The sequence below is a fragment of the Vicia villosa genome, unplaced genomic scaffold, assembly GCF_029867415.1.
Source record: "Vicia villosa cultivar HV-30 ecotype Madison, WI unplaced genomic scaffold, Vvil1.0 ctg.000966F_1_1, whole genome shotgun sequence".
NCBI lineage: Eukaryota > Viridiplantae > Streptophyta > Magnoliopsida > Fabales > Fabaceae > Vicia > Vicia villosa.
Genome location: NW_026705434.1, coordinates 375840 through 447928, shown reverse-complemented (window position 1 = coordinate 447928; position 72089 = coordinate 375840). Strand labels below are relative to the sequence as shown.

At 36.6% G+C, this 72089-nt stretch overlaps 1 protein-coding gene across 1 annotated transcript in view; it reads left to right on the top strand.

The window, feature by feature from the left end:
• Positions 1 to 1136, top strand: part of LOC131632565 (uncharacterized) — a 7191-nt gene extending 6055 nt beyond the window's left edge. The window contains exons 12-13 of the mRNA XM_058903305.1: positions 1 to 460; positions 559 to 1136. The exon at positions 1 to 460 is cut by the window's left edge and continues 401 nt beyond it. Coding sequence (XP_058759288.1) covers positions 1 to 460; positions 559 to 1136 — 1038 coding nt within the window. The remainder of the gene's footprint in view (positions 461 to 558) is intronic.
• Positions 1137 to 72089: the final 70953 nt, after the last annotated feature.

The following is a 72089-nucleotide window of genomic DNA, read 5'->3' as shown; positions in this document are numbered from 1 at the left end:
GACAATATATTTGGAGGTAAGGTTGTTGTGTTTGGTGGTGACTTCAGACAAATTCTCCCCGTTATACCAAGAGGTACTAGATCTGATATTATCCATGCAACAATCAATTCTTCTTATATTTGGGATCACTGTAAAGTGTTGAAGCTTACAAAAAACATGCGGTTGCAAACTGGTGCAACTACTTCTACTACTAATGATATCAGGAGCTTTTCAGAGTGGATTTTGAAAATTGGAGATGGGACCATGTGTGAGCCTAATGATGGTTATGCAAGTATTTGTATTCCAGAAGAGTTTTTAATTTCAGACTTCTCCGATCCCATTAAGGCAATTGTTGAGGATACATACCCAGATCTCATTCATAACTATCTTGATTCAAACTATCTCCAAAGTCGTGCAATTTTAGCTTCAACAATTGAGGTGGTAGATGATATCAACCAATATATTACAAACCTTCTTCCAGGTATTTTAGATGCACTTATTCCTACTTTTTTTACCCTTATTATTTACTCTTTGCCAACTTATGATTTTATATAATTTTACTATTTTGCAATTTTGTAGGAGAAGAGAAAGAATACTTCAGTAGTGATTCAATAGATAAATCTGATTCAACTAACTTTGATGCATATGAGCATGTCACACCGGAGTTCCTAAATGCTCTTAAAACTTCAGGATTACCTAATCATTCCGTCAAGGTTAAAGTTGGTGCCACCATTATGTTAATGCGCAATCTTGATCAGTCTGAAGGCTTGTGCAATGGTACACGACTCACTGTAACCAGGCTTGCCTCTCATGTCATTGAAGCTAAGATAATTTCTGGAAAAAATATTGGTAACCTCATCTATATTCCTAAAATGTCTTTGTCCCCCTCACAATCACCATGGCCATTTAAATTGGTGAGACGTCAATTCCCTATTATTGTTTCCTTTGCTATGACAATTAACAAGTCTCAGGGGCAATCTCTAGACAACGTGGGTTTGTATTTGCCAAAAGATGTTTTTAGTCATGGTCAATTATATGTGGCTATCTCTCGAGTTAAATCCAAAAAGGGATTAAAGATTCTTATTCATGACAAAGGAAGAGAACCAATGACTATCACCACTAATGTTGTGTTCAAAGAAGTGTTCCAAAACATATGAGGTAATTCTCTTTTGCTAGACCTATTTTATTATTCCGTGGAAAGTTGTTATCATATAATTGTAATTTCATTACTTTGACATTTCTCTTTGTATCGTGTGACATTTTCAGGTTCAGGCCTCCAATTCATTTTGAATATTCATATGGCAACTCTATAGAATATAAGAAGGCATGATAACAACTTTTGTAATTTTCATTTTATATCCATATTAGCATTGGAATATGAAATGCCAATTTTGTCTTAGTATTTATTGTGACTGTATTATCAATTTATCAATACCACAAGATTCTTGAATTACACTTTACCTTAACAATGAGGCTTATATACAATTTTCTATTACCCGTGCGGGAGCACGGGTCTCTGACTAGTTAGAGAAAATGATAATGTTTTTTCTTTCCTCATTTTGTCCGTTTGATTTTCTTTCCCACAATGAATTTTTTTCATTGGTGGCTGAATTTAGCACTTTATTCTAAGATCACTTAAATTTTCATAAGCTATTGGGTTATGACTACCAAAACACAAATAATAGGAATTTTAGGACTATACAATGTCATTCAAGTTCTAAATCAGCACAAGATTGAAGTGTGAGACGATGAAGGTTTGTTGTTGACTCTTTAGTGGTGTGAAATTTAATTATTTATTATCCAAGAAAGCCGTAATGAAAACTCATCCAACAATTCTCTCATGGCTATGCTTCTTCCAAATTTAATGCAATTCTCTCATCTTAGATTACTTATTTACCCCATGTCAATTTATTTTTTGTGTCTGTGTTCATATGTGGTGACAGTTGATCATTTACATCTTCCCACCTTCAAGTTTCATGCTCCAAACCAATTCGTCAGGTTGATCCATTTCATGCTTAAGGTGACTCTATTTCAATGCTTTGTGTTTTCTTATCAATAATTAATTAAACATGTTTTTAATGGATGCAAGAATGAAAATAAAACTCAAGCCATCATTAGTTTGTATATTTATTTTTTGAGGGATCTGTCTTCGGCTGGATATTCTCTCTTTAACTGTTTAAGATTTCTCTTTGGCAAAAGTTACACCTATTTTTCGCGTTTTCTACTTTAAAGATAAACATGGAGTATTTTATGAAAAAAAAAACCCATAAATAAGTAGGTACTCAATCAACTATAAAATAGTTGAGTGTAACTTGTATTTATTTGCAATTATCTTGAATGTGACTAAGAATCGCCATGGTTGTTTCGATCAGAATTCCAACTCTTATAGTTATTGAAAAAATTTAAACAGGGTTATATGCGAGTTTTCTCTAAAATGTGAAAATTTAATACCTATTTACTCTATTGGTATTCAAGTTCTTTGAATCAAATAGGAACCTAGTTTTGTATGCTTCCGTAAACCTAATCGTAAAGATTTTCTCGATTTCTTTCACGATTTTGTCTTTGATTTTCGATGTTTACATGTGCAAGATCATTGAAAAGTAATCTTATTGAGTTTGCAACTAAAGAGATGCCATCTCCACATGCTGCTATTTCTAGCTAGCATATTTAATTCAAATGCACCAAATTTTTATTTGTAAAGTTTTGTTTTAAGTTTAAATATTTCAATGTTGTTCCTGTGGCTGAATTGCCTAGGTGTAATCAAGATTTGTGGTTGTTGCTTCAGGTGGAAACCATCCAAATCTTATCAAGAGAGCTTCAATGAATCAATATACATTATTGTTATGGTTTTTTTACTCGACATTGAGTAATATTTTTATACACTAGTGTGATATTTCAAGAATATATAAGCTGTACGTTATATATTGTGTGTTGTTATGTGGATTGTGATCGTAACATTTTCCGCGTTTTATGTTGTGTTCACACTTGATTTTGAAATGTTTTATATGTTGGTTAAGATTATTGTTTGATTATAGTTTTTTTCTTACATGTTTTGTAATTTAGTATTTGAGTAAGTTTTTTTTCACACTAATTTGTTTTGTTGTTTCAGAGTATATCACTTTATTTTCTTTGTATTGTGTTAGATAATTGTTCACTAGTTTGGGTTTAAGAGTTGTTTGATATGTGTTAGGTAGTAAAATTGGTATCTTAAAAAGACTAATAAAAACTGTAAAGTAAAAGACAATAAAAATTAACTAAGAAAATAACTTCATTTGATTTTATTGATTGATTTAAAATAACACATTACACTCAAATATATAGAACTCTAAGTACATCATAACCATCTATATGACATAATCTTAAGACTTAAGAAACTTCTAGATGGCACAATCTAAAGACTTAAGAAACTTTTAGAATATGACAATATTTAAAAATACACACTAAAATAACTACTTAATAATACTAAACAAACTATTTGTCATTGCCACGGAGTCCACTTAAACCTTATCCTGAAAGTTCTAAAATTAACACTATATTAAATTATTTTTTTCAAGGTTCATTGTTGAGGTGTCATGTGATTGAGCCGAATTGGTTAATAACGGAGTAATGAAAGTGACACGTGGCAAAGGATGTGAGATGAGTAGTTGAATGTGTGTGAGGAAGGAATTTGAGTATGTGGAGAGTTGAATTTTAGTGTGATAGAATTACTCCCCCGTTTTTTTTTAATCGTCACTTTTAAACTTTTTACATATACCAAGAAAGCTAATGATTATTGTTACTTTTTATACATGTGGTTGTCGTTTTTTTACCTCCCCGTTTCACTTGGGAGGACGGCACGCTAGACCCTTCACGCGAAATTTGGAAGGAGAATGCGCCCGTGGTGGGATGAATTTTATTTCAGTTCTTCCTACGATATCACACGAACTTTCTTATTTGTCCTACGAGTAGGAAAGGGGAAAAAAGATCTCAACTAAACCCTAGGAGTTTGCTAAGTGTGGGGATTTCACCTAGACTAGAGATTCTGGAGTCCGGGAGGTCGGTTATACATAGGGAAGTGTTTAAACACCCTACATATCTGTAGTACTCTACAGGAACCTTCTCTGTGTCCAAATGTGTTTGTGCTGCTAATGATTATTGGGAAAGTTTCTCCTTTGTGTTAGGAGAAGGAATTGAATTGAATAAAAGAAAGACAGACAGACAGACAGACTATTTTTGGTATTTTATTAGCTCGCTGAGGTTCCTTGTGAACCTCATGCCTACATATCCCTAATGGAAGTCAGAGCTTAATGTAGTTCGGGGAACTAATTGATTATTAATTATTTTTTGGTGCCTTGCTTGAAGCTCAAGGTTGAAGCTTTAATTAAATCTCTGTTTACGGTAAAGAGACATGAAGTCATCTTTATAGAGAGGTATTTCTACTATTCCACCACAAACATTTTAAAAGAGTGACAGAATGATTGAATTCATTTCATTAAGAGAGTGACCTTACTTGTGTGTTTGCAAGTATGCTAGTATCTCTTAAATGAAAGAAAGATGCTCGTCAAAATTAGGGAAAGTGTACAAGTCTGGGGATGTGCTAGAGCATGCCTTTCAGAGTCCTAAATGGGAGACTTTGATTGAAATTGAAATATGTAATGTTTGTTTGTTTGAATGTGGTGAGATAGAGGAAAGATCTCTCTATAGAGATAAGCTATGTCTATGTACTGTATAAAAGATTTGATTTTTTACTGGCTTGTATGAGGCCCAAGCTTGAGGCTTTTTGATTGATTGATTGATTGTTGACTCTGGGAGAAAACTCCATTGGGGATTAATTACAAGGAATTTTGGTGTTCTGTACAAAGCCCAGAATTGAGGCTGACTCTACTTGGGGAGAAACTATTTTGATGGGTTTTATTTGGTGTTCTGTACAAAGCCCAGAATTGAGGCTGACTCTAACTAGGGAAAACATTATTTTCTGCCTTGTATGAAGCCCAAGGTTGTGGCGGACTCTTAAGTAAACTGAGTATGGATGACTCTATGGGAAAAGATCCTGGATGTTAGGAATCTTTGACACATGAAATATGGTTTATCTGCCTTGTACAAAGCCCAAGGTTGTGGCTACTGAAAAATGAAAGACTCACTGGGGGAGACTCTATTATCTGCCTTGTACAATGCCCAAGGTTGAGGCTGACTATTAACAAGGGGGTTTTATTGTTTTGGTGCCTTGTATGAAGCCCAAGGTTGAGGCTGACTATTTTTGTTGGATTTTTAACTCTACTGTAGAATTTATCTATTAAAAGACTGATTTTTGGAAGCTAACCCTTTCCAGGGATTTTGACTCAGCTGGAGACATTATCTTGTTAAAAGACTGATTTTTGGAAGCTAACCCTTTCCAGGGATTTTGACTCTTTTGGGGAAATTATCTCCTAAGAGAAATGAATCTTTGGTTTTTGAAGTGATTTTTGGAGGCTAACCCTTTCCAGGGGTTTTTGTTGAGAATGAAAGAATGAATTGGAGGCTAACCCTTTCCAGGGGTTTTTGTTGAAATGAAAGAAATGATTTGGAGGCTAACCCTTTCCAGGGGTTTTTGTTGAAATGAAAGGCAGAAAGATTATCTAGTGGAGACTTCTTGTTTAAAGCCCAAGATGAAGGCTGACTCTTGCTGAGGATAAGCAAACATGAATCCTAGACTCTGCTAAGGAAAATTGATGAAGATAAGGGTGACAGAGACTGTCCATGTCTCTCATTCCAAAAATGTACTCAATGTGAGATTGAGACAATCTTAGCTTGTTTAAAGTCTGGTTTAAATTGGAAGAAACTCACCAGGGTATGTTAAAAGGTGACTAAAGACCTGTTCCTATGTTTATAAGAAACCTGATGGGTCCTTGTATACAAGCTCAAGAGGAAGCTGGAAATGCTTTTAAGAAGCCTGTGGGTCCTTGTACAAAGCCCAAGAGGAGGCTAATCGAGGGTCCTTGTTATAGCACAAGAGAAAGCTATGTGGTTTTGAACTTATTTTGGCTCTAAGCAAATGGGTAAGAGGTTTCACCGGGAATAATTCCTCTTTGGGTGGATGTGTCCTATTTCTTTGGATTCTAAGGTTTTTGCCAAGATGTTTCACCTGGAATAATTCATCTTGGGGGTTTGAACTACAGATCTCTAATTAGGAAAGAGCCTTCACCGGGAAGACATTCTCAATCCTAGGCCATATTCCTATAATATATATATATATATATATATATATATATATATATATATATATATATATATAGTTTAACTGTCCTAGGGTTTATACTCAAACGTAGTTCTAAACTAATATATACACAGTTTATATTTGACTGTAATTTAAATAAAGACTGTAAATTGAAAGCTTGTAAAGCCTAACCTGGATGGAGTGGAGGCCTTTGAAGAAGTATGTACAAAGCCTTACCAGTAATTGGTGGATAACAGTTGAATATATATATATGATAAACAGTTAATGGTTTTTTTTGAAAACAGAAGAAGTGAAGATGGACAAAGGTCACATAGGTATCTGAAGAGTTTCACCGGGAATAATGCCCTTCAAACACCAGAAGAATGTTTTGAAAACAGAAAGAAGATTTTGAAAATACAGTTTTGAAAACAAGCTAAGAAGAGAAGAAGGTGTTGGGACTTATACTCTATTAGAGGCCCATTTGAAAATGATTTACTGTTTATGAGAAACAGTTGAAAATGATTTGTAATGATATAAGGTTTTGTTGTGTGAAAACCTTAATCATCTGTTTGATCGGAGATTGAAAACAGTTTTGCAAATTGACAAAAGTCAACTTAATTAAGGCAAAGATGAAATCTATACCTAATTAAGACCTAAATAATTAGGGTTTTATCATAAAATTATTCACAAAGTAATTAGGTTAAAACAAAAATGAAAATATATATTTTAAAGTATTTAAGAAAACACTTAAAACATACTATTTTAAACCTAATAAAAATATATGAAATAAATGATATTTTTATGATTTTTTTGATTATTCACAAAATAGATATATTAAATAGCAAGTGTGTGAAAAATGAGGTGAAAATGATTTAATTTGATAGGTGAATTAATTGTGTGAAGTTGTGAGAAAAATGAAGGAAATTAGTGGTAAAAATAATGTTTTGGTCTCACCATGGTTTGAACCCACGCCCTTTATGTTACCAGTCCCAAAACAACACCACTGAGCCAACGCGCGCTTGGTGATTATAACACACACCCAGTTCATTATATTTTCAAACAAGTGGTAAATCATGGAAAAATAAAAGAAACAAAAAGTCTGGGGCGAGGGGGATTCGAACCCCAGACCTTGGGCATGAGGAGACTAAGAGCGCATGTGAGGCCACTAGGGCAAACGATGAATTCGTTTGTAAAACACAAACCATTCAAAATAAAATAAACTTGGCCCTCAGATTTGAAATTTGCGCGCCACCACCATTGTCATCTTCTTCCTCAAGCTCCAACAATTTGAATTTCTGAACTCTCTCAATTCTCATCCATTTGCAACGATATAAAGACCAAACTTGCTCTAAATTTACTCACGATTCTAGATATGTAACTAACATAAATTTATATCAACTATATCTAACTAATTTACCAGAAAACGTGAAGAACCCTAAAATTTAAAAATCTAATTAAATGGCTATACTTAAAGATAAATGAATGATGATAGAGGGTTTTCAATCCTCTGATGATGCTGAACAAGATAGAATCGAGCTTTATCACAAAGATTGCTTAAATTAAAGAGGTGGAGTTCAGAAACTTACCTCTGAAAATGGAGGTCGTGAGGATGTTAGATAGCACCTGGGCTTGTATGAATGATCCCAAAAGCTTCCTTGGGACTCAGTGATGCTAACTGAATGCCTATTGTAACTTCAATTCTTCTGAATTGCTCTATGGACCTCCCTCGATTTGAGCTTCAAGTGAACATGGGGGATGATGAATCTGCAGTTACAGATGAGCTGCGACCATCTGGATAGCTTCACTACCTCCTATGGAACGTGCCTGGATGCTTAACCTTGCTTGGAGCCTTCTGAATTGCTTTGTGGACCTCCAACTGCAACAGCTCCAAAGTGAGAGCAACAATGGCGTTCCCTCACTTACAGAAGTGATCCAGGTGCTTGGATCACCTCAAATGATCCCCCTTGAGATGTTAGAATGCTTACTTTCCAAAGATAAGCTCTGGTTTGAAGAAAACGATTCTTCTTGCCAAAGAACTTTGAAAAACAATAAGCATGAGGAGAGAAAGAGAAAGCAAGGAATATGGTTGCTTTGGTGTGTTTTTCTACTGAGGTATGCTCTCCTATTTATAGGCAAATGATTCAGTACTGATTGAGAGAGTGAGCTTGCTTAGTGAAGTGAATTTGGTTTCTTAGCCATGAAGAAATTTCAAAGAATATCCAAGTGTGATCATTGCATTTTCGAGCCAGCTCCCTATCCTTTGATTCTATCTGATCTTAGGGAACATTTGAGATACAAAGTGAGCTCTAATTGGTTGGTGAGAAGATTCCTTGGGTGATTCATCAATTTGCCATAAATTCTCAAATGTAATCATTACATAATCACATGTTCTTGTTTTAGGAATCTTCCTCAATGATCATGGCATGGTGAAAATGGATGCATGGAATGTTTTCAGATGTGTTATGGGTCGTGTAGCATCCATAATTGAGGTCATGTGCACAAAATTGCAAAGTTCAAAAATGATGCATGACCTATAATTTCACTTCATGAGGCCAACTTTGAACAAGCATAACTCCTAGCTCAAAATGAATTTGGAGAAGGTTGAACACAATTTGGAAAGCCCTAAACATCTACTTCAAATCATTAGTTTGGAGTTTCTTCAGAATCCTTTGGCAAATTTGTGAAAAATGAGGCCAAAGTTGGAAGAAAACTAGGTTAAAACACTTAGAAAATTTTCTAAGTGTTTATGACCTAAAACTTCAAAATTTCCAAAACTCTTAAATGATTGATCTTTTGAAAAAAGTTCCATTGTAAGATGTTGTTTTATTTTGCAAGATCTACAACTTTCATGTTGGAAGTTTTTTGAGTTGTGTAGGTGAAAGTTTGAGTTCCCACAATGCCCTCAAAAACCCTAATTCCCGACTTTTTGCTCCTTGAAGATTCTTCTTGAATTTCTTTGGTCAAATGACTTTATTATCCATATATTGATGATATTTATCCTTGAAAGTCATGTTTTGACCAAAAATCTTAAAAGTCAAAGGTGATCCCATACAGTTGACTTTTTCCAGATAAAGTGAGATTTGGACTTTTGTGTAGAATCAAGATATTTTCCTCAAATGAGTGATGTAAATGGGTTATATTGAGGTAGTAGAGGTTCTTGAATCATGTCTTGAGTTTTGGATCCATGCCCTGATTAAAAGTCAACTATCCTGGGGAATTAGGTCAAAAACCCTAATTGTCGACCATATGAAAATAATGTCTGTAGACTTTGAATTGAGGTGTGATGTCCAGTGGATCTTGTTATATGAGCTATTTGAAGATGATTGATGTCTTTGAATGATCCCCTGGGGCTTTTTAGGGTTTCCCAAAGGTGATCCCTGATTTTAGTCCTTGATAGGCTTAAAAACCCTAGCCTGGTGACCTGAGTAAATCTGTATTCAGAGGACTGGGTGTCTAATCAATCATAGGTGAGAAAATGAAGCTCTTGAGTCCTATGATTATGTTAGAGACTAATCCTTCTACTAATTGATCCTTTGCCTGAGTTTTCTTGTCTTTGAACATCCTTGATTAAATGCCAGATGAAGAAGTGACTGTTCTGGGTACTTGCTTTGACCTGATGAAAACCCTGAAGATATGTCATCTCAAGGGGGTCAAAAATTAGGGTATGACAGATGCCCCTATTTAAGTTTCTTTTATCTGGAGGGAGAGAGATTGATATCTCGATCTCTCCTGCGTGAAAGAGACTTAAATATCAAAGAATGCCCGAATTTTGGGCGCTCCTGAGATGTTGTAATTGATAAGATCCTTGCATGACTTGATCCCGTTGTCGCACTTGGCGGGGGATGAGGAGACAAACTCCTGTAGGAATACGTCATGTGGATTCTGGTGAATGGATGGCAATGTAGGATGCGCAATCCATCTTCTTTAACTAAGTGTTGACACTTAGAAAAAGGTAAACAACCTTCCCCTTGTTTCGGATGTCCATATCTCGAAACTGGTCTCAGCCGTGTTTGGACAATATCTCAGATAAAGAGAAAATTTCCAAAGGTTTGTTTCCTCATCAAACTTCTCATCAGCACTTGGAGATGAGATGCCATTTGATGGTAGTAAAGAAACTTCAAAGGTTTGTTTCCTCACCAAACTTCTCATCAGCACTTGGAGATGAGACGCCATTTGATGGTACTAGAGAAACTTCAAAGGTTTGTTTCCTCACCAAACTTCTCATCAGCACTTGGAGATGAGACGCCATTTGATGGTAGTAGAGAAACTTCAAAGGTTTGTTTCCTCACCAAACTTCTCATCAGCACTTGGAGATGAGACGCCATTTGATGGTAGTAGAGAAACTTCAAAGGTTTGTTTCCTCACCAAACTTCTCATCAGCACTTGGAGATGAGACGCCATTTGATGGTAGTAGAGAAACTTCAAAGGTTTGTTTCCTCACCAAACTTCTCATCAGCACTTGGAGATGAGACGCCATTTGATGGTAGTAGAGAAACTTCACCATCTTCCCTTTTGACTTGACGTCTTTGAAAGAATGTCATATGGCCTCATGATCTTTTGAGGGGCTAATGACTTTGCTTGAAAGCGGACGAACTGTTTTCGGGGTGAAAACCAACATTCACCGACTTATGCCAGGGAATCAACAAACTGTTTTCCTAAGAGGAAAAACTGCCATTTGTCGACTCATGTCGGGGAATCAACAAACTATTTTTCTTAAGAGGAAAATTGCCATTTGTCGACTCTGAGGGGAATTAACAAACTGTCCTCCTAGGAGGAAAACTGCCATTTGTCAACTTTGAAGGGGATGAAACATCCCAGAAACAGACAAACTGTTTAAAGAAACTGCCATTGGTCGATCTCTTGAATGTTTAACAGACAAACTGTCTTTCCTTGGGGAAAGACTGCCATTTGCCAACTGCTAGGGGAACAAACTGTCTTCTACTGGGAGAGACCGCCATTTGTTGACCCTGTCGTGAAAGAAAGTGAGCAAACTGTCTTCTGATGAAAGAGACTGCCATTTGCTGACTTTGTTGAGGAATCTTTAAGCGAAACGAACTGTCTTCATGAAGAAGGCTGCTATTCGTTATTTTTGTCCGAAAAAGTGAGTGAACTGTCTTTTGCCGAAAGAGACTGCCATTCACTGACTTCGCTGGGGATCATTTGTCGATCTGCTGGGGAGATTCCCAATTATTTTCTTTGACGAAGAGTGGCATCTCTTGACCCTGCTGGGGAAATACCAAACTGTTTTCCAGGAGGAAACATTACCACTTATTAATTATGTCGGGGAATCCACACTTCTTGGAGAAGAGAACCGCTCATCGACCCTGTGGGGAATTCCAAAATGCGAAACAAACTATCTTATTTGAAGAAGTTTGTCGAGCGTCGCTCTGCAGGAGATTCTCAGTTGGGGAATTCCAAAAGTGAACAAACTATCTCTTTGAGGGAGACTACCATTTGTTGACTTGCTTGGGGAATTTGGGTGTATGAACTTCCTCTCTCTAGAAGAAAAACCCTTTCACAACTTTGCAGGGGAATCTTGAGTATATGCTTTAATGACTCGGGCATTCACATGATCAAAGCCTGACTCGACTATGCAGTTATAATGTATGCATGAATATTATGACAAATATAAAATGTAAAGTGAAAGTGAATAGAATTGTCGCAGATGTAAAATCCTATGATATGACTTGAATCTTGTTGATCAGAAGATGTCCTCTTCTTGTAGTTCGAACTCTGTTGGGAATGCCTGGTTATCAGCTGTCCGCTGTCCGAAGTGAGTGATATGAATTGAAGTGAAGATCCGTCATCGGGAGATGTTCGCAAAGCGACCTCATGGGGAAATCTTGGTTCCCGGAGTCTCAACCGTTCTCGGAGCAACTGTTTACATTCTTCCTATTGTTTGTAAACCTTAGAAAGAAATTTCACCTCTATTTTTGCAAGTAAATTCATTTTATTTTTATGAAAACATTTGTTTCAAGAAAATGACTGTTTAAACTTAAAATGCATCTCAAGAAACTGAAAAAGACTCGATTTGCAAAGAAAGGCACAAGGCTCAAATTATTATATATGGAATGGTAATCAGCCAAATGCTTGATTCCATGGAGTATTTACAAAGTTGGAAATTGGTAATTTTTCGGGAAAAGGGCTACGATGAAACGTGACGACCGTTATCTTTCCCTTCCACTCCGAGTTGTGCTGTATTCGTGCTTCGTAGAAGATGACCTACTGCTGATGAATACTCCGCTATGGTTTTTTGAATGATCAAGTTTGTCCTGAACACAGTTACTTGCCATATATCCCTAACTTTTGCGTAAACTACCCCTTTCGGGTTTTAAGTCTACCGGGATTGATTATTTTTTTTTATGTCTCTAACTTTTGCCTGAATCGCCCTTTCGGGTTTTCGATTCACCGAGACGCTCTTTTTTGCCTAAGCTGCTCTTTGCGAGTTTTCAACTTAGCGAGCTGTTCTTTTGTTTATTTAGGCGAAGTATTTCTTGACTGCGTCGACGTTCACAGGACGGGTGAATTCTTCTCCATCCATAGTCGTGAGTATTAAGGCTCCTCCTGAGAAAGCTCTCTTGACCACGTAGGGGCCATCATAATTGGGAGTCCATTTCCCTCTCGAATCTGTGAGAAAAGATTGAATCTTTTTGAGTACAAGGTCGCCTTCTTTGATTGTGCGAGGTTGAACCTTTTTGTCGAAAGCTTTCTTCATTCTTTGTTGATATAGCTGACCGTGACATAAAGCTGTCATGCGCTTTTCTTCGATTAAGTTCAATTCATCGAATCTGCTTTGACACCACTCGGCTTCTGTTAATTTTGCTTCCATCAAGACTCTCATCGATGGAATCTCAACCTCTATAGGTAGGACTGCCTCCATGCCATATACAAGGGAGAAAGGAGTTACTCCAGTCGAAGTACGTACTGATGTACGGTAACCATGAAGAGCATACGGGAGCATTTCATGCCAATCTTTGTAAGTGATGACCATCTTCTGAACGATTTTCTTGATGTTTTTGTTAGCTGCTTCTACAGCTCCATTCATCTTTGGTCTGTAAGGAGATGAGTTGTGATGCTCAATCCTGAATTCTTCACAAAGCTCCTTCATCATTGTGTTATTCAAATTTGACCCATTGTCAGTGATTATCTTGCTAGGAATGCCGTAGCGACAGATGATGTGATTCTTGATAAACCTGACGACAACTTGTCTTGTAACGTTTGCATATGAAGCTGCTTCAACCCACTTGGTGAGATAGTCTATAGCTACCAAGATGAAGCGATGTCCGTTGGACGCTTTTGGCTCGATCATTCCAATCATGTCGATTCCCCACATGGAGAAAGGCCAAGGGGAAGAGAGTATGTTGAGAAGAGATGGTGGCACATGAATTCTATCGGCGTAGATCTGACATTTGTGACACCTCTTTGCGTACTAGTAGCAATCTGACTCCATCGTCAGCCAATAATATCATGCTCTCAGTATTTTGCTTGTCATGGTATGTCCATTGGTGTGAGTACCAAAGGAACATTCATGTATTTCTCTCATGAGTACTTCTGCTTCTTTTCTGTCAACGCATCTGAGCAGAACCATGTCGAAGTTTCTCTTGTACAGAACATCTTCATTCAGGAAAAATCTACAAGCTAACCTTCTCAAAGTCTTTCTATCTTTCTTTGATGCCCCAAGAGGGTACTCTTGCTTTTGAAGAAAGTTCTTGATGTCGTGATACCACGGTTTGTCGTCGATGATTGCTTCTACTGTGAAAACATGAGCGGGCCTATCCATGCGCATAACATCGATCCGGGGAATGTCATTCCAATGATTTATCCTATTCATGGAAGAGAGTGTGGCTAATGCATCAGCCAAGTTGTTTTCTTCACGAGGAATGTGATGAAAATCTACCCTGTCGAAGAATGGTAACAATCTTCTCGCGTAGTCTTTGTAAGGAATTAGCCCTGGTTGGCGTGTTTCCCATTCTCCTTTGATTTGTTTGATGACCAAAGCAGAATCTCCGTATACATCCAAGTGTTTGATTCTTAGATCCACGGCTTCTTCGAGACCCATGATGCAAGCTTCATATTCGGCCTCATTGTTTGTGCACTTGAAAGTTAATCTGGCAGTAAATGGAATATGGGTACCCTGAGGTGTAACAATGATTGCCCCAATTCCTCGTCCATAAGCATTGACAGCTCCGTCAAAGATTAAGCCCCACTGGGATCCTATCTCAGGTCCTTCGTCTGGTAGTGGCTCGTCGCAATCTTTCATCTTGAGGTACATGACGTCCTCGTCTGGAAAGTCAAAACTGGTTGATTCATGACCATTGAGTGGGTGGTGAGCCAGGTGCTCAGCTAGAATGCTTCCTTTCACGGCTTTCTGTGCGTGATACTCAATGTCATATTCTGATAACAACATCTGCCAACGGGCAATTCTCCCAGTTAAAGCAGGCTTCTCAAAGATGTAGTTGATTGGATCCATATGAGAGATCAAACAAGTAGTATGTCGAATCATGTACTGGCGGAGACGCTTGGCAGCCCAGGCCAAAGCACAACACGTCTTCTCGAGCATGGAGTAGCGGGATTCACAGTCAGTGAATTTCTTGCTTAGGTAGTAAATGGCATGCTCTTTTCTTCTCGTCTCGTCTTGCTGTCCAAGGACACAACCCATGGAATCTTCTAAGACGGTTAAGTACATTATCAAAGGTCTTCCTTCCACTGGAGGAGACAAGATGGGTGGTTCGAGCAGATATTCCTTAATGCTGTCGAACACTTTCTGACAATCGTCTGTCCAGACGCAACTTTGATTTTTCCGTAGAAGTTTGAAAATAGGAGCACAAGTTGCAGTCATGAGATATATGAATCTCGAGATATAATTCAGACGTTCAAGAAATCCTCTAACTTGTTTCTCAGTTCTGGGTGAAGGCATTTCTTGAATTGCCTTGACTTTGTCTGGATCTACTTCAATTCCTCGTTTGCTGACAATGAAACCAAGGAGTTTTCCTGAGTAGACACCAAAGGTACACTTGCTGGGGTTCAGGCGAAGCTGAAACTTCCGTAAGCGTTGAAATAACTTTGTCAGATTTCGTATGTGATCTTCTTCATTTTCTGATTTGGCAATCATGTCGTCCACATAGACTTCCACTTCTTTATGCATCATGTCGTGGAAAAGCGTAGTCATGGCTCTTTGATAAGTTGCCCCTGCGTTCTTTAGTCCAAAAGGCATAACACGATAGCAGAACGTGCCCCAGGGGGTGATGAAAGTTGTTTTCTCCATGTCTTCAGGTGCCATTTTGATCTGGTTGTATCCTGAAAATCCGTCCATGAATGAGAAAACTTTGGATTTTGCTGTACTGTCTACCAACATATCAATATGTGGTAAAGGAAAATCATCCTTAGGGCTAGCTTTGTTCAAATCTCTGTAGTCGACGCACATGCGGACTTTTCCGTCTTTCTTAGGAACGGGAACAATGTTAGCTAACCACTGAGGGTATTCTGAAGTGACGAGGAAACCTGCGTTGATCTGCTTTTGAACTTCCTCTTTGATTTTCATGGCCATCTCCGGATGAGTTCTTCTTAATTTTTGCTTGACCGGAGGGCACTCTGCTTTTAATGGCAAGTGATGCTCCACTATACTGGTATCCAACCCTGGCATATCTTGATAAGACCAAGCGAAGACATCTGAGAATTCTTTGAGCAGCTGTATCAAACTCTCTCTGATCTCTGAACTGAGCGAAGCTCCAATCTTAACCTCTTTTCTGTTTCCATCGGAACCAAGGTTAATGATCTCTAGAGGCTCATTGTATGGCTGAATGGCCTCTTCCTTTTGTTGAAGTAATCGTGAAATTTCCTTTGATATTTCTTCGTCTTCTTCTTCCTCTGCCTCGAATACAGGAAACTCAAAGGTTGGAGAAGTCATACGATCGCACGTTTCAACGGGGTATTTTATGATTAATCTGCATATGTGTGATGATTTTATTTAGACAACAAGGGAAGACTCGGTGTATGCAGTTAATGGAATTTTTTGATGTTTTTTAAGGGTGTTTTTTAGGATTACCAATTTCCGAAAAAAGAAAAGGGAAAACTAAACGAAGGAACAGAATGACATTTTTATTTATTGACAGTCATTTCTTGAAACAAAGACCCTATAAAACAAAACTCTATTGCTTTGGGCGAAGCAAAGAGGGACATTTTTCTAAGAAATAGTAAAATGCAAAGCCCTATGAATCATCTCTTCACCCTGGGCTATGGTGAGAGGACAAAATAACGGTGAAAGTTCCTACTTAGGAGTGCGAACAACAGTTGAAACTTCAACAGCTGTCCAATAGTGGCGAACCCCATTGTGCACTAAGTAATCTGGAACCTTAGGCTTAAGCTGGCCTGTGGTAGGTCTTGATTTACCAACCACTGTCTTTGCAACACTCAGACGATCTTCTTCTACTTCAGCAGACTGAGCGGTGTGAGCATACCCATTCCCAAGTGGAGTATGTCGAACTTTCTTTTGAGGAAACTTCCAATCTTCTGAATGGAGAGACTCGTTGTCGGAGACACTTTCGAGATCATCCTCTTCTGTATTTTTGTCTTGCTCTTCTCCCAAGATGGCATTGACTAGATATGTGAACTCTAGATCAGTAGCCTCGGAAGGTGACTTGGGGATATAATCCTCAATGATGATTTCACCAGTCGATGATGATGAATAGCAAGGGTTATACATCTCTTTTGGCTGAGAGAGGTACTCAAAATCATTGTTCCATCCAGTTGGAGCAATATCTTCAAGAGAGATTCTTGAACTTTCAGGAGCGGAGTATTTCACCATGTAGTCGAATTTTCCGCTTGGTTCTCCTAATGTACCCCAAGTCTCTTCGGGGATAGGAGGAACTTCTTCTGATGAACCATGACTTCTGGTGGTGAAGCTGTTAGTAACTTCATCACTATTTGGTCGAGTCTTACTTTCAGATCCCTTAATCGGATAACAGCAAGGTGATTCAGACTCTGATAGGGATATGTATCCTGCTTTGTTAAGATAGGATAGCCATTCCTCTTCATCGGTGTTTTCCGTACCGATGGTATTGACTGTTTGTTGAACAGGTTGAAGAAAACCTCCGCTGCGGAAAGTTTCTTGAATTGGAAGAACTACCTCAATTCCCGGAATAGTTTTTGATGAAGTTGGAAAGAATCCAACTCCTGTTCTGTTCTTGTTGTTGGTAGGAATATTAATGTGCCCCCAACCACTGGTAGTGCCATCCTTTACAACTTGGATTGCATCTCTGTAGGAAGAGATAGACGCTGCTTTCTCCTTTCCTTTTTCCTTATCCAAGGAAAGTGCTTGGAATTTAGTTCCAACAACTTCTTTTGGTTCTATGTCGGAGAATGATGACAGGTTGCTGACGATCAGAGCTCGTTCTCCACATACGGTTACCAATTTGTCATTTCTTATGAACTTCAGTTTCTGATGAAGTGTTGAAGTAATTGCCCCAGCCTCATGAATCCACAGGCGACCTAGCAAACAACTGTATTGTGCTGGAATATCCATAATTTGGAAAGTGATTTTGAACGTCTGAGGTCCAATAGTTATGGGAAGATCTACCTCTCCAAAAACTGACTTCCTTGATCCATCAAATGCTTTGACGATGACATGACTTTTTCTTAGAGGGTAATTTTCGAAAGATAATCTTGACAATGTTGATTTTGGCATGACGTTGAGAGAGGATCCATTGTCTATTAGGACTCCTGTGAGTACATCACCCATGCAGCCAACTGAGATGTGAAGTGGAAGATTATGGTCCACTCCTTCTTCAGGAAGATCTTCGTCACAGAAACTTAGGCTAGTTCCCGCGGAGATGTTGGCAACGATGTTGTTGAATTGGCTTATTGTGACGCTAGGTTCTACAAAAGCTTGTTCCAAAACTTTCTGTAGAGCTTCCCTATGAGCTTCAGAACTCAATAGCAGGGAAAGGACAGAAATCCTAGACGGAGTATGTAGTAATTGATCTACAATGTTGTACTCACTCCTCTGGATTAACTTCAAGATCTCATCATTTTCTTTCGCTTGAGCAGCATTGGTCAGATGATTGTCTTGCCTATGTGGTACTTCCTCCAAAGGTTTCTCCACATTTTCTGTTGTTCTGTTGAAGACTCGTCCACTTCTGGTGACCCGACTAACATCAGCAATGTTGACAACAGATGGTAATGGTATTTCCTTACCATTTTCAATGAATGTAGCATTTTACTTGTATGGTATAGCCTTGCTAGACTCATACGGTACAGGACCTGGTAAGTAGATGACTAATGGAGCAACTGCTGTCTTCCTGCTATCATACTTAACTTGCATTGGTTCAACTTGATTAATTTGAGGAGACACGGTAAAGACTTCGTCATCTTCTCTGTTGGCAAAAACAGTAATGGTATTGTCATCCATCAGCTTTTGAATGTCGTTGCGAACACGTAAACATCCTCGTGAATTTCTTCGACAAATTCGGCATCTAGTGTAAGCGTGGAAATCTGTTCCAAAGTAGGCAAGTCCATTTAAAGTTTTATGGAACCTGACTACCGATCCTTCAAGATCTTCAACTTTGTAGATTTTGTATTCTCCTGGACATCCTTGAACCATGTTGATGTCATGTTCAGTTCTGACTCGGATATGTTGAATCCATCCTAAGTCCATTTGTTCTTGTAATGCAGCTTGAACTACGGCACATCCTTGATTATTCTTTGGACAAATATCGCATGTGAAGTAGTTGTGGGGTGGTACATGGTCGTACCCAGCTTGTTTAGCGTGCATCTTGACAAGATTTTCCCCTATCTGACGAATGTCGTAGATTTGAATGACGTTAGGGTGTTGATCTATCAGATTTACTGAAGCTTCTTTATGCTGCGACAAAGGATTTGCTTGGACGTTTGGATTAGTATCTTTGAAGGATAGCATTCCGCTCTTCACTAATCGTTGGACGTCAACCTTGAAAGAGAAACAACTCTCAATATTGTGACCTGGTGCCCCCTGATGATAGGGACAGGATTGGTCAGCCTTATACCATGGTGAGGAACTGTTTGTAGGATTTGGAGGACTCCTTGTCTGAATGAGTCCTTTTGCCAGTAATGTTGGAAATAATTCCGCATACGGCATTGGTACTGGGTCAAAGGCAGGATACCTTGGAGCCCGATTGTTGTAATTTGGAGGTCGAACCTGCTGCTGAGGTTGCTGCGACCTTTGTTGAATTTGTTGTTGCGAGACCTGAGGTTGATAAGCTGGCGCTGAGTTAACAACCGGAGTTATTGCTGCAACTTGAGGTTGAAATTTCTTCTTGATTTTGTGCAAGACATTGCTGACATCTTGATCCTTTTTCTTTTGGAAAGAACTTCCATACTTCCTTGGACCAATAGAAGATTCTGGTTCTTTGTTCAAGCGTCCTTCCCGAACTGCTTCTTCTAAACGTACACCCATGTTTACCATCTCGGTAAAGTCACTTGGTGCACTTGCAACCATTCGTCCGTAGTAAAATGGACTCAAAGTTTTGAGATAGATTTTTGTCATTTCTTTCTCTTCAAGTGGTGGACAAATTTGAGCAGCAACTTCACGCCATCTCTGAGCGTATTCCTTGAAGCTTTCTCTATCCTTTTGAGTCATGGCCCGGAGTTGATCTCTGTCGGGAGCCATATCCAGATTGTACTTATACTGTTTGACGAAGGCCTCTCCGAGGTCTCAAAAAGTACGAATCTCTGAACTGTCCAAGTTCATGTACCATTTGAGTGCAGCACCAGTCAGGCTGTCTTGAAAATAATGAATGAGTAATTGTTGATTATCAGTCTGAGTTGACATTCTTCGAGCGTACATTACGAGATGACTTTGTGGGCATGAATTCCCTTTGTACTTCTCGAAATCTGGTACTTTGAATTTGTGAGGAATCTTAACATTTGGAACCAGACAGAGGTCTGCAGCATTCTTTCCAAATAGATCTTGTCCTCGAAGAGTCTTGAGTTCCTTCTGCATTTGCAGAAACTGTTCCTGGAACTCGTCTAATCTTTCATACACGCCGGGATCCTCACTTGGAGCGTGATGATATACTTGTCCGCCCTGTGGAGGAAAAGTATGCATAATGGGCTGTGGAGAAGCCATGACAGCAGATCTTGGAATCTCAGCATTCTGTTGTGTGAAACCCATTGCCGTTGCTCTTGGAACTTCAATTTCCAGAGGTTTGTAACCCTCCGGCGGTTGCATCTCCATTGTAGCTCTTGGAACTTCAGAAACTGGGGGTATGTACCCTTCTGGAATAAAGTTATACGGCACGCCCCAAGGTCGGTTGGGTGGCATGGTATATTGAGGAATAGGAGTAGAAACAATCTCGGAAACCACAGTCCTGTGTGGTTCTTCTGGCGTTGGTCGATTCTGTGCAACTACCAGGGCTTCTACCATACTATTGAGTCTTTCAATAGCATCTTTGAGAGTATTAACCTCTTCTCTGAGTTCTCCATTCTCTTGCTCAAAGTCATCCATTCTTTTCTTGCGACTTGAACGAGTGTTGTATGGATGAGACAGCTTGAAAGTCTTGGTTCACCTCCTTCTCCTCCTCTCTTTCTGGAGAAAGGAAAGTGACTATTAGATCCGCGACAATTCTCGTGTCAGTGCGTACGACTAAAGCGATGTATGATATGCAATTAAGTTAATATTTTTCAAGGAAACACCATAATTACGTTATGAAACATCAAACTTTTATTAATTAAGCGAAAACGCCGTTTTTACACACTTTGAAAAGGGAAATACAGAGAAACTGAGAGAAAGGACTCTAAAATTTTGACGAAGAGCCGACTTCACGTTCTAACATCTTCTTATGTTTCTTGAGCTGAGCGTTCTCTGACGTGAGCTGATCGATGATCCAGGAAGCAGGAGAGATATGATGAGAAAGTGACGTTTTTGACACTTGTCGATCGAGCACTTCAAGTAACTCATCCTTCCTTCTTAGGATGTTATGAATCTCAACGTTTTCCGTGTTGACGATTCGATACTTGTTCCTCCAAGCATTCCTTTCTTGGCATACCTTGTTTAATGCCGCTTGTAATTTTTCAACATCGGTGGAGAAAAGGTAAATTGGTTCCCTTAGGGGAATAGGTTCTTGATGTTGATATGGCATCCTGAGCTTGAATGCTCTGACGCGTACCCATTGAAGGTAAGGATCTAGGGAGATGCAAAGATGTTTTCCTAACAATCTTCTCCCTTTGCTGTGAACAAGACGCCAGACTTGGACAATTTCCTTCTTCAGCATGTTGCCATGATCGTCGATGTTCTTGAAGAACAGACCCTCCAATTGAATACTACTTGGAATATTTTTCATGGGATAGCCGTATTGACGACGGGCTAAAGCTGGATTGTAGCTGATTCCTCCCTTAGTTCCAATAAGGGGTATGTTGGGAAAACTTCCGCAACTGAAGATGATTTTGGTTTCGTCGTTGTCAGGACTACACCAATCAATGTCCGTATGAGTGAGAGACATGATTTTCTGTGACCAGTAAAGGCCATCCCTCATATTCCAGAAAGTGCTAGACTTTGGCAGGTGCGAAACGAACCGTTCGTATAACAACGGTACGTAGCATGTGATTAATCCTCCTCGCTGCAGGTTTCTTGAATGCACAGAGTGATAAGCATCCGCAAGCAAGGTTGGAACTGGATTTCCAATTAAGAAGATCTTAATTGCGTTGATGTCGACGAAATCGTTAATGTTAGGGAACAAAAACAATCCGTAGATAAGCAAAGCCAAGATTTCCTCAAAAGCGCTCATATCTTGGATGCTGACGAAGTACCAAGCTTGATCAAATAGGAATTTGGAGGGCAATCCTTGAATTCCTCCTCTACTCACCATATGAGTTCTGATGTCGACTACGTTCAAAGGAGTAGTTGCAGCAATGATAATGTCGTCAGGATTCTTTTCCAAACCGGAGTACGGATCTTGCGCGTACACGGGTATTCCAATCAGACGAGAGTACTCCTCCAACGTAGGCATGAGCTGATAATCTGGAAAGGTGAAGCAGTGATACGTTGGATCGTAAAACTGTACCAAGGTGGGAAGGATCCCATCCACAATGTTGGTATTGAGCAAAGGCAGAAGTTTTCCATACTTCTCCTTGAAAGCCTGGGGGTTGACCACCAGTTTTCCGAGCTTTCCCAGTTCCTCGACCTGGGGAATCTTGAAGGTGTATTTCCTAGCTCTCTTTCTTCCGTAATCCATGGTATAGATCCTTAAGTCCTTTCTCCGTTTCTCTCTTTCTATGAAGTTCAAAACGTTCGTTATTTAGTTTCCTTGAAAAACGACTCGAAAAAGACTCTTTTGTTTTTTAGTTGTTATTAATGAATGATGCATGAATGCATGAATGCACACACAAGAGTTTTTAAACAAACATGGCGTTGAAGGGTATAGTGGTCATGAAGTCACAACGCAAACCTCGCCCCAATGGTAAACTAAGGATAAGGATTTTTGTACCTGTAGAACGGGTTCTAGGGGTCTCAGAGTTTTTGCTCAACCTTAAAGATACGTTGATTGGTATCTATAAGAGAGTTTTCTCTGAGTGTAGTATCTGCGTGACAATTACTTTCGTAATCACCGCTCTACGTCCTAGAAAAGGCTTTAAGTGGGGTTAATGTGTTTCTAGGTCCTCCTGGTACCAATCAGTCTCGGAATGCATTGGCGCAGTTAATCACAACCAGCCAGGCAAATCCCAAGAGTAGAATTGTGAACCAAGATTAGAGGGTCTTCACCGGGAAGACATCCCCCATCCTATCTTATGTTGCACTCAAATCCGGGTATAGGATTTCTCACCACAAGGGGGAATCAAGCCCTTTCCCGATACAGATTAAACAAAATAAACAAATATAAATGCAGCAAACACATGAAATGACACAGAGGTTAGGAAGGACCTCTCTTGTTTGAGGGGGAATTTGGCATCCCTAATTCCTCATTGGGGCTGGACCAGCAACAGGTCAACCATTGGTTTGGATGAAAAACCAAGGTTCTTAACACTTATATCCCCAGCAGAGTCGCCATTTTTCTGTGGTTGTCGTTTTTTTACCTCCCCGTTTCACTTGGGAGGACGGCACGCTAGACCCTTCACGCGAAATTTGGAAGGAGAATGCGCCCGTGGTGGGATGAATTTTATTTCAGTTCTTCCTACGATATCACACGAACTTTCTTATTTGTCCTACGAGTAGGAAAGGGGAAAAAAGATCTCAACTAAACCCTAGGAGTTTGCTAAGTGTGGGGATTTCACCTAGACTAGAGATTCTGGAGTCCGGGAGGTCGGTTATACATAGGGAAGTGTTTAAACACCCTACATATCTGTAGTACTCTACAGGAACCTTCTCTGTGTCCAAATGTGTTTGTGCTGCTAATGATTATTGGGAAAGTTTCTCCTTTGTGTTAGGAGAAGGAATTGAATTGAATAAAAGAAAGACAGACAGACAGACAGACTATTTTTGGTATTTTATTAGCTCGCTGAGGTTGCTTGTGAACCTCATGCCTACATATCCCTAATGGAAGTCAGAGCTTAATGTAGTTCGGGGAACTAATTGATTATTAATTATTTTTGGGTGCCTTGCTTGAAGCTCAAGGTTGAAGCTTTAATTAAATCTCTGTTTACGGTAAAGAGACAAGAAGTCATCTTTATAGAGAGGTATTTCTACTATTCCACCACAAACATTTTAAAAGAGTGACAGAATGATTGAATTCATTTCATTAAGAGAGTGACCTTACTTGTGTGTTTGCAAGTATGCTAGTATCTCTTAAATGAAAGAAAGCTGCTCGTCCAAATTAGGGAAAGTGTACAAGTCTGGGGATGTGCCAGAGCATGCCTTTCAGAGTCCTAATTGGGAGACTTTGATTGAAATTGAAATATGTAATGTTTGTTTGTTTGAATGTGGTGAGATAGAGGAAAGATCTCTCTATAGAGATAAGCTATGTCTATCTACTGTATAAAAGATTTGATTTTTTACTGGCTTGTATGAGGCCCAAGCTTGAGGCTTTTTGATTGATTGATTGATTGTTGACTCTGGGAGAAAACTCCATTGGAGATTAATTACAAGGAATTTTGGTGTTCTGTACAAAGCCCAGAATTGAGGCTGACTCTACTTGGGGAGAAACTATTTTGATGGGTTTTATTTGGTGTTCTGTACAAAGCCCAGAATTGAGGCTGACTCTAACTAGGGAAAATATTATTTTCTGCCTTGTATGAAGCCCAAGGTTGTGGCGGACTCTTAAGTAAACTGAGTATGGATGACTCTATGGGAAAAGATCCTGGATGTTAGGAATCTTTGACACATGAAATATGGTTTATCTGCCTTGTACAAAGCCCAAGGTTGTGGCTACTGAAAAATGAAGGACTCACTGGGGGAGACTCTATTATCTGCCTTGTACAACTCCCAAGGTTGAGGCTGACTATTAACAAGGGGGTTTTATTATTTTGGTGCCTTGTATGAAGCCCAAGGTTGAGGCTGATTGTTTTTGTTGGATTTTTAACTCTACTGGAGAATTTATCTATTAAAAGACTGATTTTTGGAAGCTAACCCTTTCCAGGGATTTTGACTCAGCTGGAGACATTATCTTGTTAAAAGACTGATTTTTGGAAGCTAACCCTTTCCAGGGATTTTGACTCTTTTGGGGAAATTATCTCCTAAGAGAAATGAATCTTTGGTTTTTGAAGTGATTTTTGGAGGCTAACCCTTTCCAGGGGTTTTTGTTGAGAATGAAAGAATGAATTGGAGGCTAACCCTTTCCAGGGGTTTTTGTTGAAATGAAAGAAATGATTTGGAGGCTAACCCTTTCCAGGGGTTTTTGTTGAAATGAAAGGCAGAAAGATTATCTAGTGGAGACTTCTTGTTTAAAGCCCAAGATGAAGGCTGACTCTTGCTGAGGATAAGCAAACATGGATCCTAGACTCTGCTAAGGAAAATTGATGAAGATAAGGGTGACAGAGACTGTCCATGTCTCTCATTCCAAAAATGTACTCAATGTGAGATTGAGACAATCTTAGCTTGTTTAAAGTCTGGTTTAAATTGGAAGAAACTCACCAGGGTATGTTAAAAGGTGACTAAAGACCTGTTCCTATGTTTATAAGAAACCTAATGGGTCCTTGTATACAAGCTCAAGAGGAAGCTGGAAATGCTTTTAAGAAGCCTGTGGGTCCTTGTACAAAGCCCAAGAGGAGGCTAATCGAGGGTCCTTGTTATAGCACAAGAGAAAGCTATGTGGTTTTGAACTTATTTTGGCTCTAAGCAAATGGGTAAGAGGTTTCACCGGGAATAATTCCTCTTTGGGTGGATGTGTCCTATTTCTTTGGATTCTAAGGTTTTTGCCAAGATGTTTCACCGGGAATAATTCATCTTGGGGGTTTGAACTACAGATCTCTAATTAGGAAAGAGCCTTCACCGGGAAGACATTCTCAATCCTAGGCCATATTCCTATAATATATATATAGTTTAACTGTCCTAGGGTTTATACTCAAACGTAGTTCTAAACTAATATATGCACAGTTTATATTTGACTGTAATTTAAATAAAGACTGTAAATTGAAAGCTTGTAAAGCCTAACCTGGATGGAGTGGAGGCCTTTGAAGAAGTATGTACAAAGCCTTACCAGTAATTGGTGGATAACAGTTGAATATATATATGATAAACAGTTAATGGTTTTTTTTGAAAACAGAAGAAGTGAAGATGGACAAAGGTCACATAGGTATCTGAAGAGTTTCACCGGGAATAATGCCCTTCAAACACCAGAAGAATGTTTTGAAAACAGAAAGAAGATTTTGAAAATACAGTTTTGAAAACAAGCTAAGAAGAGAAGAAGGTGTTGGGACTTATACTCTATTAGAGGCCCATTTGAAAATGATTTACTGTTTATGAGAAACAGTTGAAAATGATTTGTAATGATATAAGGTTTTGTTGTGTGAAAACCTTAATCATCTGTTTGATCGGAGATTGAAAACAGTTTTGCAAATTGACAAAAGTCAACTTAATTAAGGCAAAGATGAAATCTATACCTAATTAAGACCTAAATAATTAGGGTTTTATCATAAAATTATTCACAAAGTAATTAGGTTAAAACAAAAATGAAAATATATATTTTAAAGTATTTAAGAAAACACTTAAAACATACTATTTTAAACCTAATAAAAATATATGAAATAAATAATATTTTTATGATTTTTTTGATTATTCACAAAATAGATATATTAAATAGCAAGTGTGTGAAAAATGAGGTGAAAATGATTTAATTTGATAGGTGAATTAATTGTGTGAAGTTGTGAGAAAAATGAAGGAAATTAGTGGTAAAAATAATGTTTTGGTCTCACCATGGCTTGAACCCACGCCCTTTATGTTACCAGTCCCAAAACAACACCACTGAGCCAACGCGCGCTTGGTGGTTATAACACACACCCAGTTCATTATATTTTCAAACAAGTGGTAAATCATGGAAAAATAAAAGAAACAAAAAGTCTGGGGCGAGGGGGATTCGAACCCTAGACCTTGGGCATGAGGAGACTAAGAGCGCATGTGAGGCCACTAGGGCAAACGATGAATTCGTTTGTAAAACACAAACCATTCAAAATAAAATAAACTTGGCCCTCAGATTTGAAATTTGCGCGCCACCACCATTGTCATCTTCTTCCTCAAGCTCCAACAATTTGAATTTCTGAACTCTCTCAATTCTCATCCATTTGCAACGATATAAAGACCAAACTTGCTCTAAATTTACTCACGATTCTAGATATGTAACTAACATAAATTTATATTAACTATATCTAACTAATTTACCAGAAAACGGGAAGAACCCTAAAATTTAAAAATCAAATTAAATGGCTATACTTAAAGATAAATGAATGATGATAGAGGGTTTTCAATCCTCTGATGATGCTGAACAAGATAGAATCGAGCTTTATCACAAAGAGTGCTTAAATTAAAGAGGTGGAGTTCAGAAACTTACCTCTGAAAATGGAGGTCGTGAGGATGTTAGAGAGCACCTGGGCTTGTATGAATGATCCCAAAAGCTTCCTTGGGACTCAGTGATGCTAACTGAATGCCTATTGTAACTTCAATTCTTCTGAATTGCTCTATGGACCTCCCTCGATTTGAGCTTCAAGTGAACATGGGGGATGATGAATCTGCAGTTACAGATGAGCTGCGACCATCTGGATAGCTTCACTACCTCCTATGGAACGTGCCTGGATGCTTAACCTTGCTTGGAGCCTTCTGAATTGCTCTGTGGACCTCCAACTGCAACAGCTCCAAAGTGAGAGCAACAATGGCGTTCCCTCACTTACAGAAGTGATCCAGGTGCTTGGATCACCTCAAATGATCCCCCTTGAGATGTTAGAATGCTTACTTTCCAAAGATAAGCTCTGGTTTGAAGAAAACGATTCTTCTTGCCAAAGAACTTTGAAAAACAATAAGCATGAGGAGAGAAAGAGAAAGCAAGGAATATGGTTGCTTTGGTGTGTTTTTCTACTGAGGTATGCTCTCCTATTTATAGGCAAATGATTCAGTACTGATTGAGAGAGTGAGCTTGCTTAGTGAAGTGAATTTGGTTTCTTAGCCATGAAGAAATTTCAAAGAATATCCAAGTGTGATCATTGCATTTTCGAGCCAGCTCCCTATCCTTTGATTCTATCTGATCTTAGGGAACATTTCAGATACAAAGTGAGCTCTAATTGGTTGGTGAGAAGATTCCTTGGGTGATTCATCAATTTGCCACAAATTCTCAAATGTAATCATTACATAATCACATGTTCTTGTTTTAGGAATCTTCCTCAATGATCATGGCATGGTGAAAATGGATGCATGGCATGTTTTCAGATGTGTTATGGGTCGTGTAGCATCCATAATTGAGGTCATGTGCACAAAATTGCAAAGTTCAAAAATGATGCATGACCTATAATTTCACTTCATGAGGCCAACTTTGAACAAGCATAACTCCTAGCTCAAAATGAATTTGGAGAAGGTTGAACACAATTTGGAAAGCCCTAAACATTTACTTCAAATCATTAGTTTGGAGTTTCTTCAGAATCCTTTGGCAAATTTGTGAAAAATGAGGCCAAAGTTGGAAGAAAACTAGGTTAAAACACTTAGAAATTTTTCTAAGTGTTTATGACCTAAAACTTCAAAATTTCCAAAACTCTTAAATGATTGATCTTTTGAAAAAAGTTCCATTGTAAGATGTTGTTTTATTTTGCAAGATCTACAACTTTCATGTTGAAAGTTTTTTGAGTTGTGTAGGTGAAAGTTTGAGTTCCCACAATGCCCTCAAAAACCCTAATTCCCGACTTTTTGCTCCTTGAAGATTCTTCTTGAATTTCTTTGGTCAAATGACTTTATTATCCATATATTGATGATATTTATCCTTGAAAGTCATGTTTTGACCAAAAATCTTAAAAGTCAAAGGTGATCCCATACAGTTGACTTTTTCCAGATAAAGTGAGATTTGGACTTTTGTGTAGAATCAAGATCTTCTCCTTAAATGAGTGATGTAAATGGGTTATATTGAGGTAGTAGAGGTTCTTGAATCATGTCTTGAGTTTTGGATCCATGCCCTGATTAAAAGTCAACTATCCTGGGGAATTAGGTCAAAAACCCTAATTGTCGACCATATGAAAATAATGACTGTAGACTTTGAATTGAGGTGTGATGTCCAGTGGATCTTGTTATATGAAATATTTGAAGATGATTGATGTCTTTGAATGATCCCCTGGGGCTTTTTAGGGTTTCCCAAAGGTGATCCCTGATTTTAGTCCTTGATAGGCTTAAAAACCCTAGCCTGGTGACCTGAGTAAATCTGTATTCAGAGGACTGGGTGTCTAATCAATCATAGGTGAGAAAATGAAGCTCTTGAGTCCTATGATTATGTTAGAGACTAATCCTTCTACTGATTGATCATTTGCCTGAGTTTTCTTGTCTTTGAACATCCTTGATTAAATGCCAGATGAAGAAGTGACTGTTCTGGGTACTTGCTTTGACCTGATGAAAACCCTGAAGATATGTCATCTCAGGGGGGTCAAAAATTAGGGTATGACAATACAATAATTTTATTTTTATCTATAATACACTTAATTATTTATCACATGCATTTGACTTTTTCTCTCTCTACAATAATTGATTAAGGGTATTTTGACAAAAGTGCAATTAATGTTACCTTGAATTTTACAAGTGACAGTTAAAAAAAACAAAAAATTATTCTAAAAGTCACACTTAAAAAGAAACGGAGGGAGTAATTAATTCTGAATTTTGAAAGGGATAATGTTGTGATTTGGAATTCAATGTGGGAGGATTCTTATGGTGTCGCTTTAGTTTGTTTGGAAAAAAGTGAGACAATTTTAATGGTTGGAGATTGAATGAGTGACGTGTGGCAGGTGAGAGGGACAAATTATTTAGCTTTTTATAATGAAGGAGTTGAAAAATGTGAGAATACAAAATTTTGGGAAGATGTATTAAAGGTGTGGACTTGATTTGTGAGTGGGGTGAAGGCTTTCGAGTGGGCCCATGCGTACAACAAATTGGGTGTTGTCAGCTTAAAATTCACGTGATCACCAAAAAGAAGAGTTTTGAAGCATTTTTTTAAATAAATGTGCCATGTGTAAACGTGTAATTAAATTGTTCTTTTTAACAAAGAAAAAGTAGCAATTCATTAAATGCACGAGGAGTGCTAAAGTGTCACAGTACACTAGAACCAAGCAAATTTCAAACACTGCATCAGAAAATACACATTGCTAATATCAGCCAATGCTACACCATATTAAAAATGCTAACAAATCTTTAACACCCCTCCACCAACACTTTCTAACCTAAACTCACAAACAAACATATTGCACAAACTAAATACCAAAAGCCCGGATCAAAATTGCAGACTCTAAAGCATACCAAAAAACAGATGGCTAATACTCCCGCCCTCAACAACCAACAAGTCACCAAAAATTCCACGCCTGTCAAAGCCAATACCGAGACACCACAAATATATAACAAATAGATAAGAACGGAGCACTGACAGGACTGCGACATCAAGAACCAAATTGACAGAATAAATATATAACAAATAGACCCCGAAAAAGTGATTCTGCCACCGATAGAACTCATAATCAGTCACCCCTGATATCCAAGGAAGCCTTGGGATTCATGTACCACATTTCTATGTCCATCGGAATTGTGTTTGACTTTATTCTTAGCCACTTCCAAGCCGACATTTTCGCATCTTCCACGATTTTTTAGATATAAATTTCCTCGTTTTGAAAAGCTTTATAGTTTCTATGTTTCCAAATGCTCCATATGCATGTCGCCCAAATAACAATAAGCTTCTTAGATGACCTTCTACCTCTACTTATCAAGTTCTCAAACTGTTCCAAGTGCTGCCACCTATCGTTGTGGAAAGCTGAAATTATGCTAATCCACTTTAAAATGGACTTCCACACATCTACAAAAAGTGGACACTCAAAGAAAATATGAGAGATCGACTACTCACCCCCACACTCTTCGACACGCCCCAATTGAATTGTTTAGCCCATCGTGACGAGAAACAAGCATGTGAGGAGTATGGTTGACAGATTGGAGACAACATATTTCCATTATACGTGAGAATTTCTTCTTCTATCTCTTTCCCCCTTTCTTTATTTTTCTTCTTCTTTTTCTTTTCTTTTTTTCATTCACACCTCTTTCTCTGTTTTACTGTTTCTTTCCAACAATAATAAATAATAATTAAAATCATGGAAGCAATAAAAAAATGGTGGTGGTTTTGCCGGTGGTCGTTGTAAACCTGTTAGTTTTCCCGGTGGCCATTGCAATTATAATGGTATTTTGGTGGTTGCAAAAATGGGTTTGTGAACAACACATATTGTTGTTTCACTATTTTGGTATTAATATCGGATAAGAAGTCACGAGAAGTGATGTCAGAGGCAACAAATCTGGTGGTTTGGATAGTGGTGGTTTTGGTTGTAGATCTGGTGGTTATAGTAGCAAATTTGGTGCTAAATTTGACACCGAAAACTTCTTCGAAATTATCACTGCATATTCTACCGGAATTGTCGTCGGAGATTGAACATACACATTTTTTTATGGGTTAATAGTAATTTACCCCTGTAACGTTAGCGAATTTTGCTTTTTCCCCCTCCCTACCTTTTAGCAACGGTTTTTTCAAGAAAATCGTTTCCAAAACCTGCCTTTGGCAACAGTGGGGGGGTAAACCGAAACTCGCTCATATTACAGGGGGGTAAACTACTATTAACCCTTTTTTATTTCAAACTCCATTGATGGTGGCTGATATGAAACTATGGTCAATGGTTTCAGGGGTGGCGACGGTACCGGAGCATGATCAGAGATTGACGTCGGTGGTGAATCGGGTGGTTTTGGTGGAATTGTGAACTTGACTTCATCGTTTAAACGTATATTTTTTAAATGAGAATCATCCACACCATAAGTGGAGAAAATTGATTGTTGCTTTGAATTTGGTAAAGAATGCTGAACCCTTGCACTAACAACTCGAGATTCAGCAAGAAAATCTTCATGAAAGGAAGTTTTCTTGATGATAATCTAGCTCCTCCTGTTCTTCTATAGGTAATATTTCTCGCCCTTCGAGTATAAGATGCCATAGAAACACAGTGGTGAATGTGTCCCAAGTTGTTGGTGGTTGGCATTGAGACCGCCATTTCCACCATTAAAGAGCACGACCTCGAAATGATGTAATAACTTTTACCACTTTTAATGTTTCCCGTGTTCTTTGAAAATTTTCTCAACACAAAGAATCCACTAGTAGGCATCTTCTACTCCATCAAATGTAGAAATTATCATCTAATCTAATTTGGGGGAGAATGAGATAGAAAATGAAAAGACCAATGTTAGGCAGCAAAATTGGAACCCTCATAAAACTAATAAAAGTTGTAAATAAAAGACAATAAACATTAACTAAGAAAATAACTTCATCTGATTGATTCAAAATAACACATTACACCCAAATATATAGAACTTTAAGTATATCATAACCATCCATGTAGCACAATCTTAAGACTTAAAAAACTACTAGAATATGATAATATTTAAAAACAAAAACAAAAATAACTACTTAATAATACTAAATAAACTATCTATCATATGGCGAGCTTATTTTCAAACTTTAGTTAGATGAGTTTCTGCTCTCGTTGTTTTGGATTTGGAAACGGATTCAATGATATTAATTTAGTCATAGAGTAGCAAATTTTACCCATTTAATATTTTTAATATTTTACAGTGCTGTAATGTTTTCACATCATAAACCAAAACCAAACAAAATAGATATACCAGGTCATGTTTGAACTGTTTTAAACCTCCATCTGAGATAAAACTGAACCATTCAAATAGTTTTACTATATACTCGGCTAATTCATTATGGAAGTGGTCAAACTATATTTTCTTTTTAAAACATTGCAATCTAACTTAAGTTGATGCAAATTGTTGAGATTTTCTTAAGCAATTCGGGTCATAAGAATCTAATTCTAGGTCCATTGGTTTGTGTGTTCATGTATTTTTTTTTCCTGCAGAAGAACATGCTAAGTTATTATTTATTTCTCACCTGTGTAAAGTAGCTATTAATACTCTGGGCTAGGTTACATTTTTCTCATTGGTTGAGGCAATTTGAGATGCAGACTTAAATGGTTTACTTTGTTTAAATGGTTAACTAATTTATTTCTCACATATGTACAATAGTTACTGATACTCTGGGCTATCTTACAACTAATTTAAATTCTTGGTTTTGGTTCTTTGTTGTACTATCCAATATCCATCCATCCATTCATTTAACTTTCACCAATTTACTTAACATTATTAATTGTGAGTATTAGGAAGGGTCATGCTTATTATAGGTTTTTTAGGTTGCTTTACCTTGAATTTGCAAGAGTTTGATTTCACAATTTAAACCTATGGCCTAATAATTATATGAGACAACAATACTTAAAGTCTAAAACTATTTTGTCTAGGCTGCTTTCATAATTATGAGGATCTTATGGAGAAAAATTTAGGAGGCATCATTATATTATTTGAGTTGTTATATAACTATTGAAGGAGTGAAAAACAATTAGAAAGGGGGGATTGAATAAGTGTAACTTCTCAAAATGGTAGATAAAAAATAAAGAACACAATTATTTTTATCCTGGATCGTTGTTAACTAAACTACTTCAGTCCACCCCTGACAAGGTGATTTACCTCAACTGAGGATTTAATCCACTAATCCAACTGATTACAATGGTTTTCCACTTAGATACCCTCTAAGTCTTCTAGAGTCTACAGATCAAAACTTGATCACTCTAGGAAATCCTTTTACAATCAATGTAAAAAAATGTTTACAAGAGTATAACTTGCTTCTAATAAAGCTGTAATCACAAAGTGATATTTCTCTTAAGTTCTAGTTCTTAACACTCACTAAGATATTACAAAGTTGTGAGGTTGAAGATGAATTTCTTCTTGAAATTCAGTTTGACAGCGTTTCGGTGTATTTGCGCAAGAGAGTTGTATGCTGCTTCTGAATGGAACTTCTATATATAGGCGCTTGAGAGGAAATGACCATTGGGAGCATTTAATGCTTTGTGTGAATAGTACAATGCTGCATTTAATGTTTCACACTTTTATCAACTACCTCGAGCCATGCTTTTGCTGCTTTTACTGACTTTCCTTATGTAGCTTCTAACGCTCCTTTTGTCAGTCAGAGATTTGACGTTATAGCCTTTTCATCTTGTACTTTCTTCTGGACTCAGAATGTATAGAATAGACATTTGAATTTCAGAGTCTCCAGCTTTGGTGCAGATGCAACTTCTGTCTTCAGACTTGAAGAGCTTTGAGCGTGATACCATCAGAGCTTCAGAGCTTTCACTTCTGACTGCCATTTTCTGATGCTTTGCAGATCATGTTCTGATTCTGCAGGACCATCTTCTGATGTCTTGCCAGGCCATGTTCTGATGAAGCCATTCAGAACTTCTGGGTCAGTGCTTCTGAACGCTGATTTGTGCATACTCTTTTATACTTTTCCTGAAATGGAAAACGTAAAGGATTAGAGTACCACATTGTCTTATACAAAATTCATACTTAATGTTATCATCAAAACTAAGAATATTGATCAGAACATTTCTTGTTCTAACAATCTCCCCCTTTTTTATGATGACAAAAACATACAGAATTGATATGAATTTGTATGCAGAATATCAGATGAACAAAGACAATACACAGATATAGCATTAAGCATATAATTCAGAGTGTGTGAATATGTCTCCCCCTGAGATTAACAGTCTCCCCCTGAGATTAACAGTCTCCCCCTGAAATTAATACTAGAAGAATTTATAAATAAAAGACTTCCCGGAGTATTTTTCCATTTCAGTTGAGACTTTCACGTTGAACTTTGAACTTAAGAATAATTCAGAGCTTCTCTTCAGAGCTTCAATTAGACAACTTCAGAGCTTCCATTAGTCTTGTATTAGAACATCAAGAAGGCTTTTCTGAACACCAAGAGAGCTTGCTTCTATCAGAGCTTTATAGCTTCTTGAATCAGAGCATAAAAGAGCTTGAGATGTATCAGAACATTGAGCTCGATTGCTTCAACTTTTTAAGTGATGCTTCAGATTTGCTTCTCTATATAAACTTGCTTCTCCTTAATATTTGCTTCTCCCCATATTGAGCTTGTCCGGAGTGTCACATTCCTGCAAAACTATCAAAGACAGAAAACTTGCAATATATGTTAGGAATGTTGAGACTTAAGCTCAGCAACTAATATTATAAATCAATTCAATTAGCACGCTTCTCCCCTTTTTTGTCATAACAACAAAAAGTATAAAAGATTCAGATGAAAGACACAATAAAATGAAGAGAGAAAAGATAATATTCATTGATTCATCAGAAGAAGAGAGTACAAACATATGCAAATAAAACAGATGCAAAAATAAAGAAAACCAACTAAGACAAAAGACACAGACTACGACTGGCTAAACTTAGAAGCTAAGGCGGCCAGAAGGTTTTTAATCTCAGAGGTGTCTTCAGCTTGCTTCTGGGAGGTTTCTTCTTGTTTGTGCATCCAAGTTCTGATTTCCTCGTTGGTTCCATCTTGCTTGTCCAGAAGACTAACCAAGATAGCCTGATTCTGTTGGAGTTCCTTCAGAGTGTTCATCAGAACAGAAGATGAAGGACCAGCAGAAGAAGTAACAAGGTTGTCTTCTAGAACAGGATGAGCAACATCAACTTCAACCATTTGAGCATCTTCTTGATTTTCCTCAACAGGAATTTCTTCAGCAGTTTTCTCTTTAAACACAGGAATCTCAACTTCTGGAGGATACTCAACATGAGGATACACCAAGTCAGGATGAGCTTCCAGAGGATTCTCTCGGAACCAGTTGAATAGCAGCTGAAAATCTCCGGTCAGAACTTTGTATGGATGTGGCTTCCAAACAACCAGAGCCAAAGAGTTATCAACTTCCATCTCATCAACAAAAAGCTTCTCTTCCAGAGGCTTCCATTTAGTGATTGGATTGTAGTAGATTCCAGGAATTTACTCCAAGAAGAGTCCAGAAGAACCAGGAGCATCAGCTAAGCAATCCTTCTTGAGATCCAGAAATTCAGCCTGCACTTCCTCAGCAAAAGTTGTCCACAACTTTCCAGCAGCTACATGATCCAGCTTGGAGTCATGAACAACCTTCAGAGGATCTAACCCTGTCCGTACCCTATACATCAAAAATTCAAAACGAATATCAACAGAGGGTTTTGGAGGGTTGAGGACGGTTAATGGATCAACTGGGTTGAGAATGAAATAAGGTTAAGGAGTTCTATCAAGCAATACGGTGATAGAATAAAATGGAGGGGGTAAAAGATTTTTCTTCATTTTCAGAGTCAATGATAGCAACAAGAGGGTCAGAAAGAGTGGATGGTGATGAATGGTCATTTATTGGTGAGATTGGTTTAGGAATGGAGGAGGTTGGTTGATTAGAGGAGAATAAATTTTCTGATGGAATAGTTGGAAAGATAACATTTAGAGGTTGGGGGTTCAGAGTTGTTTCAAAATGAAGTGGACGGTTTATTTTATTGGTGGTGGAAGAAGATGGAAGTTCAGAAGATGGTGGTCTTTTCTAAGAGGGAAGGTCAGAAGTAGAATGTAAGATGGAGACTTTTGTCAACTACCTCGAGCCATGCTTTTGCTGCTTTTATTGACTTTGCCTTTTGTAGCTTCTAATGTTCCTTTTGTCAGTCAGAGATTTGACGTTATAGCCTTTTCATCTTGTACTTTCTTCTGGACTCAGAATGTATAGAATAGACGTTTGAATTTCAGAGTCTCCAGCTTTGGTGCAGATGCAACTTCTGTCTTCAGACTTGAAGTGCTTTGAGCGTGATACCATCAGAGCTTCTGAGCTTTCACTTCTGACTGCCATTTTCTGATGCTTTCCAGATCATGTTCTGATTCTGCAGGACCATCTTCTAATGTCTTGCCAGGCCATGTTCTGATGAAGCCATCCAGAACTTCTGGGTCAGTGCTTCTGAACGCTGATTTGTGCATACTCTTTTATACTTTTCTTGAAATGGAAAACGTAAAGGATTAGAGTACCACATTGTCTTATACAAAATTCATACTTAATGTTATCATCAAAACTAAGAATATTGATCAGAACATTTCTTGTTCTAACAATCTCCCCCTTTTTGATGATGACAAAAACATACAGAATTGATATGAATTTGTATCTAGAATATCAGATGAATAAAGACAATATACAGATATAGCATTAAGCATATAATTCAGAGTGTGTGAATATGTCTCCCCCCGAGATTAACAATCTCCCCCTGAAATTAATACTAGAAGAATTTATAAATAAAAGACTTCCCTGAGTATTTTTCCATTTCAGTTGAGACTTTCACGTTGAACTTTGAACTTCTAAACAATTCAGAGCTTCTCTTCAAAGCTTCCATTAGACAACTTTAGAGCTTTGAATTTCTCTTTGAGATCACTTGTATCAGAGCTTTATCTTCAGTCTTCTATTAGAACATCAAGAAGGCTTTTCTAAACATCAAGAGTGCTTGCTTCTATCAGAGCTTTATAGCTTCTTGAATTAGAGCATAAAAGAGCTTGAGATGTATCAGAACATTGAGCTCGATTGCTTCAACTTTTTAAGAGATGCTTCAGATTTGCTTCTCTATATAAACTTGCTTCTCCTTAATATTTGCTTCTCCCCATATTGAGCTTGTCCGGAGTGTCACATTCCTGCAAAACTATCAAAGACAGAAAACTTGCAATATATGTTAGGAATGTTAAGACTTAAGCCCAGCAACTAATATTATAAATCAATTCAATTAGCACGTTTCTCCCCTTTTTTGTCATAACATCAAAAAGTATAAAAGATTCAGATGAAAGACACAATAAAATGAAGAGAGAAAAGATAATATTCATTGATTCATCAGAAGAAGAGAGTACAAGAATATGCAAATAAAACAGATGCAAAAATAAATAAAACCAACTAAGACAAAAGACACAGACTACGACTGGCTAAACTTAGAAGCTAAGGCGGCCAGAAGGTTTTTAATCTCAGAGGTGTCTTCAGCTTGCTTCTGGGAGGTTTCTTCTTGTTTCTGCATCCAAGTTCTGATTTCCTCGTTGGTTCCATCTTGCTTGTCCAGAAGACTAACCAAGATAGCCTGATTCTGTTGGAGTTCCTTCAGAGTGTTCATCAGAACAGAAGATGAAGAACCAGCAGAAGAAGTAACAAGGTTGTCTTCTAGAAAAGGATGAGCAGCATCAACTTCAACCATTTGAGCATCTTCTTGATTTTCCTCAACAGGAATTTCTTTAGCAGTTTTCTCTTTAAACACAGGAATCTCAACTTCAGGAGGATACTCAACATGAGGATACACCAAGTCAGGATGAGCTTCCAGAGGATTCTCTCGGAACCAGTTGAATAGCAGCTGAAAATCTCCGGTCAGAACTTTGTATGGATGTGGCTTCCAAACAACCAGAGCCAAAGAGTTATCAACTTCCATCTCATCAACAAAAAGCTTCTCTTCCAGAGGCTTCCATTCAGTGAATGGATGGTAGTAGATTCCAGGAATTTACTCCAATAAGAGTCCAGCAGGACCAGGAGCATCAGCTAAGCAATCCTTCTTGAGATCCAGAAATTCAGCCTGCACTTCCTCAGCAAAAGTTGTCCACAACTTTCCAGCAGCTACATGATCCAGCTTGGAGTCATGAACAACCTTCAGAGGATCTAACCCTATCCGTACCCTATACATCAAAAATTCAAAACGAATATCAACAGAGGGTTTTGGAGGGCTGAGGACGGTTAATGGATCAACTGGGTTGAGAATGAAATAAGGTTAAGGAGTTCTATCAAGCAATACGGTGATAGAAGAAAATGGAGGGGGTAAAAGATTTTTCTTCATTTTCAGAGTCAATGATAGCAACAAGAGGGTCAGAAAGAGTGGATGGTGATGAATGGTCATTTGTTGGTGAGATTGGTTTAGGAATGGAGGAGGTTGGTTGATTAGAGGAGAATAAATTTTCTGATGGAATAGTTGGAAAGACAACATTTGGAGGTTGGGGGTTCAGAGTTGGTTCAAAATGAAGTGGACGGTTTCTTTTATTGGTGGTGGAAGAAGATGGAAGTTCAGAAGATGGTGGTCTTTTCTGAGAGGGAAGGTCAGAAGTAGAATGTAAGCTGGAGACTTTTGTCAACTACCTCGAGCCATGCTTTTGCTGCTTTTATTGACTTTGCCTTTTGTAGCTTCTAATGTTCCTTTTTTCAGTCAGAGATTTGACGTTATAGCCTTTTCATCTTGTACTTTCTTCTGGACTCAGAATGTATAGAATATACGTTTGAATTTCAGAGTCTCCAGCTTTGGTGCAGATGCAACTTCTATCTTCAGACTTGAAGTGCTTTGAGGGTGATACCATCAGAGCTTCAGAGCTTTCACTTTTGACTGCCATTTTCTGATGCTTTCCAGATCATGTTCTGATTCTGCAGGACCATCTTCTAATGTCTTGCCAGGCCATGTTCTGATGAAGCCATCCAGAACTTCTGGGTCAGTGCTTCTGAACGCTGATTTGTGCATACTCTTTTATACTTTTCCTGAAATGGAAAACGTAAAGGATTAGAGTACCATATTGTCTTATACAAAATTCATACTTAATGTTATTATCAAAACTAAGAATATTGATCAGAACATTTCTTGTTCTTACAATCTCCCCCTTTTTGATGATGACAAAAACATACAGAATTGATATGAATTTGTATCCAGAATATCAGATGAACAAAGACAATACACAGATATAGCATTAAGCATATAATTCAGAGTGTGTGAATATGTCTCCCCCTGAGATTAAAAATCTCCCCTTGAAATTAATACTAGAAGAATTTATAAATAAAAGACTTCCCTGAGTATTTTTCCATTTCAGTTGAGACTTTCACGTTGAACTTTGAACTTCTGAATAATTCAGAGCATCTCTTCAAAGCTTCCATTAGACAGCTTTAGAGCTTTGAATTTCTCTTTGAGATCACTTGTATTAGAGCTTTATCTTCAGTCTTCTATTAGAACATCAAGAAGGCTTTTCTGAACATCAAGAGAGCTTGCTTCTATCAGAGCTTTATAGCTTCTTGAATCAGAGCATAAAAGAGCTTGAGATGTATCAGAACATTGAGCTCGATTGCTTCAACTTTGTAAGAGATGCTTCAGATTTGCTTCTCTATATAAACTTGCTTTTCCTCAATATTTGCTTCTCCCTATATTGAGCTTGTCCAGAGTGTCACATTCCTGCAAAACGATCAAAGACAGAAAACATGCAATACATGTTAGGAATGTTGAGACTTAAGCCCAGCAACTGATATTATAAATCAATTCAATTAGCACGCTTCTCCCCTTTTTTGTCATAACATCAAAAAGTATAAAAGATTCAGATGAAAGACACAATAAAATGAAGAGAGAAAAGATAATATTCATTGATTCATCAGGAGAAGAAAGTACAAGCAGATGCAAATAAAACAGATGCAAAAATAAAGAAAACCAACTAAGACAAAAGACACAGACTACAACTGGCTAAACTTAGAATCTAAGGCGGCCAGAAGGTTTTTATTCTCAGAGGTGTCTTCAGCTTGCTTCTTGGAGGTTTCTTCTTGTTTCTGCATCCAAGTTCTGATTTCCTCATTGGTTCCATCTTGCTTGTCCAGACGACTAGCCAAGATAGCCTGATTCTGTTGGAGTTCCTTCAGAGTGTTCATCAGAACAGAAGATGAAGGACCAGCAGAAGAAGTAACAAGGTTGTCTTCTAGAATAGGAATAGCAGCATCAACTTCAACCATCTGAGCATCTTCTTGATTTTCCTCAACAGGAATTTCTTCAGCAGTTTGCTCTTTAAACACAGGAATCTCAACTTCTAGAGGATACTCAACATGAGGATACACCAAGTCAGGATGAGCTTCCAGAGGATTCTCTAAGAACCAGTTGAATAGCAGCTGAAAATCTCCGGTCAGAACTTTGTATGGATGTGGCTTCCAAACAACCAGAGCCAAAGAGTTATCAACTTCCATCTCATCAACAAAAAGCTTCTCTTCCAGAGGCTTCCATTCAGTGAATGGATTGTAGTAGATTCCAGGAATTTACTCCAAGAAGAGTCCAGCAGGACCAGGAGCATCAGCTAAGCAATCCTTCTTGAGATCCAGAAATTCAGCCTGCACTTCCTCAGCAAAAGTTGTCCACAACTTTCCAGCAGCTACATGATCCAGCTTGGAGTCATGAACAACCTTCAGAGGATCTAACCCTGTCCGTACCCTATACATCAAAAATTCAAAACGAATATCAACAGAGGGTTTTGGAGGGTTGAGGACGGTTATTGGATCAACTGGGTTGAGAATGAAATAAGGTTAAGGAGTTCTATCAAGCAATGAGGTGATAGAAGAAAATGGAGGGGGTAAGGATGTCAGTTTCATCTGTTAATGGGGATCCCTGTGGGGAATATCTGTGCGAAGATCCGAAGTTGGGAATTTTTTTCCCCGTGGGGATGGGGATGGAGGGAAAAGTCCCCCCGATAACACTTTGGGGCGGGGATTGGGAAAGTATCCTCTGCCCCGTGGATTCCCCGACTCCGACGATATATACTAATTTTTATACTTTATATATCATATATATTATATAATTATATAATTTTACATGAAAACTATTAATGTATTAGAAAATGAAGAGTCATTAGAAGTTATAGATTTGTCACACATCATCAACCACTTGCGCTGGACGACATCGGTATTGTGGTAGTAACTTAGTGGAAGCACGGTAGTAAGAAGTTATGTTACTATTTATTTATTTATTTATTTTTACATAAAAAATATTAGCAACATCAAGTTCTTTTGCTTTTTTCATTTATTATTGATGCAAGATGTATTTTGATTTTTTTTTATAAAATAAAGATGCAAATATATGCATTTTAAAAAAAACAGAAAAAAAAAACAAAATACTAGTGTCATAGTTTTGATCAAAAAGTGTATAAATTTTCTTAAGATTCGATCTCCGTGGATATCCGCGGGGATCTGTGGGGATGGGGATGGGGGGAAATATTCCCCCATGGCGGGGATTGGGGATGGGGAGTAAATTTGGGGGCGGGGCGGGGAGCGGAGAAGCGTCCTCCGAACAATATTTGTCCCGTTGACATCCCTAGGAGGGGGTGAAGATTCTGCTTCATTTTCAGAGTCAATGATAGCAACAAGAGGGTCAAAAAGAGTGGATGGTGATGAATTGTCATTTATTAGTGAGATTGGTTTAGGAATGGAGGAGGTTGGTTGATTAGAGGAGAATAAATTTTCTGATGGAATAGTTGGAAAGATAACATTTAGAGGTTGGGGGTTCAGAGTTGGTTCAAAATGAAGTGGATGGTTTCTTTTATTGGCGGTGGAAGAAGATGGAAGTTCAGAAGATGGTGGTCTTTTCTGAGAGGGAAGGTCAGAAGTAGAATGTAAACTAGAGGTGTCTACATTATCAATTTCTTCTATGAGCTTCTGAAGCTGTTCAGAAGTTCTAGGTATTTTGAGGGATTCTGTTGATACATGTTCAGAACTATTAGCAGGTACAGAGTCAGAGATTACAATACCTGAAGGTTTCTTCTGCTTCTTAGATTTCTTTGGAGCAGCACCTTCATCAGTAACCTTTCTCTTCAGCTGCTTCTGTTTCTTCTTCTTATCCTTTTTCTTTAACTCATCCAAAGATGGAAGAGTTCTTCCACGAATCCATGCAGGGTCAACTTCTGACTGGTCTCTTACACAAGATTCCAGATAGAGTTTAACAAATTCTGACAGTTCTTCCTTGAACATCTGAGGGAAGTCAGCAACTCGAGTTCTTCTTGTCAGAATATCAGGAATCACCTTTGGAGTGGAGACCACCTTTTTAATTAACTGCATTCTTCTCAGAGACTGAGCAGTTAAGGTACTCCCGTGAACAATGGTCAGATCTTGAATAGAGCCAGCTTCTCTTAGAGTATCAATCAGACCACTCTCAGCCAGAATGTCTGATATTAATCTTCCCATAGGAATGGTATTCTTCTTGAGCTTGGGATACTTCAGACATTTTGCCTCTCTTGATTCTTTCACATGAGTACACAGATGATTAAACAGAACTTGAGGCAAGTTGATTCTGATACCTTTTCAATGCAATACAGAAGGTACTGCTGATCTTGACTTATATAGGTTGCAAAAACAGTAGATTTTCTGTGATTGAGAGATCCCAGAATAATATTTTCCCAAACTCTGTAAGGAGGCTTCAGATCAGTGGAATGAGGTGAACTTATTCCAGCTGTAAATAACTCTGGATGGACTACTTCCCAATTAGTTCTTCCAGGAAGAGAACCAGTTATTCCACCCACATCTTGGAGATTGAATAACTTCCTTATCAGTTTTTCAGTGATTACCACTTCTTTCCTTAACACAAAAGAGTTGATGGCATTTGATGTTAGAGTAGCATGAGTCCAAAACTCCTTAACCAACAAAGGATAAACCGGTCCAATAAGACGATCAAAGAAGTTTTCCCATCCTTGAACCAACATACTAGTCTTGATGTCGAACTGATGTGCCTGAAGATTTTCAAAATCAACCATAAATTCATAGAGAACTTAAAAATCTTCATACAGAATCAAACAAGTCTTCAAAGGAGATTGTTGTTGCTGTTGTTGTTCTTGTTGATGTTGCTGAGAAGAAGAAACTTTGCGCTGAGTATTTGACGAAGAAGCCATTGAAGAACCCTTGAGATTTAGGGGTTTCTTAACTTTAGGGTTTTTGAATAGAGAGAAGAAGAGACAGAAATGCATATAACGAAGATGATGAATGTGTGAAAAGAGGGAAAATGAATATGAAATGTGTTTAAATAGGCACGGATTTGAAAATAAAATGCAATGAGATTCTGAATGCAATGGTTACAGAAACTGAATCATTTGCATTTAATGTTGAGAGACGATAGAGGAGATAGCGTGAAATTTGAAAAGATTTGCACAGTTACCTAGGGTGGCGTCTCATCAACTGCACGCATGCTTGTCCCTTCATAATGAACACGTGGTCATCATCTGGAATAGCTTGTGACAGCTGTTTTGATCTAACAGAAGTTCTGGATCATACTTAGACATATGAAACGTTAGCAATAACAGAATCAGAGTATCTAAATGATCAAACATAACCAGAATATCTGATAAGAAAATAAATAAGCATTTCAAATCTAATCCATATATCAGATCTTCTCAACACCTTCATTCTGGGCATAAGTCCATACTAAGGTTGTAACACCCATAATTTCAGTTTATTAATTTAATTTGGATTTAAATTAAATAATTGGAATTTTAGAATTTAAATTGGATTTAATTGGAAAATGAGGGAGTAAGAGCTATTGGGCTTATGGTGTGGTGATAGTAAAAGAGGGGTGCTAATTAGTTAGGCCTTTTACTAAGTTGTGGTTAATTTATTTTATTTTATTTTTCATAAAATAAGAAAAAGGAACCATTTGGGGAAAAAAGAAGAACACGTGAAGAGAGCAAGAGAAGAGAAAGAGGCAAGAACGTGAAACCAGAAGGAGAGCATTCAAGAAATTCATCGAGGTAAGGGGGGACTCTTCCTTTTAGTATCTCTTATGTGATCTTAGGTGATAGGTAGATTGATGTATGGTTTGGTTCAATTAGATATTGGGATTGTTAGGTTAGGGTGTTATAATTGGATTGAATTGATGATAATTGTGTGAACTAATTGGTTAATAATGAGTTTGGATGATGTTTTATGGTGTATAATTGAATGTATGATGATTATATGCCTGTATGTGATGTCTGGATTCGTTTTGGGTGAAAAGGGAGTGAAATCGCAGGGTCTGTCGCAGACTTGGGGTTTGCTGAAATCGCAGGTCCGCTGAGCGGAGGTCCCAACGTAGTTCGCTCCTGTTTGACGTTGCTTGAGGTCCGCTGAGCGGGGGTCTGAAGGATTTCGCTTCTGTCTTGCTCCGCTGAGCGAACCTTGCTGTGTGTGAATTTTTCCAAACTTCAAAATAACGTATCTTTTGATTCGTGAATCATTTCTTAGTGCCGTTTTGGGCGTTGTGCAAGTAATTAAATGTTTTATAAGATGGATAATGAATATTGGTAATAGCCGACTTTATTTCCTTAAAAACTAGATTTAATTACTTGATGAGAATTGAACATTGTGTGCATATGAGATAGGTGTGACAATGTGTTTGATGTGATGATGAATTGGTTGTGATTTGTTATTATGATTGTGATGGATGCATGACTATTTGAATGATGTTGAAAACATGTACATACTTATTCGGTGATGTGGTGTTGAGATGAGTTGTTCATCGTGATTCGGTGTGTTTTAAGTATGTTATATGTGTTTCATTCATTCATATGCATTGATGTTGGATCCCGGTGATGTTTGGATCGTTGGTGGACATATTTCCCATTGTGTGGAAATTGTGTCGGTGGGCCGTATCTCGATGAGGCGTAGATCGGTTAGGTGGATTGATTCCACGGTTTATTGGTACCACATGCATAGTGTCAGTTGTGTCATATGCATTCTGTCATAATATGATTGTATGGATTTCTGTAGTGTGTGTTGTAATCTATTATTGTGTGAATTAATAATGGATGTGAATCTGAATATGTATAATTGGGTGAACGGTATATTCTGATGCTTGTTGCTTATGAATTGCATAATATTTACTAATTGAGAATGAGACTCACCCTTACATGTTGTCATTTTCAGATTGAGGAGTAGCGACATTAGTGCTTGGTGAGGATGACTCATAGAGTTTATCAGTTTATGTTGGGTCGTGTCGGTCATACTCTGATCTGTAACACTGGGGAACGATAGTTATAGAGTTTTTATGAAATTAATCTACTTTATTGGTGTTGGATTATGATTCCATTGGGTGTATTTGATAATGTTTCTTATTCCGCTGTGATAAACATAATTACGATTTGGTGAACCATTTCCTGATGAAGCATGACTTGACCATGATTGGTTTATTTATTTTATATAATTGTGGCACCCTTGTGTTTATGTTTTACTCTGATATAATTGTTTAAAAATTTCCGCGGGGTTTAGAAGGGTGTTACAATAGTGGTATCAGAGCATAGTCGGTCGTTTGAGTCAGAGTCTTAGTGTCAGTTAATCCCTCGTATGCGAATAGTGTAAGGTTGACACTATCGATACATCTTGTTCTAATGAATATTGTTTTATATTTAGCAGAACAATGGCTGGAAGAGGAGGAAGAAACGATGATGCAATTGCTGAGGCTCTGGGCATAATTGCTGGTGTACTGGGAGGGAATGTCAATGGGGCTGGTATTGGTGCTGACAGGCAGCTGAATAGTTTCCAGCGGAATAATCCTCCGTTGTTCAAGGGCACACATGATCCTGAAGGTGCTCAGAAATGGCTTACGGAGATCGAGAGGATTTTCAGAGTCATCGATTGTGCTGAGAACCTGAAAGTGAGGTATGGTACTCATATGTTGTCCGAAGAAGCTGATGACTGGTGGATGGCTACCAGGGCTGAATTGGATGCTGATGGTGTAGCTGTTTCCTGGGCTGTGTTCAAGAGAGAGTTTCTGAGGAGGTATTTTCCTGAAGACGTTCGAGGCAGGAAAGAGATTGAATTTTTGGAGCTGACTCAGGGTAATATGACGGTACCAGAGTATGCTTCGAAATTTGTCGAGTTGGCGAAGTACTACGTTCACTACAACAATGACGAGGCTAGTGAATTCTCAAAGTGCATCAAGTTTGAGAATGGTCTTCGTGATGAGATCAAGCAAGGGATCAGGTACCAGAGAATTCGGCGATTTGTCGATTTGGTGGACTGTAGTAGGATCTTTGAAGAGGATAACCTTAAGCTAAAGTCATCTCACTCTCGCGAGTTGGTTGACAAGAAAGGTAAGAAGCCTATGGATAGAGGTAAGCCATATGGTAGAGGAAATCCTAGAGCTGAGGATTGGAAGAGGCCTAGTGGGGGAGATTCGGGTGCTCCCGTTAGGTGCTACAACTGTGGTGAGACTGGGCATAGAAGGAATGAGTGCAAGAGTGGAGAGAAGAAATGCTTCAAGTGTGGTAAGGCGGGTCATATTGCTTCGGATTGTAGGATGAAGATTGTGACTTGCTACAATTGCGGCGAAGAGGGTCACATCAGTCCGCACTGCACTAAACCGAAGAAAGATCAGGTTGGTGGAAAAGTCTTTGCCTTGTCTGGGTCAGAGACTGCTCCAGAAGATCGTCTAATTAAAGGTACATGATTTGTAACACCCTTCTAAACCCCGCGGCGATTAATCAAATTAAATCAGAGTTACATGCACAAGGGCGTCACAATTAATAAATAAAATAAAACCACATCTGTCATGGTCATGCATTCACTGAAGGAAAACGTCTTAACATAACTCATAAATCAAATAACCCATGTTTACACAGCGGAATAATCATCGACTAGCATCACATCATTAATGCTTTCAATCCTCAAAATAAATTAAACAAAACAGAGTTAATGTCATAAACTAAAAACAGCGTTCCCTAGTGTTACACCTATCAGAGCATGACCCGACGCTAACCGACACATTGACTCATGAGCTAATCCTCACCGAGTCGAAGCCGCTATCCTCAATCTGAAAAATATAGTGTAAGGGTGAGTCTCATTCGCAATTAACAAATATTATTGCATTATAAATAACAGTACATTAACAGTTATATCATTCACCCAACTCATCTATATCCAGATCGTCCATCAACATACATACACATATCATCACAACAATATAAGAGTATACATATAGTCATGTTATCAAATCCATGCAAATGAATGCAACTGACTCTATGCATGTGGTACCAATCATCATCAATGGGAATCACCCACCGACCGATCTATCATCATCCAGATACGGCCCTGCCAGCACAAATTCCACACAATGGGAATTCTGCCATTCACCGAATCCTCTCATCATCTAGGATTCAGTCCTCTTCAATGCTTATGAATGCATGCAAACATATATATAACATACTTTCATCATCTCCACTCTATGAGTAGCATCATCTATACTCATTTCATCATCATCATCATCATTACTAAGCATGTTCATATATACATTAACATCATTCAATACAATCAATCATCAGTAAACCACAGAATCACATCACAAGGTTTACACAGTCTCAAACAGCACACAAAACAGGTCTACAGATCGAAAGTTACACATCATTGAACTTTCCAAAAAAATCACAAAACAGAATTTTACACATGCAGCGACCATACGCGTATCATAAGGCCCATACGCATCTATACGCGTATCACCTTTCCCCATACGCGTATCATACGCATTTCCTCAGATTCCAAGATGGCCTAAAAACCAACCCATACGCGTATCAGCCTTGCCATACGCGTATCACCAGGACCAGTTTTCCCCTTTCAAAATTTCCATACGCGTATGAGCATCCTCATACGCTCCTTATACGCAAATCATCAGTACAGGGTATTTGGGACAGGGCACATGCGTCTCATACGCGTATAGCCCCTTGGGAGTGTCCTTCATACGCGTATGACTTCATCCCATACGCGTATGACACTGTTCCATACGCGAAACACCAGAAAAATGTCCAGAACCTGCAATTTCGTAACAGTCCAAAACCCACTCGTTTCTACTCATACCAGTCCACGATTTTGAGTCTAAAACAGTCCAATTTCACGTTTTCATTCACAGGATTCATTCATACAAACTAATATATCATCATATATCAATCAACACATCCAAATCCCGAAATCTAACCCAATTCTTAGAACCCCAAAACCTAACTCTGACATACAAACAGAATTAACTCAACAACACAACTATTCATACACTATTCATCTATAATCACGATAAGAGATGATAATTGGAAGAGTCTCCCCTTACCTTAGCCAAATTCTTGCTCTTTGGTCTCTTCCTCTTTGTTCCTCTTCTACGTTCTTCGTGTTCCAACTTCTCTCTTTTCACGTTCTGTTCCTTCTTTCCCAATTCTAATTATTTTATGAAAAATAATATTAAATTAGTAAGGGCTTTACTACACCACACCCCCCTCTTCTTACTAATCTCACACATGGCCCAAATGCCATCAACCATCATTTTCCATTATTTTCATAAAATCCATAATAATAATAATTATTAATCTAATATTCAAATTAAATTAAAATTAAAATTATACGGGTGTTACAACTCTCCCCCACTAAAAGAGTTTTCGTCCTCGAAAACATACCTTAGGTAAAGAGCTCTGGATAAGAATCCTTCATCTGGCTTTCTAGCTCCCAGGTAACATTTCCTTCAGCCGGTCCTCCCCAAGCTACTCTGACTAAAGCGATTTCCTTACCACGCAATTGCTTCAGCCTTCGATCCTCAATCCTCACAGGCAATGCCTCAACCGTTAAGTTGTCTTTTACCTGTACATCATCTACTTGGATCACATGGGACGGATCTGAAATGTATTTCCTCAACTGAGACACATGAAACACATCATGTAAGTTTGCAAGCATCGGCGGTAAAGCGACACGATATGCCACTTCTCCCACTCTTTCAGAAATTTGGAATGGTCCAATAAAACGTGGAGTCAACTTCTTTGACTTCAATGCCCGACCAATACCTGTCATAGGAGTAACTCTCATAAACACATGGTCTCCCTCTTGAAACTCAAGTGTTTTCCTCCTCTTGTCATGATAACTCTTCTGACGACTCTGAGAAGCTTTCATCTTCTCTTGAATCATCTTAATCTTCTCTGTGGTCTCTTGTACAATTTCCGGACCAATCACAGCACTCTCACCAGATTCGTACCAACACAACGGCGTCCTACATCTCCTACCATACAAAGCCTCAAACGGAGCCATACCGATACTCGAATGATAACTGTTGTTGTAGGTAAACTCGATCAAAGGCAGATAACTATCCCAAGTACCTCCTTTTTCTAACACACAAGCACGCAACAAATCCTCTAACGACTAAATCGTCCTCTCAGTCTGTCCATCAGTCTGCGGATGATAAGCAGAACTTAGTCTCAGCTTAGTACCCAAAGCTTTCTGCAAACCTTCCTAGAACTTAGACGGAAACCTCGGATCTCTGTCTGACACGATACTTGAAGGAATACCATGTAGACTAACTACATTCTCAATATACAACTGAGCTAGCTTCTCCATCGGATAATCCATTCTCACCGGTATAAAATGTGCAGACTTCGTCAACCTGTCTACCACGACCCAGATAGCTTCACAATTTCTGACAGTTCTCGGCAAACCCGACACAAAATCCATTGATATGCTATCCCACTTCCACTCAGGAATAAACATCGGTTGCATAAACCCAGATGGCTTCTGGTGCTCAATTTTTGACTTCTGGCACGTCAAACAAGAGTACACAAACTCAGCAATTTCTTTCTTCATTCCAGGCCACCAAAACAACTTTTTCAAATCATGATACATCTTGGTAGTGTAACACCCCGAATTTAATTAAATTGGTTAATTAAATTATTGAAGGATTTAAATATTTGATTTAGTCGAAATTGGATTGTCGGTGTTATTTAAGGGCGTATTTGGAATTATATAAATCGAAGTCGGATAGTCAGAAAATAATATTAAGAATAATATTATTTATAAGTCGGAATTATTATATTGAAGGAATTATTATTATAAGTGATATAATTGATTATTTGAGTTATATCTCTTATTGGGTCTAAATTGATTTTGGAGGATATTAAATAAAGAGAGGAGTTAAACACTAAGCCCAATTGGTTTTATATTAGGGTTTTAGAGATGAGAAAGAGTTGTGTTGTCATTTTGGGAGAAAACAAGATTTGAAGAGAAAGAGGCAAGACTATGGAGAAGAAGAAGAAGGGACTTGAAGATTTTTCATCCATGGTGTCAATTAGAGATGCAATTAGAGACCCATTGAGTGCTTCCATTGAATAAGGTAAGGGTGGGGTTCTCTTCCTATAATGGGGATTATGAAACTTTGTATGTGGGGGAATTGGGTGTGCATATTTATTACTTTTGCTGTGTTAATCGTTGCTGAAAAAAATAAATAGAAAATCTACCACGAATAACAGTAGTAATATGTAGTTGAAATGCTGTCTTCTTTAATTGCTGTTATTGTCTTTGTTTGATTGAATTAAATTAAGAAAAATGTATTATGCTGGTGTTATTACTGTCGCTGTGTGTATGGAAACGTGAACCTGGTAATTGAAGCATCCTTTTAGTTTTCCTTTTTTTTGTTGTTGCTACGTATGTAACTGTGAGTGGTAATTGAAAGCATTCTTTTAGTTTTTGTTACTGGTATAACATATTTAACCAGGAGTATATATAGATATATATGCATCATAAGAGAAGTTAGATGGAAATAAACTATACATATGTTTAATTGAATGAATAAGGGAATAACACTATATTTTAATTAGTGAATGGTAAATTGGCAAAGTGAGACTTATTACCCGAGCTGATAACCGCCTCCCCCTTGTAAGCTTAATATATATATATATATATATATATATATATATATATATATATATATATATATTATAACCGGTCCCGTTTGACCGAAATAACCGAATTAAGCCGTATATTTGGTTGTCCGGAATTTGATGAAAATTTACGTGGTAGCTAAGTTTAATTAGTAGATTAACATGGTGGTGTTATTTTGTTGAAATTGTGATATTTTACGAATCGACTGAAATTGTGTTTGGTTTAAATATTCTTTATAAATAAATTATAATAATTTAATAGAATTGTCAATAGAGTTGTTAAAGTTGTCAATAGAGTTGTTAGAGTCGACAATAAGTTGTTGAAGTTGTTTTGAATTATTAAAAGTCATATTTTTATTTGTTTTGAGTAATTCTGACATGTTTAGAGTTGTCAGTGTATAACATCGGTGTTTGTTTTTTTATTAGAACCTTAACAATTCATATCTTTTGAACCGTAACTCCGTTTGAGTCTCCGTTCGAGGCGTTAGAAAGCTAGCGTGATATTCTTTTCAATAAAAAAGGTTTTGAGCAATAGAATGCTAGAAATTGGAAATGGATAGAAATTGAAGTGAATTAAATTAATATAGTTTGATATTAATTGGTTAAATTAATAGTTAAATTAATTGCAATGAGTTTAATTGATTGGAATATACTTGAAGTTGGATCAATCATTCAGTTTGTCGGTAAATTACGGTATTTTGAGGATTCGTCCGTAATTGTGTTTTGACTTGAATATGTTGTTGAGAATAATATATGTATATGTCATGATGTTGTGCTAATATTGATTCTCTGTGGTTAGTTGGATAGCATTAATTTTAATGATTAATTGCTTGATTTTAAATGTGTATGTTCATATATAATTGGCAAAATGAGAATTAACATGAGATAGTATGGTTACTAGTGTTAATTAGATTTTGTGAATCATAATTGATTAATTGACCTTTTATATGTGAATGATATGTATGTGTTGTGAATGTTGTGTACAATTGGTGGATAATTCATCGAGTTGAATTATTGTGATATGCTAAATATTAAGATGGTAGAGATGATCTTAATTGCATATGTTTGTCAACATTGTACATGCATTCATGTCATGGTGTGCCTTGAAACAAAGGTGGTTTGCTTTGAAACAAAAGCGGGGCTTGGATTCTAGAGTGAATTCGGAAAGCGGTAAACTATATGTTTACATTTGGTGGCTTTGATCTTGTCCGGATCTGAAGTGTGGCTAGATTCTATATGAATCGGAAGCGGTGGAACTTTGGGTCCACATTGGGTACCACATGCATAGAGTCACATGTCTTGCATTGAGTCACATTGAGGTTAAGTGATGTTTGAATATATGCATTTATGTGATTGTCATGTGTACATGAGATGTGATAATTGAAATTGGTGATGTTTTGATATATAATTGGTTAAACGTGTGAATATGTGATAATGATGGATTGTGTATATATTTGGGATAATAGTATTGAATCTTTTGAGTATTATACTATTGAATTTTGTGCTTACTTGAATATGTGAAATTTATTAGATGATACTATTTGCATGATTATGACTTGTTGTGTGATGAAAAGTATGTGAGATTAATGAACTGTAGGAGTATGATGTGTGTAGTAGCTATTGATACTTGTGATGTGATGATTTTATATGTCTGAATCCTAGCATGCAATTTATCATATGCCCACTTATATGATTTGATATCTCACCCTTTTTTTCTTGTTTCGCCGTTGCCTTTATATTGGCAACGTGCAGGTATTCAAGTATGAAGATTTAGTTGCCGTTACTCGAGTCGGTTGTCGCTCTAATACGTAGCACTCTAGGGGGAACGATTTATACTATTATTGATGTTGCTATTTAATTGTTTCATTTTGGTTGGACAAAATGTTAAGTTAACTGAAGATATTTTATTGAATACATTCTTAAGTGATTCCGCTGTGTTTTAATAAAATAAGTTATTCTATTTCAAAGGTGCTATGTATCCGCTTTATGCGACGAGGTGATTTGTTTTGTTTTGATTATGTGACGCCTCATTTGTTTATTGAAAAATTTTGAAAAACTCTGATCTATATATTTGCCGGGTAGAAATGGGGTGTTACAATAGTGGTATCAGAGCAGGTCGGTCCGTCCGGCCAAGTTGTCGAGTCAGTTGAGTTGTGTGACAGTTGAATGTTGTCAGTGTTTTATTCCTTAGTACGCGACATGTGTGTGAAACACTGTCAGTACTTGTTTGCTTTGTTGTAGGGATTGGTTTGATTACAAGTGGGGGAGAAGTTTTACTTCTTAAATATGTTTCTGTTGTAAGGGATGGTCAAGTATGCTGAGTGGCGATGTTCAGCACGGTTGAGGACTGAGAACTTGTCGGTGTGTTTAACCTTTGCGTCTGATGCCGGTGTTTGACAAGTGTTAAAGTGATAAAGCTGCGGTAGACTTTATGTTAGACTCGCATAAGTGATTAATGGACGTAGTCGATGTGTGAAGTGTTGTGAATCGCAAATCCGAGTTGGAACTCGAGAATGCGCGTAGCTTGAGTTTCGGATATTTGATTTGAACTCCGTTTGAAGCATCAGAAAGATAACGAGATGAAGTGTATTATAAGAATGATTTCCACAACCGTAATAGAGTTGATTTTGACGTGATGATGTTGGGATGGGGTGTAGTTTGTCGTCGAAGTTATTTCAGGAGTTTGGGAGATAACATAAAAATTGTCGATGCTTGACGTTGATGTTTACAATTCGAATAACGTTAGAGATTTGTATCTTGGGTTTCGAGTATCAGTCGGACGTACCGTTTGAGCCTACGAAGAGGTGAAGTTGTATTCTACTTTATGGAAATGTGTAATCCTGTTGAATAAGAATGGTTATAACCGCAAATTTCTGAAGCGAAGTTAAGCAGAACTTGTTGTTGATGATTAAGATGAGAGAACGAGATGTTCGGTATTACAGATGATTTGAGTACTGATGACTTTTAAGGAAGAGTGAAGTAGTAGTGAAGAAAATTCAGACTTAGGGATGATAGAAGTCGTATTTGGGATACCAAAAGTGGCGGTGTGTATAAAAGGACTGTATGGAATTTCTATCGCCAGTTTATCGTGAGGATGACTTCGGTTCAAAAAAAAATTGTGTGATGCTAAGTGATTATGAATTAGACTTTTTTATTATGTTTGGACGTCGGTGTCTCATTGACAAGATCGATTGATAAGGTAAGATGTTGTAGGAATTGTAAAAACCTAAAGTGAATCATTGGATTACGTCGTGTTAATGAATTTAAGTGGAAATTCGGAAAGGACGTTATTTTGATGTAACAACGATTTAAACTCCACTAAGGTTGTCGGATACTAATTGGCAAATTGGGGAACTGATCACCCTCAATCTATTGTTAATGGTAGACGAAACTCGTGTTCGACGTTATAGATTTGTCTTGTTGTCTTAATAGTGTAGAAAGAATATCTATATTTTATCGTGAAGATAGTCGCCCATTAGTTTGTGTAGCTTGGTAAGAGGGATGGTTGAGTTAGAATTAGATGAGATTAACAATCGGTGTGGTACTTTTTATGCAAGCGAGTGTCACTAAGTGAAAGATTGGAATTATCAAGTAAACAACGATGTGAGGATGAGTATTGAAGAAAGTTTGTATTGGATCGAGAATTTGTGACCATATAAGTGGACGGAATTTTATCGAGAATGGTGACTTAAAAGAGAATTATCAGAGTTGATCAGCGGAAGCCTTAGGTGACACTGTTGTTGTAAGGCTTGAGGGAGTAAGAAACTATATGCCAGAAATCGGTAAAGATGAGTTATCTTGATATTTGGATTGATGGACTGTTGGAATAAGTGTGATGCGCCAAAATACTGCATTGATTCGTTGATTATTGCAAAACTGGTAAGAACTGTAATGTGTTTATGTTCATGAGAATCATTGTTATGACGAAGAGGTAGTGATCGAAGTGTTACCAAGCGCGATTTGGAGATTGATATTTGGATACGAGGTTTGTGTTTGGATGGTGTTGAGCCAATTTTCGAGGACGAAAATATTCTAAGTGGGGGAGAGTTGTAACACCCCGAATTTAATTAAATTGGTTAATTAAATTATTGAAGGATTTAAATATTTGATTTAGTCGAAATTGGATTGTCGGTGTTATTTAAGGGCGTATTTGGAATTATATAAATCGAAGTCGGATAGTCAGAAAATAATATTAAGAATAATATTATTTATAAGTCGGAATTATTATATTGAAGGAATTATTATTATAAGTGATATAATTGATTATTTGAGTTATATCTCTTATTGGGCCTAAATTGATTTTGGAGGATATTAAATAAAGAGAGGATTTAAACACTAAGCCCAATTGGTTTTATATTAGTGTTTTAGAGATGAGAAAGAGTTGTGTTGTCATTTTGGGAGAAAACAAGATTTGAAGAGAAAGAGGCAAGACTATGGAGAAGAAGAAGGGACTTGAAGATTTTTCATCCATGGTGTCAATTAAAGATGCAATTAGAGACCCATTGAGTTCTTCCATTGAATAAGGTAAGGGTGGGGTTCTCTTCCTATAATGGGGATTATGAAACTTTGTATGTGGGAGAATTGGGTGTGCATATTTATTACTTTTGTAGTGTTAATCGTTGCTGAAAAAAAAATAAATAGAAAATCTACCACGAATAACAGTAGTAATATGTAGTTGAAATGTTGTCTTCTTTAATTGCTGTTATTGTCTTTGTTTGATTGAATTAAATTAAGAAAAATGTATTATGCTGGTGTTATTACTGTCGCTGTGTGTATGGAAACGTGAACCTGGTAATTGAAGCATCCTTTTAGTTTTCCTTTTTTTTTTGTTGCTACGTATGTAACTGTGAGTGGTAATTGAAAGCATTCTTTTAGTTTTTGTTACTGGTATAACATATTTAACCAGGAGTATATATAGATATATATGCATCATAAGAGAAGTTAGATGGAAATAAACTATACATATGCTTAATTGAATGAATAAGGGAATAACACTACCCTATATTTTAATTAGTGAATGGTAAATTGGCAAAGTGAGACTTATTACCCGAGCTGATAACCGCCTCCCCCTTGTAAGCTTAATATATATATATATATATATATATATATATATATATATATATATATATATATATATATATATATATATATATATATATATATATATATATATATATATATATATATATATATATATATATATATATATATTATAACCGGTCCCGTTTGACCGAAATAACCGAATTAAGCCGTATATTTGGTTGTCCGGAATTTGATGAAAATTTACGTGGTAGCTAAGTTTAATTAGTAGATTAACATGGTGGTGTTATTTTGTTGAAATTGTGATATTTTACGAATCGACTGAAAATGTGTTTGGTTTAAATATTCTTTATAAATAAATTATAATAATTTAATAGAATTGTCAATAGAGTTGTTAGAGTTGTCAATAGAGTTGTTAGAGTCGACAATAAGTTGTTGAAGTTGTTTTGAATTATTAAGAGTCATATTTTTATTTGTTTTGAGTAATTCTGACATGTTTAGAGTTGTCAGTGTATAACATCGGTGTTTGTTTTTTTTATTAGAACCTTAACAATTCATATCTTTTGAACCGTAACTCCGTTTGAGTCTCCGTTCGAGGCGTTAGAAAGCTAGCGTGATATTCTTTTCAATAAAAAAGGTTTTGAGCAATAGAATGCTAGAAATTGGAAATGGAGTAGAAATTGAAGTGAATTAAATTAATATAGTTTGATATTAATTGGTTAAATTAATAGTTAAATTAATTGCAATGAGTTTAATTGATTGGAATATACTTGAAGTTGGATCAATCATTCGGTTTGTCGGTAAATTACGGTATTTTGAGGATTCGTCCGTAATTGTGTTTTGACTTGAATATGTATGTTGAGAATAATATATGTATATGTCATGATGTTGTGCTAGTATTGATTCTCTGTGGTTAGTTGGATAGCATTAATTTTAATGATTAATTGCTTGATTTTAAATGTGTATGTTCATATATAATTGGCAAAATGAGAATTAACATGAGATAGTATGGTTACTAGTGTTAATTGGATTTTGTGAATCGTAATTGATTAATTGACCTTTTATATGTGAATGATATGTATGTGTTGTGAATGTTGTGTACAATTGGTGGATAATTCATCGAGTTGAATTATTGTGATATGCTAAATATTAAGATGGTAGAGATGATCTTAATTGCATATGTTTGTCAACATTGTACATGCATTCATGTCATGGTGTGCCTTGAAACAAAGGTGGTTTGCTTTGAAACAAAAGCGGGGCTTGGATTCTAGAGTGAATTCGGAAAGCGGTAAACTATATGTTTACATTTGGTGGCTTTGATCTTGTCCGGATCTGAAGTGTGGCTAGATTCTATATGAATCGGAAGCGGTGGAACTTTGGGTCCACATTGGGTACCACATGCATAGAGTCACATGTCTTGCATTGAGTCACATTGAGGTTAAGTGATGTTTGAATATATGCATTTATGTGATTGTCATGTGTACATGAGATGTGATAATTGAAATTGGTGATGTTTTGATATATAATTGGTTAAACGTGTGAATATGTGATAATGATGGATTGTGTATATATTTGGGATAATAGTATTGAATCTTTTGAGTATTATACTATTGAATTTTGTGCTTACTTGAATATGTGAAATTTATTAGATGATACTATTTACATGATTATGACTTGTTGTGTGATGAAAAGTATGTGAGATTAATGAACTGTAGGAGTATGATGTGTGTAGTAGCTATTGATACTTGTGATGTGATGATTTTATATGTCTGAATCCTAGCATGCAATTTATCATATGCCCACTTATATGATTTGATATCTCACCCTTTTTTTCTTGTTTCGCCGTTGCCTTTATATTGGCAACGTGCAGGTATTCAAGTATGAAGATTTAGTTGCCGTTACTCGAGTCGGTTGTCGCTCTGATACGTAGCACTCTGGGGGGAACGATTTATACTATTATTGATGTTGCTATTTAATTGTTTCATTTTGGTTGGACAAAATGTTAAGTTAACTGAAGATATTTTATTGAATACATTCTTAAGTGATTCCGCTGTGTTTTAATAAAATAAGTTATTCTATTTCAAAGGTGCTACGTATCCGCTTTATGCGACGAGGTGATTTGTTTTGTTTTGATTATGTGACGCCTCATTTGTTTATTGAGAAATTTTGAAAAACTCTGATCTATATATTTGCCGGGTAGAAATGGGGTGTTACAGGTAGCACCAGGATGAATACTCAACCCACTACGGTGTCCTTCTTCCAAAATACGTTTTCGTAGTTCAGCAACATCAGGAACACAAACTCAGTCGCCACTCTTGCCTTGATTAATCAAAGTCAACTTATCGATCAATTCAACATCAGCTTTCTGACCCTTTCTGATCTCTTCAAGAATACCGCTAGTCAGCTTCAGCATACCCAATTTGACACTAAGAAGGAGTACCTTCACACACCAAACTCAAGTCTCTGAATTGTTCAATCAAATCCAATTCCTTCACCATTAGCATAGACATATGCAAGGTCTTCCTACTCAATGCATCAGCAACAACGTTTGCCTTACCCGGATGATAATTCAAACCAAAATCATAATCTTTCAGAAATTCTAACCACCTTCTCTGTCTCATATTCAAGTCTTTCTGATCAAAGAGATACTTTAGGCTCTTATGATCACTGAATACTTCAAATCTCGAACCATACAAATAGTGCCGCCACAACTTCAAAACAAAAACTACAGCTGCCAACTCCAAATCATGAGTCGGATAATTCCTTTCATGTACTTTGAGTTATCTCGACGCATAAGCGACTACCTGTTGATTTTGCATCAATACGCCACCTAAACCCATCAGTGATGCATCACAATAAACCACGAATGATTCTGACGGATTCGGCAAAATCAAGATAGGAGCACTAGTCAACCTCCTCTTCAGCTCTTGGAATCCTTCTTCACACTTTGCATCCCAAATAAAAGCTTGTCCCTTCCTGGTTAGTTTAGTTAACGGCAATGCTAACTTTGAAAATCCTTCAATAAACTTTCTGTAGTAACCTGCAAGACCAAGAAAGCTACGAATCTCTGACACTGACTTCGGAGCTTCCGACTGAGATACAGCTTCTATCTTTGTAGGATCAACAGCAATACCATTCTTAGAAATCACATGCCCAAGAAAACTGACTTCCCCTAACCAGAATTCACACTTCGACAGTTTGGCAAAAAGTTGCTTCTCTTTTAACAGTTCCAATACCGTTCTGAGATGTTCAGCATGTTCTTCCTCATCCTTAGAGTATATTAGGATGTCATCTATAAACACCACCACGAACTTATCGAGATAAGGATGAAAGATCCTATTCATATACTCCATAAAAACACCAGGTGCATTAGTAACTCCAAACGGCATTACAGAATACTCATAATGTCCATACCTTGTTCTAAAAGCAGTCTTCTGAATATCGCCATCCTTCACACGTATCTGATGATACCCAGACCTCAGATCAATTTTGCTAAACACACGCGCTCCAACCAACTGATCCATCAAATCATCAATCCTCGGCAAAGGATACCGATTCTTGATAGTAACCTTGTTCAATTGTCTGTAATCTACACACAGCCTCATCGAACCCTCTTTCTTCTTCACTAGTAACACAGGCGCACCCCACAGAGAAACACTAGGACGAATGAATTTCTTCTCCAGCAATTCTTCTAACTGCTTCTTCAGTTCGGACAACTCAGACGGCGACATACGATATGGTGCCATCGACACTGGACTAGTTCCCAGAATTAAATCAATAGAAAACTCCACTTCTCTTTCCGGTGGTAATTCATTCACATCTTCTGGAAAAACTTCTGGAAATTCACACACCACAGGTAATTCGCTACTCGCCACTTTTTCTTTCACATTCATCAATGCGAACAACATAAACACCGTTGCACCATCCCTGATAGCCTCATTCACCTGTCTAGCTGTCATTTCTAGATTATCAGTACTAACCGCTTCGGGAAAAAATACCGTCTTCGCAAAACAGTTGATATGAACACGGTTGAACTCCAACCAGTTCATTCCCAGGATTACATCGAGTTGTTTCAACGGAAGGCACACTAAGTCCATCCCGAATTCTCTGCCAAAAATGTCAACCGGACAATTCAAGCATGCAGACGAAGTAGTTACTGAACCCGACGCAGGAGTGTCAATAACCATACTTCCATTTATATCAGATATCTCAAGATTCAACCTCATAGCACAATCCAAAGAAATAAAAGAATGAGTTGCTCCAGTATTAATAACTGCAACTAAAGGTGTGCCATGAATGAAACACGTACCTTTAATCAGTCTGTCTTCTGGAGTAGTCTCAGACCCGGTCAAAGCAAAAACCTTTCCTCCCGATTGGTTCTTCTTTGGCTTGGTACTGTAAACTCGGTTTTTTGAGGCGAACTGACTCCTTGCTCTCTTTTTTTTTATTTTTTTTATTATTGCAAGAGTCGCCACCGACTTTTATTTTATCCAACATTTAGGAAAGGCATAAAAGAACAGGAAAGACCTTTTGACAGATTTTGGGTTCGGGGGGTTGGTTATACAAAGGGAAGGTTTTAAGCACCCTTTGTATCCATGGTTATCCATGGGCTCTTAGTTTTGCTTAGATCACTTTTGCTCTTGTTTGATTTTTAAAATAAGCTCGACAAGACATTAAGCCTTGTGCCTACATACCTCCTCGGTGCAATGGAGAAGTCAGAGCTAATGTAGTTCCGCTTAAAAGGGAAAACGGTTTTAAAAAAAACGAATAAACACTTTATCATCGTAGGAGAGAAATACTCGGCCATTGATCTTGAGCATGAGAACAAATGAGTTCTTTGCATCGCTAATGAAAGAAGGGCTCCAACTCGGATAAAATCAACGAGTATGCCACTAGCTCTCTCACGCAGAAAAGATCTCATTATATCAATCAATTTCAAAATCGTGGGGTATCGCAACTCACTACAACAATTAATCGTGTCTAAACTTTTGCAGAAAAGCCACTAAGGGCAAAAGACATTTTTAAGAAAGGTTTTAAAAAAACGTTTTACAAACATAAGAAGATTTTGGAGAAAAAGGAAGAAGATTTTGAAAATATAAGAAGTGGAGGAGATGAAGAGGCTAACCTAGTGCATAAAATAAAAGTTTAAGGAGAGAATGATCTGACCAAAATAAGAAACCAACAGTTGACCGACGCATTACCACTTGGGGATCCAGATGAACTTATTATCTTTAGCACCACTTTGCATTAAGCATATTAAAATTTTGATGAAAATCGGGCAGAGTAACGGCTGTTTTCGGGTAAAATCCTTATCTCAATGCCTTGGAATTAACCATCAAGGACTTTCAAGGAAATACCTGCATACGCAAACAGACAACAATCCAATGCCAGACAAAACAACCACAGAGTAATAACAGAATAAGGGTCCAGAGGCACTAAGTCCATAAGTCCGAATCTCCAAAATGCTAGGGATAGTAACCAGTAGTCCAAGAGAGAACCTTAAGCGTTTTTTTTTTAGTTTTTTTGTTGTTTATTAGTGTTTTAGCATAAAAGTAAAGTATGGTCCAAGTGGACAAAAAGAAAATAGCGGAAACATAAACATAGCGTCCAAATGGACAAAGAGAAAATAGCGGAATATAAACGTCCAAATGGACAAAGAGAAAATAGCGGAATATAAACGTCCAAATGGACAAAGAGAAAATAGCGGAATATAAACGTCCAAATGGACAAAGAAAAAATAGCAGAAATATAAATAATATGTCCAAATGGACAAAGAAAAAATAGCAGAAATATAAATAATATGTCCAAATGGACAAAGAAAAAATAACAGAAACATAAATAATATGTCCAAATGGACAAAGGAAAAATAATAGAAATATAAATAATATGTCCAAGTGGACAAAGAAAAAATAACAGAAATATAAATAATATGTCCAAATGGACAAAGAAAAAATAACAGAAATATAAATAATATGTCCAAGTGGACAAAGAAAAAATAACAGAAATATAAATAATAAATAATAAAATAAAGCATAAAGCAAGAAATATAAAGAACAATATAATAAAATGCGGAATTTAAAGTTAATTGTTAGTATGTTAGCACGTGAATCATCTTGAAGCTAGTCAAGTATATTCACGATGTTAGTGAAGATCGATGGTGAGTGAATGATGATCTCGGATTTAAAGTTAATGAAAATTTATCAGAAGCTTGATAGAATCATAGCGACTACACGATAAATTTCCAAAAGTCTTAAATCAACTGCATACAATCTCTGCCATATTTGATCTTTAATTCCAATTCAAGACAAAGAAAAAGATAAGAAATAATATCAAATAATATATAAATATAAAACAAATTAAACTTAATTCATTCTTTTTGTGATTTTTTTGGAATTGATTTTAAGTTAATTAACAAGCTAATTAAACAAATAATTATACAAATAATTAAACTTAATGAAAAAAATAAATCTAATTATGTATAAAATTAGTATATAATATATAAACCTAATTTAACAAAAGAAATTATTTTTTTGGAATTTTTTTGATAGGTTAGAAATAGTTAAAAAAGAAAGCAAATATATACCTAATTACTAATTAATTAAGCAAAATAAATAAATAATAAATAAAAATAAAATGTTTTTATGTCAAATATTAGATTATAAAAATATAAACCTAAATCTAAAAGGAAAATATTTTTGGAGTTTTTTGATTGGTTGAAAATAATTAAAAAGCAATATTTACATAATTACTAATTAATTAAGAAAAATAAATTAATTATGAAAAGAAATAAAATATTTTTATGTTAAAAATTAAATAAACATTTTATCAACTTAAAACTAAAACTAAAACATTTTTTTGAGAAATTGAAAATATGCATAAATATGGAGTTTTTAATTCATGAACTCCTAACACTACTACATATTAAAAAATTACATTGTACTTACTCTATGATGTCCCAAGAGTGGAATAGAGTGATTGAAATTGATTGAAAGTGGCTATTTGAATGAGCCTTGATTTTTACAAGTTTCTTGAAACTTTTGAAAAATATAAAACTTATGCTATGCTTTTGGAGTGTGTTGTTGTTCTTCTCTTGTTCCTCCTCCTATTTTTTCTCCTCTTGAATGAAGAAAATGAAGTTCTATTTATAGGCAAAGAGTTTGATCTTGGAAGCCTTGCAAGTGGAAATTGTCATGATTGATTTTGTGGAAAAAATATGATAATGGAATATTTTCAATGAGTGTATTTCTTAACCATGGTTAAAACACTCAAGTATTATTCTCTTCAATCTTGCAATAATATATTTAAGCATCTTGAATTGGTCTTGATTGGCAACCATAAGCATCTTTGATAATATTTTTGAATTATCTCACTTTAATTAAACTTTAAATGAATAAAATTTAATTAAAATGAAATAAAAATGTCATGAATCATGGATGGGTCGTGGATGCCCTTTAAACATATGAGAATCAAGATTGAATCACAAAAGAATTGGCCTTTTTGAAAAAAAAATCAAATTTTGGTCATTACTTGTTTCATGCATTTTTCCAAAAAAGGTCAACTTCATCAAGGCATATCTCCCTCAATTTTGATCCTATGAAAGTGTTCTTTAACTTTTTGGAAAGCCCAAGATGTCCTCTACAAGCCACTTTGGAAGAGTTTTTGCATTTGGAGAAGTTATCTTGATGATATGGGCTTTGACAAAAAACTGCTTTTTGTTGACTTTGAAAATGACCTGTAATGTTTTGGCTTATATCTCTTAGGCGGAAGCATTTCTTGACCTTGGTCCCAACATCAAAGTTGTAGAGAATTGAATTTCCTTGAGAATGAGCTTTGGTTGGAATTTTTCTGATAAATTATGAGAGAGTTATGGTCGGTCAAAGTTCAGTTGACTTTTAGCTAAAAAACTCTAATTTTGCAATTTTGAGTTTTGTCGATTTCTGAACTTTTCTTGATGAATTATGATCAACCATTGATCACATGATGAATCTTTTGACAAAATATGGATGTTGACCAAAAATTGCATTTTTGACTGTCTGTTGACTTTTTGGTCAAACTGGTCGTCTGTTGACTGTTTGAGCTGTTGACTGTGCGTCCGAGCGAATCGAAGTTTGAAAATTTGTCTGGTGGTACTTTGAGACGTATGTAGATCCATGAAATCCATTTGAGGTCTCAAAAACTCGTTCTCCAGTATAATCTGAAACCCGGACTCCGCGCCTGCAAATTTTAATTCTGCACGAACTGCGTCAGCATTATTTATCTGAAAATAAATCTCAAATAAACAGTGTATGAAGTGATAAACAGTATTTGGCGTTTATGAAAGGATAAGTTTAACAGCGAACCAAAATACTGTATAAAAAAATTCTAAAAATTGAGTATTCATAAAATCAGGATATTTATGAAATAAAAATCCAAGATTGTATAAAAATCCAAATTTTTAGACAGAAGTCTGTTGACTTCTTTTTTTGAAAAAAGAACGAGGGCGAATTTTGGGGTATAACAATAATGATCATAACACTTAGAAAATGATGGGATCTCAGAGGTCAAAAATTGGGGTGCAACAGATGCCCCTATTTAAGTTTCTTCTATCCGGAGACACGATGATTGTAAATCTTCGTTTTAACGTGATGGAAGAGACTTAAATATATAAAAAAACACAATTTTTGAACCTGAGATGCAATGTAATGCTTATGATTATGAATTCACATGATTTCTACGAGATGGAAACAGGACACCAATGGGGAGAAGTAAACAGACTCCGCTAGGGAAAAGGTATACGTCATCTAGGAATAGAATCAGACTTCACACAAGAAAGAAACAGTTGACAAAAGCTTTCAAGATAAAACATGATTGAACTTTGAGAAGAGAATATCTGAGGCATACATGAATGTGGCTACATAAAATGAATATCAAGGTAAAACATGATTGGACAACATCAAATGACAATCAAGGTAAAACATGATTGGGCAACATCGAATGACAATCAAGGTAAAACATGATTGGGTAATCATCAACGGACAATCAAGGTAAAACATGATCACAGGTCCATCAAGGTAAAACATGATTGGATATCATTAAGGATAATCAAGGTAAAACATGATTGGATAATCATCAAATGACAATCAAGGTAAAACATGATTGAAAAATACCAAATGACAATCAAGGTAAAACATGATTAGAGAATACCAAGTGACAATCAAGGTAAAACATGATTAGAGAATACCAAGTGACAATCAAGGTAAAACATGATTTGAACTTTAAGAAGAAAATATCAAAAGCGTTTTAAGATAAACCATGAATGCAGCAGCGTCAAACGACAATCAAGATAAAACATGATTGAACTCAGAGACATTCAAGAGTGACATTGAATGAGGTAATAACACTTTATTGGGAATTGGGACATCCATAGAAGCTTTGAATAAAAGGTGACAAAGTTCTGAAAAATTGTCAGAACAAACAAGACATATCATGAAGAATATCAGATAGATACAGACAAAACGAATCAAAAGGATAAATTTGTTTGGGTAGGTGCCAAGTAAGTTGGACTTTGATCTCAAGGTAAGATGTTGACAACAACAGGACCTTGGAAGAATGTTAATGAGCATGATTTTGTTTTTATGCATGATGTTAAAGTTTTCTATGCATGATGAATGCTCAATGCAATGTAGTTATTCATGACGACTGGGATTGACTCTTTTGTGAGGCAAGATTGGAGCTTTGATTCCTCAACACAGGAACTCTGAAAACTCTGCTTGGAAAGAAGATGCTTGAACAAACTTCTTGTCACACTGATAACTGTATCAAACAAATGATCCTTTGAGAAGGACTGATAAACTATGCTTGGGGATTGCTGAAGAAGATTGCCCCTGATTGAATAGTTGTTGCAAGTTAACTGATCATGGCTTCAGTTGAACTATGTTGGGGATGAATTGATCATGGATTCAACTCTTGAAATGAATGTTGGGAAGACTTGCCATAGTATACATCTTGCAGAGGATATTCTGATCAACGAATCTCGATTAAACATATGAACAACAAGATCTTGAAGTAATGTGCCCCTGATAGGATCACTGACCAAGTTTCTCGACTGTTTGAACTTCCCGAAAGATAAGTACTTATTTTCAAATAAAGTGTTCATTCAAGAATGGTAATTTTAATGCAATGCTCAAAACATATTTTTGAAATCAAAATCACTTTGTAAAGAAAATGGAATCACTGGTTAAAACATAAAGGTTAAGACAATCAACGTGAAAGATAAAGCAAAGATATGGTATCAATATAAATGATTGGTAAATCTCTTGGGAGTCAGCTTACGCAACCTTGTTGTAGTATGCTTTCAAAATAAACCTTGCTTCAATTAGGGCTTTTGAAGGTTGTAACGTGGTTAGGTTCACGGTTTAAAAAACAAAAGGTATAAGGCTCAAAATTTTTGTAACCCACCCCATCTTCGTGATGATCTTCAGTCCTAAACTCAGTTAATTCAAACTATGCATTCAGGCTCCAAGAGACTTCTGGAATTTTCACCTATTGTAATGATGAAAGTTCACAAGCCAAGAAAACTTAGAGATGGCAGTCACTTTTTCCTTTTGATAGTCACAACATTTTGTGGTTCAAGAGTTTATTGACTTATCTCTTCTTTTTTCCTTATTTTGATATCCCTAACTTTTGCCTGAACTGTTTATTTTGAACTTACAGTCAGCGGGATGCCTTAATTTTTGCCTAAGTCATTTTTGATTTTGACTTAGCAGGCTTTTCTTTGATTTTCTTTTTTGATACTCTTTTTGAAAGATAGTGACTATCCTGCTCAATGATTATAACGAACCATCGTCGAATTTTGCTTGGCGTCTCCAACATTTCTTTGATGTATGCGGAGGAAAGCTTGTGATTAAAACACTTGTTGAAAGGTGTATTGAATGATTCTCTTAAAATAGAATGCACAACCAAATTAACTGGGAACTACCCTGCCCCGGGTTAAAATGTGGGTTATTTCGTATAGAAAGAAACACCAACTTCTAGGCTCAAAGGGGTTGACGAGGGATTAACTTCCTTATTTCTCCAGTGTTTGGGAATTGAAACAATGCCTGTACATCGTCAGCAAAGTTTTATTTGAAAGCATACAGTTCAACAACTTGGGTATTTCCTTGTCATCATCCTCCCTCCAATCTTTGCATAAAACACAAGTTTGATAGAGAAAGCAAAATAATTTTTTTTTTGTTGTAAAAGAAGCATAAACATAGACATAGTAGATGAAAATGAATTCAAAAATACGATGCTCATTTCATTAAAATTAACATTCTGGAATGAAAAAAGTTTAAAAGCAAACAATATAACTGAGGAAATGCAAACAGTAGGGAAACATCTTTCTAAATCATGGCCTGCTGCCCCTTGATGGAAAGGACAATGAAAATCAGACCTAAAACCTTTTGGAAGAGGATTCCGAAGAGGAGGAATCAGCTTGATGGTAGACAGACAACTTCGAAGATGGAGATATACAAGGATAAGTTTCATGGATAAGCTGGATGTATGTATGCAAATGATGCATTTGTTGTTTATATTATTTGAGTTTCAAAGAACTTAAGATATTAATTTGCAAACATTCAAGCATTGGATTAAAGCATTGTTCAAGTTATCATCAAAATCAATCATCCATTTTGGTGGATTAGAGTTTTCACCCCATCAACACCCAAGATCCATTGAGTTTGATGAAACTTACGATGTTTACAAAAAAGACCTCTAAGTTCATTGAAAATCAAAGGAAAAGATTTTTATGAATGTATGAATGCCACATATACAGAAATGGTAACACAAACATGGTGCACATAAGATAGGTTCAAAAGTTCAACGTCACGAGCATGAGGTCAAAGAACCAAACATGGGATAGTAGTAGGGGTTAATCACCTGCACAACATGTTCTACTGATACGTCAGAGTCCACATTCTTCTTTCGGATATTACCGGCTTGCACAACTGAACTTGTGAGCCAAGAATATTCTCAAGAAAAACTCGTCTGAGTGTGGCTCTCCGCATGACAACTAATCCAAGTCTTCACCTGAATAGTTTCTGCGCCACAACCTAATAAGGCCAGGATGGGTTGGGGTTCTACGGCCAACTCAGCTTCTACAGTTCAATGAAAGCAATAATGTCTTCGCAACTGAACTTGCTAAACATATACTACCAACAAGGAACCTCCACTGAGCGGAAGGATTCTCACGTACGCCTGTACATGACTATACCCTCCACCTAATTCTTATGTGTACTTAATCCGGGTTAGGATTTGTCCATAATGTATCTCAAGTGACGGAACCACACATATATCCAGAATAGCAAAAAATAATAAAATAAACAAGTATAAGCAAATATTAAAGTGATCAAAAACTCTAAGGTAACCCCTCTTTTAAAAAGATTTGTCAAGTCCCCAGCAGAGTCTCCAGTTCTGTAAACTCGGTTTTTTGCGGCGAACTAGCTCCTTGCTCTTTCTTTTTTTGATTTTTTTTATATTTTTGCAAGAGTCGCCACCGACTTTTATTTTATCCAACATTTAGGAAAAGCATAAAAGAACAGGAAAGACCTTTTGACAGATTTTGGGTTCGGGGGGTTGGTTATACAAAGGGAAGGTTTTAAGCACCCTTTGTATCCATGGTTATCCATGGGCTCTTAGTTTTGCTTAGATCACTTTTGCTCTTGTTTGATTTTTAAAATAAGCTCGACAAGACATTAAGCCTTGTGCCTACATACCTCCTCGGTGCAATGGAGAAGTCAGAGCTAATGTAGTTCCGCTTAAAAGGGAAAACGGTTTTAAAAAAAACGAATAAACACTTTATCATCGTAGGAGAGAAATACTCGGCCATTGATCTTGAGCATGAGAACAAATGAGTTCTTTGCATCGCTAATGAAAGAAGGGCTCCAACTCGGATAAAATCAACGAGTATGCCACTAGCTCTCTCACGCAGAAAAGATCTCATTATATCAATCAATTTCAAAATCGTGGGGTATCGCAACTCACTACAACAATTAATCGTGTCTAAACTTTTGCAGAAAAGCCACTAAGGGCAAAAGACATTTTTAAGAAAGGTTTTAAAAAAACGTTTTACAAACATAAGAAGATTTTGGAGAAAAAGGAAGAAGATTTTGAAAATATAAGAAGTGGAGGAGATGAAGAGGCTAACCTAATGCATAAAATAAAAGTTTAAGGAGAGAATGATCTGACCAAAATAAGAAACCAACAGTTGACCGACGCATTACCACTTGGGGATCCAGATGAACTTATTATCTTTAGCACCACTTTGCATTAAGCATATTAAAATTTTGATGAAAATCGGGCAGAGTAACGGCTGTTTTCGGGTAAAATCCTTATCTCAATGCCTTGGAATTAACCATCAAGGACTTTCAAGGAAATACCTGCATACGCAAACAGACAACAATCCAATGCCAGACATAACAACCACAGAGTAATAACAGAATAAGGGTCCAGAGGCACTAAGTCCATAAGTCCGAATCTCCAAAATGCTAGGGATAGTAACCAGTAGTCCAAGAGAGAACCTTAAGCGTTTTTTTTTATAGTTTTTTTGTTGTTTATTAGTGTTTTAGCATAAAAGTAAAGTATGGTCCAAGTGGACAAAAAGAAAATAGCGGAAACATAAACATAGCGTCCAAATGGACAAAGAGAAAATAGCGGAATATAAACGTCCAAATGGACAAAGAGAAAATAGCGGAATATAAACGTCCAAATGGACAAAGAGAAAATAGCGGAATATAAACGTCCAAATGGACAAAGAAAAAATAGCAGAAATATAAATAATATGTCCAAATGGACAAAGAAAAAATAGCAGAAATATAAATAATATGTCCAAATGGACAAAGAAAAAATAACAGAAACATAAATAATATGTCCAAATGGACAAAGGAAAAATAATAGAAATATAAATAATATGTCCAAGTGGACAAAGAAAAAATAACAGAAATATAAATAATATGTCCAAATGGACAAAGAAAAAATAACAGAAATATAAATAATATGTCCAAGTGGACAAAGAAAAAATAACAGAAATATAAATAATAAATAATAAAATAAAGCATAAAGCAAGAAATATAAAGAACAATATAATAAAATGCGGAATTTAAAGTTAATTGTTAGTATGTTAGCACGTGAATCATCTTGAAGCTAGTCAAGTATATTCACGATGTTAGTGAAGATCGATGGTGAGTGAATGATGATCTCGGATTTAAAGTTAATGAAAATTTATCAGAAGCTTGATAGAATCATAGCGACTACACGATAAATTTCCAAAAGTCTTAAATCAACTGCATACAATCTCTGCCATATTTGATCTTTAATTCCAATTCAAGACAAAGAAAAAGATAAGAAATAATATCAAATAATATATAAATATAAAACAAATTAAACTTAATTCATTCTTTTTGTGATTTTTTTGGAATTGATTTTAAGTTAATTAACAAGCTAATTAAACAAATAATTATACAAATAATTAAACTTAATGAAAAAAATAAATCTAATTATGTATAAAATTAATATATAATATATAAACCTAATTTAACAAAAGAAATTATTTTTTTGGAATTTTTTTGATAGGTTAGAAATAGTTAAAAAAGAAAGCAAATATATACCTAATTACTAATTAATTAAGCAAAATAAATAAATAATAAATAAAAATAAAATGTTTTTATGTCAAATATTAGATTATAAAAATATAAACCTAAATCTAAAAGGAAAATATTTTTGGAGTTTTTTGATTGGTTGAAAATAATTAAAAAGCAATATTTACATAATTACTAATTAATTAAGAAAAATAAATTAATTATGAAAAGAAATAAAATATTTTTATGTTAAAAATTAAATAAACATTTTATCAACTTAAAACTAAAACTAAAACATTTTTTTGAGAAATTGAAAATATGCATAAATATGGAGTTTTTAATTCATGAACTCCTAACACTACTACATATTAAAAAATTACATTGTACTTACTCTATGATGTCCCAAAAGTGGAATAGAGTGATTGAAATTGATTGAAAGTGGCTATTTGAATGAGCCTTGATTTTTACAAGTTTCTTGAAACTTTTGAAAAATATAAAACTTATGCTATGCTTTTGGAGTGTGTTGTTGTTCTTCTCTTGTTCCTCCTCCTATTTTTTCTCCTCTTGAATGAAGAAAATGAAGTTCTATTTATAGGCAAAGAGTTTGATCTTGGAAGCCTTGCAAGTGGAAATTGTCATGATTGATTTTGTGGAAAAAATATGATAATGGAATATTTTCAATGAGTGTATTTCTTAACCATGGTTAAAACACTCAAGTATTATTCTCTTCAATCTTGCAATAATATATTTAAGCATCTTGAATTGGTCTTGATTGGCAACCATAAGCATCTTTGATAATATTTTTGAATTATCTCACTTTAATTAAACTTTAAATGAATAAAATTTAATTAAAATGAAATAAAAATGTCATGAATCATGGATGGGTCGTGGATGCCCTTTAAACATATGAGAATCAAGATTGAATCACAAAAGAATTGGCCTTTTTGAAAAAAAATCAAATTTTGGTCATTACTTGTTTCATGCATTTTTCCAAAAAAGGTCAACTTCATCAAGGCATATCTCCCTCAATTTTGATCCTATGAAAGTGTTCTTTAACTTTTTGGAAAGCCCAAGATGTCCTCTACAAGCCACTTTGGAAGCGTTTTTGCATTTGGAGAAGTTATCTTGATGATATGGGCTTTGACAAAAAACTGCTTTTTGTTGACTTTGAAAATGACCTGTAATGTTTTGGCTTATATCTCTTAGGCGGAAGCATTTCTTGACCTTGGTCCCAACATCAAAGTTGTAGAGAATTGAATTTCCTTGAGAATGAGCTTTGGTTGGAATTTTTCTGATAAATTATGAGAGAGTTATGGTCGGTCAAAGTTCAGTTGACTTTTAGCTAAAAAACTC